The following is a 72089-nucleotide window of genomic DNA, read 5'->3' as shown; positions in this document are numbered from 1 at the left end:
TTTATTTTTCTTTCTTCTGTCTTTGATTTACACCTTATTGATTTGCTACACGATACTTGTTGATTCTTGCTCACCATCTATTTGTAAAAAAGAAGACTAATATAAATTATATTCAATGAAATAGAAACATACATGTTTGTATGTGGCATAGATCGCGATAGATATAGATTAACGCTTCTTTGTATGCGATATAGATCGTGCTAGATGTATGTGGATGATGGAGATAGATCGAAATGAATACATATTCAAACCTTTTTGTATGTAAGTCAGATCATCGATTGCGACAGTTCTATTGAAGTAGTTACCATGATGTAAACGATTGACGAGGAAGACGATGAAAAAAAAAGTTTGAACAAGTTCCTTCATCTTTTTATAACCTCTTCATTTGAATGACATTTTTCTAATTAGGATTTATTGGAGTTTCTGTGAATTTTCGTTTATACTTATATAAACGATCATTGAAATTTCTCTACACGATCGTGTAATACTTAAACTTTTTCGTCATCTTTTACTGTTTATTACCTTATCGTTTATATATATGATTATCGTTATATATAATTTACGGAATCGTGTATGATTGTTGTTTATATTTTCAAACGTGATCAGATGCACATATGAGATAATCGTTAAAGATACTTTACGCGATCGTTAAAGTATTTTGTTATCGTTTAGCGTTTATTGTTGATCGTTTATGTATTTGGTAATTTACAAGATCATGTATCAATTGTATATTATTCTACACGATGCCGTCTAATAATCGTTTATTAACATTAGTCGCGCGTGCGGACGATTAATCGCGCGTTTCTTTTGGTATTTTTGGTATTTCGCATTATGGGCTTATGAACTTTTACTGTTTCTAAAATTGTTCTATAGGGTGCAAATAACTTGCCGCTTTGTTATATTATTAAAAAGACTCATTTTCTTTTTATCTTAATCAGTTCTCTCATCAACCGTAAAACATGAAAAATATACGAAATGCAAACATGCAGTAAGTATTATATGTGTTTGAATCAGCGATTACTAATCTTATTTTCTAAATTTACAATCTTTATATGTACTTTTTAATCTTAAATTTTGTAATATTAGATTGTATATTGTTTTATGAAAAATTGTTATAGATAGAAAATAAAAAAGAAAGAAAGAAGGAAAGAAAGGAAGGAATCGTTTCCATGATATAACAAAAAAAAAATAAAAATCAATGAAATAGCGTGATGATTTTTGCTATGTCTTATGAATAGTTTCAATATTTTTTTATTTTTGAAAATGTCATTCTTGTATTTATTGAATAGGTATATTTATTTAATTTTTAATTATAAATTTCAAAATTTTGCAACATGCATATTTACTTACTATTTTAATTTTGAACTTTTATTTTTAATACATTTGAAATTGATTAAAAATGTGATGGTTTAGTTGTCAAAGTCAATTGTTCGGATGGCCGTCATCGAAGTTCATGGTGGTGTTGTCGAAGATGGTGGCTAGAGTAGGTCACTGATGATAATGGGTGATGGTGTAGTGGCTGGTAGAGTTGGTTGGTAACAGTGGTTAGCAGTAGCCATTGGTGAGAGTGATGGTTGAAGGTGGTGGCTGAAGTGGGTGATAATCGGAGGTTGGTAGTTGTCTGCAAGGGAAAAAAATGAGAAATGAGAAACGAGAAATAAGAAATAGTTATCAAACAAGTTCTTGTTTTTGTTTTCTCTTTTTAAAGAAACAATAAATAGAATCAATTATCAAACATATTTGATATGAAAATTTTAAGATTTGAAAATTAGGAACCCAATTGGTGAACCTCTAACATCAAATTCTAGAACTTCTAATCAATTTGACAACCAAGGGAAAAGGTTTGAATTACCTTTTGATCATAGACTAAGAGAAAAGGAGAAGTAGTTTCTCACTCCAAGTTTGAACACTCCACAAGTGAGGTGCTCAAACTCGAATGTTCTTGACATATAACTCTGGATCAAGAATTGTAAAAAGATGGTGATGATACTTTGTCATTTATAAGAGATTCTTTTAATAGAAAAGCCTAAAACTTCAATTGTCAGAAACTAACTTGAAACAACCTAAAGGCATGTTTAAATAGTTTACCAATAAAAACCTAATGCATTAAAAAAAAAAACTAAATTAACCTTACTTAAATGTTATTAAGAGAATAAAACTGTAAAATATTAAAATTGCATCACAATTATTAAATAAAATTTAATTAATAATGTGATGCTTGGTCAGTTCATATCATCATTTCTTTCTTTTGAAGGATTTGCCCTCGAATCCAAATCAAAACCTTGTAAAGCGAGAAGTCTTGAGATGTCAAAGGGTCAATTGGTTCCATTCAACAACGTCAATTAGCTCCAATTATAAATCTTCTGATAAATTGTTACTACTCAAATCTCTTCAAACTAGATACACTTGCTCTTGAATTTGAGAATTCAATGCTAATTGTAGTTTCTCGACTCTGGAATGTGTGATTGGTCCTAGAGGCAATACCAATTGCTCAATGCTACCCACAAAGAGAATTAGGATCGAAAGTTTACAAGGATTGGAAGCAGTTAGAATATAGGAGCTTAAGGTGTAGCTCGATAATATTTTACGATGTATTTTTGAATTACAATTTGGAAGTTTTTTATAGACCCTAGACTTCAAACACAATTGAAACTAAAAAAAATAATATATAAGATTGAATCAGACATGACAGGACTTCTTATCTGATAAGATTCTCGATGAAAACCTATTTATATTTTACAAAACAAAACAAAGTTGTGGAAAATTTCAAAATGGTTTATGTTATCTTATCCATCGTATCACATAATGGCTAATCCATCATGTTATATAATAGCTGCTTAAGTATTACATAATGGTTTAATACTATTACAATGTTTTATAAATATTATTACAAAACTTTACAAAATATAATTATTACGAATATTTTCTTTTAAAAAATAAGACATAGTATTGTCGTCCAATGGAAAAATGAAAGCAATCTCCTTCGTTCTTTAATAAAGTAGGTTTATTAAAGAATTATTGATGTCCTTTCTTGCATGTATTAATTATGTATACCATTAATCATATTCCCTACGACAGATTACAAACTGACCAACAGGCTCACCGCGCTTCTTTGCGACTTATTGCCAGGTCAAACACTCCATGAAACATACATAATTTCATTTTTTCTCTTGGATTTGATCTTCAATTGCGCTCGTTGTCTTCAATTTTTCTTTGAATTTTTGGATGATAGAATAATATTTACAAAGTAAACTAGAATATGTATAGAGTTTACTCATTTAATTACACTAGAAACTTTTTGATTTTTTTTGATGAAGGTGCATTTACTGCTGTTGATAGTAATCTTTCGAAATTTGCACCAGTTGTGGCATGTGCTAATGCTGCAAGAGGTTTTGATTTATCATTCAAGAACTCGACATTCTTTCATTGATCGATGTCTTGAAGATAGTCGTTCTCTGCGAACTATTTTTTCATGTGTTTGATGGTAGTATGCTGTAAATTATATTTGTCCTACCATTTAATTTTGAGATTTTTTACTAACATTTTGTACTAAGGATATAATGTTGTATTGAAACTTCAACAAAATATTCATGGAATATGAAAATAAAGGCAGAATCTTATTGAGTTATGAAATGAATTCTTTTGGATTGTTCTTGATAAAATAAAAGTTGGATTCTTGAATATGTGTTGGTAGAGTGTCTGTGAGACCAAAATTATTCCACCTAATGGAAAATTGATTTTGTAGGCATTTTGATAAAATGAAATGAACCATGAATGGTTCCTGCTTGAAAACCAGATTAATCTAAACGAAGGTTTGATGTAGTCTTGGTAAGAGTAAGATTGAGAAACAAAGGGTTTTGAAAGAAATTTTTCTGTAAAACTTCCCTGGTTCCAATGGGTTGGATTTATGTCTTTGAAATATTTTGAATAAACTCTTAAAATTTCCTAGTTTTTATGAGGTCTTCTGGAAGGAAATTGAAGCCCTCAAGGAAGATTTTTGAAATTGTTTTATCTAGAGTGAGACTTTAATATTCAGGTTCTATGATAGGATCATATACCATGGTCGATTTTTGAAAATAGGTTAGGATGGATGAGATTGGCCGAAAACTTAAGTGGAGTAGAAGACTCCGTGGGAGATTCAATTTGTCTGCTGGATGATCTTGATTGGGTTGGGTTATAGTGGTAAACCCTAAATCCATAACATATTGTTCTCCACTCATGGGTGAGGGAGCAAAGTTTGAAGAAGAATATGGGTGATTTCCCTTTGTAGAGGTAAAGCTTAATCTTCCTTGGCACTTCGTCTTTTTGAACTCATTTTTCTTTGAGAGAGTTTTTAGAAAGAAGAGAGAGTTTTAGAGCTAGAAACTCCCTCGAGAGGTAGTTAATTAAGGCGTTTTGCTCTTCTTTTGTAAGCAAAACTTCAAAATTAAAGCAAAACAGTATGGCTTGGCCATGCGACAAAAAATTGTTTTGAAACAAGATTTTTCACATTTTTTCTAACACAAATTTTGAAGCTCTTGAATCTGTTTTGATTAAAAAAAAATTATTGATTAGTTCTCCTTGGAATTTTTGAACACAAAGAACTATTGCAAATAAGATTTGCTTTTGGGTCTATGAGATTCAGATAAGGGATTGATTTGACTAAAGCCTTAATTTTTTGAATAGTTTGATGTGTGTTAGACCATGGTTTTGAATTTTTCTTTCGCCTTTGGTAGAGTGGTTTGCAAATGGGTCTAAGATTCTGGATAAAATCAAAAACATAATTTAGACAGCCCAAAAACCTTTCAAGTTAAGTTTTATCTAGGATTTGATTAGGAAAATTTGAAGCAAACTCAATTGAACTATGAATGGGCTTGATTTTTCTTAGGTATATTTCAAAACCCAAAAATCTTATTTTTGTGTCAAATAATTTGACTTTTGGTGGAGAGACTATCGAACCATTTCTTTTGATGTCATCTATAAAAATATTGATATGTTTAAAACACTTTTCTAAATTTGGAGAAAAGACTAAAGCATCATCAATATAAACAATGTAAAATCTTGAAAATCATTAAAAACATCACTCATGATCTTTTTTTGAAATTTCGAGGGGGCATTTTTTTAGCCCAAAAGGCATTACATTGCATTCGTATTGTCCGAACAGAACATTGAAAGCAGTTTTGTATTTATCTTTTTCAAAAATTTGAATTTGCCAAAATCTGGATTTTGTATCAAAATTTGAAAATATTTTTGCATTTGCATTCTTTTAGGTAAATTCGGTTTATTGAGAATTGGACATCTAATCCATTCCAAAACTTTGTTTAAAGGTTTGTAATTGATCACTAACCTTGGAACTCCACACTGGTATTATTGACATAGTAGGCAACACACGACCATGAACTTTTTTAGAACCTTATTAGACGTTTATCTAATAAGTCTTGTATTTCTTTCCTGCAATGTGTTAGCAAGTTTGAATTATTTGAATCAGTCTAGCCTTTGTTGGGATATTCAATTCTTTGACTTCTTGAAAATATAGAAGATCAACTATGTGCTTTTTTCTTTCCCGAAATGCATTTGGTAAATTCGAACAAATTTCTTTTTCAATTTCAAGTTGAATTTCTTTTATTCTATTTTGAGTTGAAGAATCCTTTAAATTTTCTTCAATTCTTTTCTAAATCAATTTCTTCTTTTAGAAAATGAATTTGTTTTTGTTTTCTTTTTATTTGTTTACTTTTTAAAACATTGATTTCTAAAAGTTTGTGAGGTAAAATTGGAGAGATGAATTCCAAAATTAGTTCTTCTCCAAATTTCTTTGTTACTATTCCTTTTTATGTAATTGTTAAGGGATATAATTGAGTAATAAATGGTCTTCCAAGAATGAATTATTGGCGAAGATATTTAACTAAAAGAAAAAATGTTTTGAAACAATGTTTTATGTTACAAACATGTACTTTTGGAACTTTGAACTCGATATTTAATTTTTTACTGATTGCTCCAGTAAGAACCTCTATGGTTTTTTGAAAATATTTTTGTGGGAAATAAACCTTCTTGAATACAATTTTGATCTGCACCTAAATTTATCAGTGTCACGCCCCTCCCTAAATGTCACTCCAAGCGATCAGGTGAAGGCGTTCCGCCTAGACATTCATTGCGTATCTCTCCGCTGAACACCTAGTAAGCAGAACAACTCCTTCCCTTGTCTCTTTTCGCAAATATCTTCTATTGAGCCTTAAAGACCTTCACAACTCTTTGCAGCGAAAAACAACTCTTCAACTTAGCCTTGTCACCTAGCTCTTATTACTTAATTTAACAACTTGTTGGCGATAAGCACAAAGATAAACAGAGGGGAAAATAATTTACAAATTCTGAACTTTACTCTATCACCTAGTACTTTTATATACCACAACTTAACTATAAATCCTAGGCGACAATCTCCAAAAGATAACAACAAACAATGGAATAATAGGACTTCTGTTTATTAACTTAACACTTATAGAGTTCATTCATTATAAATTACAACCCTTAAAATTTACTTTGCATATAAAATAAAACTAAGTCAAATCTTCTCACGTCATCCTTCTTTCTCCCACCAAGGTGCTTCGCTTTGCGTCAAGGTATTTAAGAGTATAAGACTCTGATCTCAACCCTTTTTCCTTTTTTGTCATCTACAATCCAACTCAAGGACATCCTTCGAGGTCTTCTTTACTTTCTTCGCCGCTAAATGCTGCTCCTTATGATGAGTACCTAAGAGGTGTAAAGGTGCAACTTTTTCCTTTGCCTTGGTCGCCCAACCATCTCTCTGAGCGGACCGCGTTTAAGTTTATCCCCCTTCGTTAGACTCAGCTCTTTGGCTCTCTGGCTCCTCAAGTTAGGCCTTGCCAACCTGGGTAATGCACTTGCTTGCCTTCTAAGTCGGACCATTCGCGCTAAAGAGTAATCTGCTTACCAACTAGCTCCTTAGACGCATGATGAGATGTCATGGCTAGCATGCTATGTAAGACTATAGAGTAACTCTGTCTTCCCTCTTTGACTAGGCTACAACACATGAGATCCATCCTTCGCTTGGCTTCAATGTTTGATAACCTAGAGAGAGGAAAACATAAAACATAAGTCAAACGGACTTAGTGAGTGATGGTTTGAGAAAACCTTTTTGGGGAAAACACACAAAATCAACAAGATCGATCAAACTACAACACACAAATCTGATCGCATCAACCCACAAATAAATTAATTGTCAAATCATCAAGCATTACGAGCACCACGTGCTTAAATCATCTTATAAATAAGTTCATTATCGAGACTGGGATTCTCCCCTCGCGTAGTCTTGGGATTCACACTCAACTAGCATCACACGAGTTACCTGGAATTTTTACCAGCATCTCATCACAATTAATCTTTCTGAAACCCGGGATTTACATTCAACTAGAGTCTTATCACCACCTCATCTAGACCTTGGATTCTCCCCTCACGAAGACCTGAGATTCACATTCAACTAGTGCCTCGCGAGTTACCTACAATTTCCACCAGCGTTCAACATGAAGAACACATCATAACTCGCCCCGACTTGGGATTCTCCCTCCGTCTAGGTCTAGGATTCACATTCAACCAGCATCACGCGAGTTACCTAGAATTTCCACCAGTGTCCAGTATCTAAAAACACAGCACAACTCATCCCGACCTGGGATTTTTCCCTCGCCTAGACCTAAGATTCACATCCAAGCAGCATCATGTGAGTTACCTAGAATTTCCACCAGCGTCTTGTGTTAGATCTCATCTCTTCACATTACAAACCATCATGGCAAACAGAAGGATTAGCCTTCGATTTACTTTCCTTACATAAAAATTACACCAACAACAATATCATATAATAGAATGCATATTTCCCATAACAGGTTTACAAACGCAACATTAACTAATTAGGAGAATATTCGTAAAACATATTATCCTTTGATAAAGATTTACAAATGTTTTGTTTACAAAAGCTTACTCAAAACAAACATTCATTCACAACTCTCGTATTTTAAGCACAGAAAACATTTAACCATCAATATCAACCTAGAAATCATGTTGAAATCTTGTTTGTCATTTACAAACATTTATTCAATTATAATGATCACTCACGAAAGTACTTAACCTCAACCCTTTCTTTTCTGCTTTTAGATTCCTCTTCTCGCCTAGCGGTTCTCTCAACCAGCCGTTCATCATTCTTGACTTTCCCTTGACATCTTTGTTTTAGAATTTCAATACTTTTGAACAACCTTTTCCCTTTGGCTTTGGTCCTATTTATAGTGATTTTTCATATCCAAGAGTCACTTCCACATTTTTTGTGTCACCTTACTACTTCGTCGCACCATGCAACCAATCCAAACTCGACAAGTAGTTAATTGTCAGTGGCAATTGGACATTTCCTCGAGACACACACCTTATTTCATTGGAAAGCTAAACTCTTTAATTGTCTGATACTCTTATCTTCTTGGGAAGCAACATACATATTACTTCTCTCAGCGAGTTGTCAAGTCATCTTGACAAACACTTACTTCCTTGCTCCACTTTCTTAGTAGGTACTTCTTTTTGTATTACTACGTTAAATGCCTAACTCTTGGCGTTCATCGCATGCTTCTTCCATCTTACTCTTATCGCGTCGCTTGCCTTCTCGCGATAAAACTTAGACTTAAGTATTTCTTTTCGCGTTGCCTTTCTCTTTTCACATCCTTTCCTTGTAGGATGTCTCATACTTATTCGGAATAACTTCCTAGCAAGGATCTTTCTCTAGATCAGGGTCTCATAATTCGTGTTTTCAAAGTAATTTTGAAATCTTCTATTTTTAATGCAGTTAAAAAAATACCATTTTTGAAAACTTATCCTTGAAATTAAACTGACTTCAGGATTTACATCGTTTAAAAAATCTTTTTCTAAGTCTAAATTGCATAAAGTGTTATTTTGCTTTAATTGAGAAATTTCTTTTTTAATTTCTAAAGTTTCATACTTATGTTGAGAAATTTCTTTTTTTAAGGCAATTGATTTTAAACTTTAAATCTTCAATAGAAACTGGTGTTTTTACCTTTGGAGTTCTTAAAATTTGTGAATTTTTTTTTCATAAATTATTTTCTTCTTCTAAGATGGTTTTTAAGAAGACGCTCCAGTTAGAGAATCTCTAAGTGTTTATAAAATTATTTTTTTAATTCTTCATTTGAAACATGGTTGATTGTTTAAAATAATAAATTATGTTAGGAAGTTAAAACATTTATTTCGTTTAAAACACATTTATACGAGTCTTTGACACAACTATATGCTCTTGGTTCCTCATTTGAGGAAGATTGACTAGAAATTTCTGAATGGTGTCATCCGCAATTTTCTGTGATTGAAAGTCAGAAATATAGGAAGAATCTGAAGAATATTCTTCTTCATTTATCTCATGAATTCCTCTTTGCAGACACCTATTAGCATAATGTTCTTTTTCTCTACCTTTGTAACAAAAAAAACCTTTTTATTTGACTTTCCTCTTTTTAGATTTTTTATTTTTTTTTTGTTTTTGATAGGTCTTTTATAATTTGAATATTTATGATACCAATTAGGGGTATAAGGCTTATAATTTCGGAATTTTCAATAATATGTAGGTATCATATTATAGTTTTTTGGACGATCTTGGTTCTTTGATTTTTTTCAAATCTATATTGAGAGCAAAATGTCTTCATTTCTCTTTTATGAAGATTTGAATGCTTTTGAACTTGTTTGAATTTTTATCTCATGGCAGATATCTAAACCACATTTTATAATTTTGGAAGTTAGTTGTGCATGAGTAAGGTATTCCCAAGATATTTGCTCAGGATATGTTTTGTTAAGAGAGTTGTAGACTCGTTCTACCATGAAGCTTGGAAGTCCATCAATGAACATTTATTTCCAATGTCTAGCATTGCAATCTTTGAAGATATAGACCTATATAAGAACATGTCTTTGTACCATCTAAAATTTCTCATGGAGGAACATTTTAAATTTTTTTATTATTTTCCTTTATTTCTCTATATCAGTGTCATTTTCTCGACCAAAATGCATGTTGACTGCACAGAGAAGAGTTTCAACAATGTCTTCTCTTTCTTCCTCTACCTCTAGAATTGTTCAAGGTTCACTTCAGTTTTAATTATTCTTTTAATTCTTGTTCTATGATTTTTAATTCCTTTATTTTGTTCATTGGTTAAAGCATGGTCCCACCATAATTTTAGGGTTTCATTAAACTCATTGATTAGAAGTTTAGCTGTAACGACCCAACTTTCCGGACTAAGCTGAGGTCACTACCAAACACCAAAACTCGACCATTCAACATAAAATTTAAAACGGACCAGTTACGATTCATTAAAACATTAAAATTCTTACAAAAGACAGTTTCGGGCCCTATTTTAAATAATCAAAAAGTCACAAAATAAAATATCAAGTCACCAGTTCAAAATCACAAGTCAAAATATTCTGACAAAATACATAGCGGAAGCGATAAGAAAACCCGACGCGTCCATATGGCCTTCACGCATCCTTCCTGCCTCTCGTCGGTCTGCCCCTCGCTGTACCCCTACCTGAAAAGTTAAAGAAGAGAAAGGGTGAGTATAAACATACCCAGTAAGGGACCCACTACTGGGCCCGTTAGGGGACAACAGTTAACTTCCTATTCGGGGGTACCCTACATAACAGTCTAGTGCTCCCGAAGGATGCACATATCAGTCTAGTGCTCCCGAAGGATGCACATATCAGTCTAGTGCTCCCGAAGGATGCACATATCAGTCTAGTGCTCCCGAAGGATGCACATATCAGTCTAGTGCTCCCGAAGGACGCACATATCAGTCTAGTGCTCCCGAAGGACGCACATATCAGTCTAGTGCTCCCGAAGGACGCACATATCAGTCTAGTGCTCCCGAAGGATGCACATATCAGTCTAGTGCTCCCGAAGGACGTACATATCAGTCTAGTGCTCCCGAAGGACGCACATATCCGTAAGGCACACTACCCCATAGATGAAGCTAACCGTTACCCCTCAGTCCAAACTAAACTGTCTACACCAGTCACATCCCAACGGCATTCATATCACAGTCCCGCCATAGGCTTTGTCAGTCAGATAGTATAGGTTTAAACATCTACACCCTCAGTTGCTATATGCATTACCGATTCGCACACCAATAGGGAAAACCCTAGGTCCAATCGACTAACCAACCAAAACCGGACTCACTGTCCATCCCCGTCCAAATTCCATGAACCACATCCAGAACAGTGTTTTACTACATACTGAACCGTAACTTCAAGGTCCATCAACATAAAATCTCAATCCACAACTCGCAGTCACAGTATATTTACATCAGACAAATATAATAACAGTACTTAACAGTCAACACGCATACAGTTATTCAGTACAGTCACTAACGTGTAATCCCCTGTGGATTACTACGTTTTCAGCCTGGACTCGGGTCCAGTAGTAGGAAAACCCTTACCTGATACTCGGTTATGCCCCTCGATCGAAATCCACGCTCGACAGATCCACCTAACGAAACACGAAAGTTTTAGTTGATGACTTTAGTAGAAGTCGTTTAAAAAGGTCGGAAGCGACATCCGTTGACTTACCCAAGGAAAGGAAGCTATCTCCAACCAGGCCTGCCGCGGAACCCGAGAACTTAAGCGTCAACTCTGTACTACCTTCAAGGGAGAAAAGTAGGGTCATATCTTAATCCAACATTCAAACTCGAATCGGACGAGGTAACATTAGGGAATTCATCAAAACAAACCTTACCGAAGACTCACCGTGAACCGAAGTGGGGGAAGGAAGGCTTAGGTGGCTCGGCTCGGCTCGGCTTGGACTCGGCTCGGCTCGGCTCGGCTCGGCTTAACTCGGCTTGGTTCTCGGCTCAGCTCGGCTCGGCTCGGCTCGGCTCGGCTCGGCTTGGTTCGGCTCGCTCGGCTCGGCTCACGCGGCTCGCTCGGCTCGGCTCACGCGGCTCACTCGGCTCGGACTGGAAGCGGTTTAGGGTCAGGTCAGCTTGGAACCGGGTCGGGTCGGGCGAAACGGGCAGCACGGTTTTTGGAGGGCTTTCTCTCTTCCGGCGACGGCGGCGGTGGCGAAACGACGCTGGGAGGCGTCCGACGGTGGAAACAAATGGACAGGCGGCGACGGCATTGGCTGGGTGCGAAACGGAGATCCGTTAAGCTTCACGGCTGCGATTGTGGGCTTGGGTTCACCGGAGAAGAAGGAGAAGAAGAGCTGAGGTCGCGGCGGCTGTTCGTTTTTCGGAGACGGAGACGACGGACGAAGAAGAAGAAGAAGCGGCGGCGGTGGTCGGGCGAAGGATGGAGGAAGAAGAGGAAATGGATGGCGGCGCGCGGTGGGGAGAAAACGAAAACGGAGGGGGAGGGGGGGGGCGTGCGCGCGGCTTAGGGTTTGTTTTGAAAATTTTTTTTTTTATTATATATATATAATTCTTAATCATTATATAATATTAATAATTTAAAATAAATAATAATATATATATATTAAATAAAAATAATAATAATAATAAAGTAATAATAATAATATATTAATAATATTAATATTAAATAAATAATAATTTAATATTATGTAATAATAATGTTTATTGTTTTAAAATAATAATATTTCTATAATATTAATTAATAATAATAATTACAATATTAATATTATAACAAATAAAATAAATATTAATAATAATAATATAATTAATATTATATTATTATTATATCAACTTGCACTTTACATAAAACGAGAAAAATTTTACCTTAAATTTTCGGAGCGTTACATTAGCAGCTTCTGCATTTGAATGACCATTGGACTCATAAGCTAGAGAACAAATTAATATATTATTTAATATGTCATATGTTTGAAATTCTAGAGTTCCATCAATGTTCCTGACATATATGGATTCTCCATTAAATTATGTATTTATTGCATATCTTTGTCTTTGCTCCTGACCTTCTCTTGGGTATGAAGGTCGATAATGGAAATTAATTTGATCTCTCTGGTTAACAAACCTTCTAAAGTTTATTTTGTTGATTTGCTTTTCTTCTTTGTTAATGGAGAGATTTTCAAAATCTTTCATAAATTGAGCTACATCTTATTCATTAAGAACATTTATTGAACTCTCTACTTTTATGTTGTTTAGGCGTTTGTTAATTTCTTCAAACAGTCTTGTTTTTGAGTTTTTATCTTTACCTTTTCTAGAGGTTGAAAAAAGTTAGGAGTTTCTTCAGGAGTAGAAGGATTTAAGATTTCTTCTAGCTTGAAGACTTGGTTTTTAATTGAAGAAAGCATTCTATTAGAACAATTGTATTGAACTTAGATGCTTTTTATTTTCTTATTTGTGGGGCCTTGTGCTCTTCTGATTCTTTGAAAAGGTTTTGCTATAACTTTTTCGTTGTAAAAGCTTTTGAACTCAATATCTTCCATTAGAGAATAATAAGCTTTGAGTTCTTCTATTTGAGTTTTCCAAAGATTATGTTTCTTTGATTGTGCATAGATGGTCAAAATCTTTCTTTTGGTTGAACCATCTAAAAAATGCAATAGCTTCCTTTCTGTTTCAAAATAGTTTTTGAAAAAGGCAAGTCTATCGGTACGATTTGCTTTGGGCATAAATTCCTTTTAATGGAAATCTTTGTCAAGTTTAAACTTTGATTGTGAAATAATTATATTTAATTGAGAACTGGTATCCATTTCTGTTTGAGTTGGAAAATCTAGGAGATTTTATTCATAAACAATATTTGGTATTCTTTGATCTAATTTGACAGATTTAATTTTTAGAGAATTTGATATGTTTATATTAGGTATTAGCTCACTCCTAATACTAGATGTGCTTGGTCTTGAACTCATGAATTCTTGAGAACTCAAGTTTTCTTTAACAATAGGGAACTTAGGCGATTCTCTTTTTCAAATTTGAGCTCCACTTTTGTAATGCCCCAAAGATTTTGAGGTAATTTCTTAACACCTTTATCCTAAATTTTTAAGATTTTATTTTGTTGTGTGTTGAATTATTTTGGATAGGTGAGAAAAAGGAAAAGAAAAGACAAAGGAAAATATTTTGGTCGATAAAATAAAATAATGAGGAAATAAAATAAAATAATATAAATATATTACTATTATTTTATTATTTTTATTATTATTATTAATTTTATAAAAACCTAAAAAGAAAAAAAAAAAACAACCTTCATCTTCCTCATCTCTTTGCGACAACCACCCCCTCATCTTTTTCTTTCCCTTCCTCAGCCGACAACAGCCGTCTAGCCTCATCTCCTCCGTTCTTTCCCGTTCAAGCACGTTGACGACCTCCTCGCGTCCCCCATCCCAAGTTACCTAATCGCCTATCGCCCCTGCTTCAACCGACGCCTTCAGTCGAACGCCGTTAGCCACTCTATGTCGTGTCATCTGATCTGGAGCATCCATACAACTTCGGCGTCATCGGGTCTCAAGTAATCGCCCGATTTCTTTCTTCTTTTCCAATCCATCGAATCGCAGCTAACTCTGTCCTCTCTTTTTGCACCGCTGCACTTGGTCAGTGGTGTTCGAAGTTCAGTCGTGTTCATCGTCGAGTCCCGTTCATGCGTCGCTGCTTCCTTTCTTTCTTTGTGTTTCACTGTGAATCTTGGTAAGAGTAAAGCAGTGGGTTTCATAGTGTTTTCCTGGGTCGATTTAAGTTTAATATTGGAATAAAATGTTGAATTAACTAGGGTCGTTACTATTGAATTCTTGAAGGTGGTGGAGTTGAATTCTTGGATTCTACGACGGCCGAGTTCATTTGGAGCGTGATTTTTCCTCTTGCTTGGGTAAGTAATAGAACCTAAAGTTGTGCGTTTTGGTTAAATGATCTTACTTAGTATAGCACTTGAACCATTAGATTTTTCATTAGGTGGATTCTTTGGGCCTTGTTTAGGCAAGGACTTTAGCTGTTTCAAGGTAAGGGTTCCTACTACTGGACTCAAATTTGAGGCTTAAATGTAATACATTATGCAAAAGTATAGGTTCTATGTTGCAGGGTACCCCTTATTAGAAAACGAACCATTGTTTTTCCTTAGCGAGACCAGTAGTGGGTCTCTTATTGAGTATATCTTGTACTCTCACCCTTTATGTTTAACTTTTTTAGGTAAATGTAATGTACGAGGCAGACCGGCAAGGGGCAAAAAGGATGCGTGAAGGCCATAGGGGGATGTCTAGTTTTATTGCTTCAGCTCATCGATTTTGTTGTTTTTGTTTTGAGGATTTCAAGTTTAAGTTTTGGTTAGAGTAATTGTTTAATTGTTTTGTTTGAGACTTTATAAGCTATGTTTTGAAATTTTGAAATTTATTTGAAATAGGGTCTGAAGACGCTTTTATTACATTTTGCAATTTTAAAGGAATCCTTGAATGGTGGTTTTACTGAGTATTATGTTGAGTGTCATGTCTTAGTAGTAAGTAATGACCTCAACTTAGATTGAAAAGTTGGGTCGTTACAACTTTCCCATCACATGATGTTCGATGATATGGAAAACCTATTTTCGTTCATTATGAGGGATAAAAGTGTTGTCCAAAATCCAGTGGGTTTTTTGTAACTTCTTCCTAAGAAAGGAGTTCAAGAACACTAACAGAATATTTATTGAGATTTGTTTCTATCAACATGGTTTTTCCTTTAGTTGATGACATTAAAGCTTTTGGATGCATGGTAGTAGTCAAAATTTGTAAGTGGCATTGTAAACAAGGGTTAATTTTTTAACACCTTCTTCAAAGCTTAATCTTTGGCCAGTGATATCTAGGCTTAAGGTTTTGAGAATGTGTGGGTAATCAAGGGACACCATAAAATTTGGAAAACAACTAAAATAGACAAGGTCGTTGGTCAGATTTGATTCAATTATTCATAATAAAGATTTTGAAAAGTACTTATGATGTTTGTATGTAAAATTGCTAAGACCGGTGTATCAAGTCTAGATCTAAACATTGGAATCAAGGCTACTTGGACAACATCTATGTGGAGAAATGAAAATTATTTTTGATGCTTTTCAATAAAATTTCTTGGAAATAATTGTATAGAATCAATTTTACCATAGACTAGGATTCTTCTTTAACAATTTTCACACAAAGATTTTCTTTGAAATTAAAAGTATTTTGAAAATAAATTGTTTTTTAATCAAGTTTGGTATTCCCCAATTGATAAAATCATTTTCTATTTTTGCTATTCACATTATTTCTTTTGTAATTTCATTTGTAATAGGAGTCTTTTAAAAAATATAACAAAGCGACAAAATATTTACACTGTATAGAACAATTTTGAAAACGAAAAAAGTCCACAGACCTACAATGGAAAATACCAAAAATGTCTCGTCAACCATGCCGTCGACAATGTGCGTAATATATTTGGTACATAATCATTTAGATTTGACTATTGTTTGTTACACAATCGTTTAGATTTGGATATCCAAATCTAAACGATTTATTTTTTCAATTTTATCGTCTAATTTGGTTACATGATCGTTTAATTTGGTTAGACGATCATTTATACTTAATTACGAGATTGTTTAGATTTGGCTACATGATCATTTAGATTTGACTACCCCAAATCTAAACGATTTTTTTTTTCAAAATTTGGTACACGATTGTTTAAATTTGGCTGAACAAATTTTTTTCAAGACTCTTTTGTTACTCGATCGTTTAGATTTGTTTACAAGATCATTTATTTTTTCAAGAGTCTTTGGTACACGATCATATTTAGATTTGGTTAAACGATTTTTTTAATTCTTTTGGTACACGATCGTTTATTTTTTTTACACAATCGTTTAGATTTGGCTAATTCAATCTAAACGATTTTTTTTTCAAGATTCTTTATACACGATCTTTTAAATTTGGTTATCCTATAATCTAATTGATGTAAAAAAAGAGGAGGAAAAGAAGAAAGACAATGGAAAGAAATTGCCGCGAAAAAAAAAGAAGAGGAAAGGAAGAAAGATGATAAAAAAAATCGTAGCGAAGAGGAGAAGAAAGATCGAAGGACAAACCTGAAATATTTAAAAAATAGCTAACTTTATGGGTTTTGTTACATGGACCATAAATATTTTAGTAGTTTGTTATATTTAAGAAAATTTCTCCTTGTAATATCATTTGTATTGGAGGAAGCAATATGTTGCTCCTCCATCTCCTTTTTAGAAAGCTTTTTTGAAGAGGATTTGGAAGATGATTTTTTCTTTATAAAATTATACATTTGAATTTTTTTTAAACTCTCATACTATAAATGTGTATTCTTCAGAATTCTATTAATTTTAGAAATAAAATTTCTTGGACCAAGAATGTATACCTGTATGTCAGTATGTGCTAAGGTGGATTACTGCTATGGTCTCACTGCGTTTCCTTTACATCTTACTGTCGGGACCACAAACTTAGACAAGGACGTACAAGTGGACGTAGAGCCTAAATCTTTGAAATTCAATTTCTTGAAATAATATTAATCTTGACTAATACAATTTATTTGAAGATAACCAAAATTACATCAAACTCTTCTCCTATGAACAAGAAATTTGAAATCAATTGAAATGAATTTGAACTTTATTGAAGGCTCTGATACCAATTGTGGTTCTCTATACATAACATAATAATTGATTTTTTTTTAATCCCTTGAAATTAAAAGGACCGTCGCCTTTTGGGTTTAACTTCGAATCTCGATGTGAAAATTAGGGGTGTAAACAGGTTGGGTTGGAAGACATTCTCAACCCAATCCATATTTTTGGATTGGTTGGGTAGCGTTGTCAACCCTAAATAACCTGAATTAAGTTTCCAACTCAACCGTAAAATATGGGTTGGGTTGGGTTGAGTTGTCGAATTGTATTATTATTATTATTTTTTGTTTCTAAATTTTAATGTTTGTAAATGAAAATCATAAAGCATAAATCAAATATGTTTTGCATCAAGTTAAGCAAAAAAAAAAAAAAAAAAAAAAAACTCCCGATACTCATAAGATTGTTTAGCTTTTATTAAATAAATAATATATATATATATATGTATGTATGTATATTATTCCAAGTTGGGTTAGGTTTGCCCAAATTTTTCAACGCTCCAACTCGAGATCCAACCCAAATCTGAAAAAAATCAAAATTTTCAACCCAACCCAACCAACATTTAAGCTAACCAACCTAACCCATATAATATGGGTTGGATATTTCGGGTTGTCGGGTTAATCGGGTTATTCTTACACCCCTAGTGAAAATCGTTCAGACCAAATCTCACTCCTTAAATATCACAGGCTTTCAATATTCTTGTTTCTAGTTCTTAAAAAAAGAAAAGAAACAAAAAACATAAAAACGAGAACGACTATTAAACGGGCTCTAAATAAGTGGTTAAATAAAAGTTGATGAGACACTAATTATGGAGAGGGAGATCTTCAATTCGGTGTAGTTGACTGTTTCATGTATTATGATTTCAGTTGAGCATCGTAGACTTTTGGTCTTTTAAAATCTTGAAGATAATTTTTACTATATTTACAATTTTTTTCTTTTGTCGAACTATATATAGCAGAGGTGTAAATGGCTTGGTTGTTTTTTAAAACACTTGAACTGAACTGCTTAAATTGATGAATGATCTATGTGAACTGAAACCAAACCAAGTACATATATGGGTAAGCTGAAACTAACGGTTTACATTGAAGGATTTCCCATCTTGGCTCTTAGTTGGTTGAATGCTACGCATTGCAAAACGAAAGGAGAGAGACCACAATATCTTTTCTATATTAAATTTACAAAAAAATGATCTTTTTTTGCACTCCTGGAATCAAATTCACAATGAAGTGCGTCTAGATGTGTGCTTGAATATCTCTTGGACTAAACTTGTTTTTTTCGTCCTATCAGCAAAATTGAAAAAGTGTGAAATTTTTTGAAAATTTAGAAACTAACGAGGAAAAAAAAAAAGAAAACTGCGAGACCATGATTTTCCTTAAAAACAATCAAAAGTTTTGCTCGATATTTCATACTTTTCTCCTATGCTACTACAAATACTATTATTCTAGGTGCGATTACATTTATTCAAGGGAAACTTTCCTAAATATAACAAACTAGTAAAATATTTACGGTTCGTGTAACAAAGAACATAAAGTTAGCAATTTTTTAAATATTTCAGGTTTGCTCTTTCATCTTTTTCTTCTTCCTGCGATTTTTTAATCGTCTTCCTCTATACTCTTCTTTTTTAGCTGCGATTTCTTCCATTTTTTTTTTGTTTTTAGATTTGGGTAACCAAATCTATTTCTTTCAAACGTATTTCTTGTTTTTCTCTATTTTTTTAGATGTGTGCATGTCTTTCTTTCTCTTTCTTCTTTTTTTTTTCACTCACTACATGCATTGTATCGTCTTTCTTCAATTTGATGGTGTATAAGAATCTTGAAAAAATTGGTTAGGCATTTAGATTAGGGTAACAAAAACTAAAAGATTGTGTATAAATTAAAGAATATTAAAAAAATCATTTATACCAAATTTTGAAGAAAAATCGTATACCAAATTTTGAAAAAAAAAATCGTTTAGATTTGGAACCTCAAATCTAAACGATTGTGTAGTCAAATCTAAACGATCGTATACAAAATTTTAAAAAAAAAATCGTTTAGATTAATTGGAATCTCAAATCTAAACGATCGTGTAGCTAAATCTAAACGATCGTGTACCATATTTTGGAAAAAAAATTGGTTTAGATTTGAAAAAAAGTAGTAGTAGTAGCAACAGCAGTAGCAGTAGCAATAGCAGCAATAGTAGCAGTAGCAGAAGTAGTAGCAGTAGTTGCAGCAGCAGTAGCAACAACAGTAAGAGTAGTAGCAGCAACAGTAGTAGCAGGAGTAGTAGTAGTAGTAGTAGTAGTAGCAGCAGGAGCAGCAGCAGCAGTAGTAGTAGCAGTAGGAGTAGCAGCAGCAGTAGGAGCAGTAGTAGGAGTAGGAGCAGGAGCAGGAGCAGGAGCAGGAGCAGGAGCAGTAGCAGGAGCAGTAGTTGGAGTAGTAGGAGCAGGAGCAGAAGCAGTAGGAGCAGTAGCAGGAGCAGGAGCAGTAGCAGTAGCAGTAGCAGTAGCAGGAGCAGGAGCAGGAGTAGTAGTAGTGCCCTTTCTTTTTATCATCATGTAGGCAAATCTCAACGATCGTGTACCAAAAGAATTAAAAAAATCGGTTAGCCAAACCTAAACGATCGTGTAACCAAATTCAAACATAACACAATTAAACGATCGTGTAGTAGTAGGAGCAGGAGCAGTAGCAGTAGCAGGAGCAGTAGCTGTAGCAGGAGTAAGAGCAGCAGCAGCAGTAGTAGTAGTAGTCCCCTTTCTTTTTATCATCATGTAGACAAATCTCAACGATCGTGTACCAAAAGAATTAAAAAAATCATTTAGTCAAATCTAAACGATCGTGTAACCAAATTCAAACATAACCAAATTAAACGACCGTGTACCAAACAATAGCCAAATCTAAACGATCGGGTACCAAATATATTATGCACGCGTTGTTGACGGCAAAGAATTAAAAAACGATCGTGTATCAAACATAACAAAATTAAACGATCGTGTACCAAACAATAGCCAAATCTAAATGATCGTGTACCAAATATATTATGCGCGCGTTGTTGACAGTGCATTTTTGATATTTTCATTGATAGATTTGTAAGTTCTTTTCATTTTTGAAATTATTCTATACAATGTGAATATATTGTCACTTCGTCATATTTTATTTCTAAAGACATCTACTTTGTTCAGGGTAACTTTTACTTTTGGGAGCATGCGAGTATGTGATGAGTAAATGATCACGAGCATGGCTTAAGAACTTAGATGTGCTCTCCTCTGATCTCACCCTCACATTTATTTTATTAATAAAATGAAGTAAAATTTGAGAGAAATTATTGCAATAATTGAATGAATAGAGTTCACAATAATTGAAATTTTGTCATTACATAAGAATTTAGAATTTCAAATGCTTTCTTTTTCTCAATATTCAGAATTTAAATATAATAATTAGTAATTAATCTAAAATTCAACCGACAGTTTCCAATTCTTGTTCCTTCCTATTTTCAGAATGACAATTCCCAAACTTCTGTCTTCCAACTTACGATGTCGGAATTAAAATACTTCCATACTTTCAATTCCATTTTATATTAATTCTTGATCTTATCATAGTAAGTTTATAACAATTAATAATAATGTTTTTTGAATACTTTTCACATATCAAAATTAGACATAAAATATCGTAAGTATAACCGTAAATATCAATGCCTACCAGGATTCCAAGAAAATGAAAACAAAATTTATATCAATCAATAAACAAATTTTATAATAATTTGTTTTAATTACAAAGATATGAGAATTTTAGTTGGGAAAGTTAGAGATTTGCTAGAAACGTGTTGATAAAACTATTTAAAGTTTGTTTACGACACAAAATCATTTTAATTAATACATATTTTATCATTAATTGTAATACGGAAAAACATACCAAACATAGCTCACAATATCACAACTCGATGTAAAAATAGATTTTGAAAATTATGTTAACAAAATTGGAATCAAAGCTTAACTAAAGAAGTTGCTGTAATGATTATGAACTAATGAGAGTAATTAAAATTATACAGCTGAATGGGATTAAAGCAGATATTGCAATTCATTATTCAAATAATGATAATTAAACATATACAATGGCTTCCATTCTTCTGATCGGAGTTAAAAAATGAGGTTGACTAACATGGATTTTCGCGATTTCGGACGTCACAATTTTCAGGGTTGGAGATACTCCTTTTCTCGCCGGTGCAGCTGTCGTACCGTGGCGGCCGCCCACATTCAGGAACCGATTGTCTGTTAGGGTTGTTAGTGCTTGGAGTTTGTAAATTCTGAAAGTCCAGCAGCATCCGGCTGGTGTCTGTCTCCATTAGAAACTCCGAATCCGAGCTCTCATCGCCGATGAGGCAATTCTCGGACCCGTAGCACCACTCTGGTGCTGTCTCATTGACCGTTGTGTTGCAACCGATTGTGTTGAACAGTAAAATCAGAATGATGATTGCCATAGTTGGTATCGAAAATGTTGTAGCCATGGTGTTTGAGGAAAGCCCCGAGTGTGAACAATAATTTAGAAAGAGGGAAGAGTTGGGTGTGGAGGAATATGTATTGGGTGTATCTATTTGTTTACTTTTGGTAGGCTAAGGAATTGCAATAGAAAGATAGTTAGATCACTAATTTCTTTATCCCAATTGTGTGGTCAATAAACTCTTCTTACTTCTTCTTCTTCTTTTCTTTTTTTCTTTTTTCTTTTTTCTTTTTACATTTTATTGTATTTTTATTTTGATATGTTATTATAATAATTATTATGGGGTGTACTATATTACTTATAAGAGTACACGAGTATGGGTTAAATTACACTTTTAGTCTATTTCGTAAAAGTAACAATTTTGTTGGTGTCATGAGACCATGCCAATATGGTGACCTTGAATTTGTTATAAGACCAAATTCTACACGTTTCCAAAAGACCAAAATACAATATTTATACTAAATCAAACATCATTAGGAGATGACACAACTATTAGATGATAGAATATTAAAATTTATCTTCACCGCTCTTAGTCTAAGCTTTCGAATTAACTTATAATTTAAGAATAGTCTTTCTCTGATATGGTTTAAGTTGATCAACCAATCTCTCTTCAACTTCGATCCATACATAAATCTTGGTAAATGTATATATATGTGAAATTAAATGTGTACATAATGCACTTAGGGATGAAGATGAATCTAAAGTTTTAACTAGATAAATTATGTTTATCGAGTAATATTGAAACTTGAAATGTTACAAATTTTTATGTAATAATTTTACCTTAGCTTTTATCACTACCACTTATTCCTTTGTCATTATCCTTAATCAATCAACCATGAATTTGTAATAATATAAGAGTTATGGAAACCCACTTGAAGTTTTTATTCGTTAAATAAAGTTTGATTCTTCTTAAATTCCATTTAAAAAGATTTATGAAAATTCCGTACATAATTCCATTTAACCTATTTTGTCGTCAAAATTCCGTACATATCTTAAACTTAGAGTTAGATTTCCGAAAGCAAATGAAACAATTTTAACCTTATGACATGTTTTGACTCATATTAAATTTCTTTATTATTTAATAATAAGCAATATACCATTTCACTTACCTTAGGACTTATCTAAGATTTTTTTTCCTTCAACTTTTGCTTAATTTTAGATCTTTCCATATTTTTATTTAATTCAACTAAATCTTTTTAAATGCAAAAATGTTTTTATATTTTCTATTCAACTATTTCCATTTCTATCATTTTATATAAAAATGAAATTTAATAATCAATATATCATTTCTTCTACTTAGGACTTAATTAAGATTTTTTTCCTTGAACTCTTACTTAATTATAGACCTTTCCATGTGTTTAATTAATTCGACTAAATATTTTTAAATGCAAAAATGTTATATTTTTGTATTCAACTATCTTTCCATTTCTATCCTTTTAGTTAATATTTGATTTTTTTTGTTAATTTTCATAAATATAACAAAATATTAAAATATTTACGACTCGTATTACAAAATTAAAAATTCCATGATATTTTCATAAATTCCAAATTTTTTTTAAATATTGCATGCGATTTTTCACTTATTTTTCATATTATTAATTTCTTCATTTTATTACTTCTTCTTCTTCATATTCCCACTTGTTCTTGTTTGTGATTTCTTCATTTATTCTTCTATAATTTCTTCCTTCTTCGTCATCTCTCATACTTTCTTCTTTCTTTTTTCACTTTTTCAAATTCTCACTTGGTAAAAAATCTTCGTCATTTTTCATATATTTCCTCTTCAAGATCTAAAAGATCGTGTACGAAATATAAAAGATCTTGGTACACAATCTTGAACAAAAATTGTTTAGATCTTGGTACATGATCGTTTAAATATTGGTACACGATCGTGTGCCGAAACCAACTGATAGTAGTACACAATCTTGTACTAAATATAAATGATCTTGGTACACGATTAAGATAATTTTGAGGTTAATTATCTTAGTTTTTTTAATTGATTTTAATTTATTGGTGTTATTTTGATTTTATTTAATGAGAATTATTTGATTTTGTGGAGATTAGAGTTAATTAAGTATTTGTTGGATGAATATTTAGTTAATTAGAGGAGTTGAAATTTTGGTGTTGTTAAAAATTGATTTAAGTAGTGTGTTATTGGTTTAATTAATTTGGTGGATTTTAGGGAATTTTGGTTAATTATATATATAAGGGGTCTTTTAAAAAATGTAACAAAGCGGCAAAATATTTATACTCCGTAGAACAATTTTGAGAACGGAAAAAACCCACATCCACAATGAAAAATACCAAAAATATCTCATCAACCACGCCGTCAATAACACGCATAATATATTTGGTACACGATCGTTTAGATTGATCATTTAGATGCGGATAGTCAAATCTAAACAATTTTTTTTCAAGATTCTTTGTACACGATCGTTCAAATTTCATCGTTTAGGTTTGGGTACCCAAATCTAAATGATTTTTTTTTCATGATTCTTTGCTACACGATCGTTTAGATTTTTTTAAGATTGTTTGGTACACGTTTAGATTTGGCTATTTTTTGTACACAATTGTTTAGATTTGACAATCCAAGTCTAAACGACGTTCTTTTCAAGATCTTTTATATTTAGTACATGATCTTGAACAACCAAATAAGAATTTAATTTTTTTTAAAAAATAGATCTTTTATATTTGATATACGATCTTGAACCAAATAACAGTTGGAGAAAAGAAGAATAGAAAGAGAAGAAAGAGGATTGAAAGAAAAAAATCGCAGAGGATGAGGGAAAGGAAGACAATAAAAGGGTAGGACAAACTTGGAGTATATAAAAAATTGTCATCTTCATGTGCTTTTTCATTTTGTTACATGGGTCATAATATTTTGACGGTTTGTTACATTTATGAAAATTTCTCTAATTATATTGTGGGAAAATATAATTATTATTAAAAGAATAATTATTAATTAATTGTTGAAGGATAATTATTTGGAGAAAAAAATTATTTTGGAAAATAGAAAAGTGATTGGATAGAGAATTAAATGAGGAAAGAGAAAAATTGGATTTATTTGTTGAAAAAGGAAAAGGAAAGAGAAATATAATAATAGTAATAATAAATTATTATTATTATTATTATTATTAAAGGTTTGATTACATGTCAAGTAGGCAAATGATCGTCTTCTTCTTCTTCTCCGTTTGTCCTAGCCACCGCTCGTCTCTTCATCTCAGTCGTATTCGTCGTCGCCAGCAGCCATTGAATGCAACCCCATCATTTCGTCCGCTATGCCTTTCCGTTGAAGCCTAGTTGCAAACCCCAACTTCCTTCCTCATCGTGTGTCCTGAGCCAGAGTGAGCCAACTTCAAAGCTTGGCCGTGATGTTTCCTTCATTGTTGCACGCCATCGACCGCGTTCCTCTCTGTTTAGTCCAGGTTAGAGTTTCTCCTCCATCTGCACTGGTTTCTCCTCTGTTCGAGCTTGTCCGTTCTGATATGCTCTGTGAGGAATTGATCGCATATCGTCAATGCAATAAAAAGCCTACAACAAGGATACTAAGAGAAGAGATTCTTGGCAGTATAATGTATTATGCGAAAGGAGTATGCATGAGGCCTTGACCCAACAAGGATATCCCGTGAAGGAACATGTAAATGGTAAGAAGGTGATGTAAAAAGAAATGCCTAAGTACCATTATGAGAAGGTAAGCGATACAATAAGCATAAGGTGACAAGGAAGAAGCATGTGTGGGACACTAAGAGTTAGGCAATTAGAATAGTAATACAAGAAGAAATGCCTATGACAAAGGAAGAAGGTAAGGAAGTATCTTGTCAGGATAACTTGATCATTTGCTGAGAGGAAGTAAAAGCCTGCTGCTTCTCGAGAAGATAGGAGGGTCAGACAATTAAAGAGTTTGACTTCCCAAAGAGATAAGGTGTGCGTCTTGAGGGAGCATGGTGTGGTGAGTTGGTAAAGAGACCTATGTAAAGTTTTGAAGCAACTCTTGGATGTGGGAAGTCACTATAAAAAGGACCAAGGTCAGAAAGGAAAAAGAGAGTTTTATTTATGTATGTATTTATGTATCTCCAATCTAATCTTATTGTTGTTATCTGAATGTTATTGTTTTCCCCACAAAGGTATTTCTCAACCCATCACTCTCGAAGTCCGTTTGACTTATGTTCTAAATTTTTTCCTCCTTAGGTTGTCAGGCATTGAAGCCAAGCGAATGATAGACTTTAGGCATTGTAGCCTAGTTAAGAAGGGAAGGCTGAATTATTCGGTTGCTTTACATGGCGCGTTAGCCATGGAAATTTCTGTTACACTTAAGGAGTCCACTGGTAGGCGGGTTGCTCCTTAGTGCGGAAGCCGAACTCGGAGAAAGGCGAGAGCAATACCCAGGCTAGTGAGACCTAACCCGATGAGTCAGAGAGCAATGGAGTCGAAGCATCGAGCTAAGAGAAGGAAGGCTTCACACCTCTAAATACCCCACCTTAAGAAGCAGCCTTCTGCAGTGGATGAGGAAAGGGGTATCTTTGGGAAGCAACTGAAGAGGCAAAAAAGGAAAAGGGGCAGTAACTAGAGTGAAGATCGAGTGTCAGCGCCAAGAGAGTTTCACCAATCCTCTCCTACCGTGGCCCGAAGAGCTACACCTCGGTGAAAAAAGGAGAACGAGGTGCATTGCTACCTGATGAGATGAATAAACCAGACGCGAAGTTGAAAAAGCTGTACTAGGCAAAGGGAAATAATACGATTTTGTTTTAAGTCTAGTTGTAAGGACAAGAGTTAGTTATGTTGAACCTTGTAGAAGTGTTAAGTTAATAAAGAAAAATTATGTACTCATTCCACTGTGCTATATTATGTCCGTCACGTAAATAACAGAAAGATATGTTAAGATAAGATTTAATGGCTTAGTGATAAGGCTATGATTAATGAAATTAAGTCATGTTTCACTGTCTTGTTAGAAAAAGCTTGGATATTAAGCCTTGTGTTGAGGATATAAAAGAGAAGTCGTTCCGCTTACTAGGTGTTCAACGTTTACTATGTGGCGTGGTAAGTGTGGAAGGTCTAGCGACACGCCTCCACGTAGTTGTCAAAAGCAACTTTTGGATGGGGCGTGATAGGTGGTATTAGAGCATAAGTTTCTAGGAAAGCTGAAGCTGACCTTTCACTACTACAAAAACAGACTCTCTTGACGATTTTAAACTGTAAAAATGATTATTCTTGACGGTTCTAAAATCATCGTTGAATCCAGTGTCAAGAAAGACAAAGTTCTTGACGGTTGGTAAAAGCGTCAAGAATAATGAATGTTGACAGTTTATGACCGTCAAGTATTCAATTTTTCATGACAGTTTAAAACCATCAAGAGTATAAGTGTTCATGACAGTTTAGAACAGTTAAGTATCCATGACAAAAACCGTCAAGAATATGAATATTTATGACATTTGATAACCGTCAAGAGTGCTTTTTCATGACATTTAATAACCGTCAAGAAAGTGATTGTTTATGAGATTTAAAAACTGTCAAGAATGTAATTATTTATGAAATTTTAAAATCGTCAAGCATTTTTCTATTTTTTTAAAATTGTAATTCAATTACATTTTTGTTCCTGTATTATGCTCTCATTTGTCCTGTATAGTGGTCCAACAACTGTTCCATTAATACATATATAAACGACAATATTCATCAAATATAAAATCTTTCACCATATCATTTCTAAAACTTTGCAAATATTCCTATCATTTACAAAACCATATACAATTCCATTAGAGTTTCAGAACAATTCACCTATCATCCCCCCATATGAACAATTCACCTATGAACAAATAACCTATCAACAAAGTTTCAAAATGGCTACCACAACAAAGTCTTAAAAGTATACCAATCAACCCCCCTCCATATGAACAATTTAAAAAATCAGCCACAACAAAAAGTTTCCTGCTTCAGAATAAAAAATAAGTCGCAATCATATGTACGAACCCAAAAAATCAGCCAACTCAACTCGCACCTCATCTAACACATACCTTCACAGTCTTCAACCTTCACCGATCGCTTAGCTTTCAACCCAATCACTTAGCTTTCTACAAAAAAAAAACGATCTTTATGCAATATCACACAGACAAAGTGCTAAATTAAGGGAGGAAAAACAATACAGATGAAGTGCTAAACAACCGACTTCATCAGGGCAGAACCAATATCCAACATCATCATCAAGTAATAAAACCACTATTCATTGTTGCGAAATAAATGCAATAATTCCTAAAACTAAACATAAAAAGAAGACATACTCTCCTAGAAGAAAATATTCTTAAAAGTTAAAACAACTCACAATTATCTCCTTCTTATCATCTTCATCGATCCATTTGTTCTCTGCTTCCTATGACCAATTATGATAATCATCAAGAACATTGTCCTATCATATTCACAAAAATGCATCATCACAAGAGGATTTATTTACCATATAACTCTTTGTATTTCTCCTTGAAGACCTTCGCATATCTCTCAACTTCTCCTTCCATTTGGAGCTTGGTACCACCATCTCCCTCTCAAAATGTAGTTGGGAGTAAATGGGTATTTCGACTTAAACGTCATACCGATGGTTCAATCCTAAGATACAAAGCCAGAATGGTCGCCAAAAGGTTTCATCAACACCCCGGTGTAGATTTCTTTGAGACGTTCAGCCTTATTATTAAAGCTTCCACCATTCGAGTTGTTCTTAGTATTGCTGTTACAAATGGATGGCCACTTAGACAACTTAATTTTAACAATGCCTTTTTAAATGGCCACCTTGAGAAAAATGTTTATATGAAGCAGCCTCCCGGGTATGTCCATCCCTCTTATCCAAATTATGTATGTAAGTTAAACAAAGCAATATATGGGTTGAAACAAGCTCCCCGCGCATGGAATGCTACCTTGTCTAGAGAACTTTTAAAGTGGGGCTTCATAAACTCTCGGTCGGATTCCTCTTTGTTCATATTTCGAAGAAATAATTCTGTTCTTCTGTTGTTGGTGTACGTTGATGATATTATAGTGACTGGTAATGACTCTGTGTTGATTAGCACTTTGATTAAGTCATTGGATAAACAATTTTCTCTAAAAGATCTGGGACGGTTGACTTATTTCCTGGGCTTTCAAGTAAACTATCTTGAATCTGGTTTTATTCTCAACCAAGAGAAGTATATCAGTGACCTTCTTCATAAACTTCAGCTCAGTGATTTAAAGCCAGCCCCATCTCCAAGTGTTGTTGGAAAAAATCTATCGGCTTTTGGTGGTACTCCACTTGAAGACCCTTTTGTTTATCGCAACACTATTGGAGCCTTACAATACCTTACGAACACGAGACCGGACATTACCTATATTGTTAATCAATTAAGTCAGTTTCTTCAAAAGCCTATGGATCTTCATTGGAAAGCCGTTAAACGTGTTCTCAAGTATCTAAGTGGGACAAAATCCTTTGGTTTGATGTTTCAACAAGGTGATGATCTGGCCATTTCTGCATACTCCGATGCTGACTAGGCATCAAACATTAATGACCTAAGTCCATTGCAGCCTATTGTGTATTCATTGGTAACAACCTAGTGTCTTGGTCATCTAAGAAAAAAATGTCATCGCTTGATCAAGCACGAAATCTAAATATCGGGCCCTTGCCCTTGTTGCATCTGAAGTTATTTGGTTGAAGCAGCTACTCTTGGAATTGACTAGCTGTCCATCTCGCAAACCGGTTATTTGGTGTGACAACATCAGTGTTGGAGCCTTAGTAATGAATCTTGTATTTCATGCTCGCATGAAGCATATTGAAATCGATGTTCACTTTGTTCGAGATCAAGTTCTTAAGGGTGCTTTGGAAGTTCGTTATGTGCCTTCAGTTAATCAACTTGCAGATTGTTTAACCAAGTCTCTAACACACTCTCAATTTCAACATCTACGAACCAAATAAGGGGTCATTAATCTACCCTCTTGTTTGAGGGGGGATGTTAGAGAAGACAGTAAAAAGGAAGAAATTCAGCACTATAGGAAGAAATAACCGTGGTTACAAACCTGTTTTCTATGCTCCAGTAACAGAGTGCCACATGTCTCTTGGCATTTATTGTGTGAAGAAATATTTTATTTATTTTATTCTTTTCATCCCAAATTTCATGGGTTCTAAGTGTATATAAATGGACCTTTGGTCATTATAGTGAATAGAAAAAATAGAGAGGAAATATTATCTAAAATAGGTCTGCCTAAATCCTTTTCTTGGAGATCAAACTTTTGGATTACAACATTGTTTGGAAATCAAGAGCTGATGATTCTTTGAGGTATGTATATTTATTTTCTTGGAAAAATGATGTTTTTAACATCTTAATGGAAGTGGCTATTGTTTGTAGGTTTATTGATTAGGTTGGTTGTTGTGGTAATGGTGGAATTTTTGATGTCGGTGGGAAGGAGGAAGCCGAAGGGATGATACTGACTGCGCTTTGTAAGGATACTCGATTTTGACATTTTAGAAGGATAAATGCTTGTCAAGTACGCTCAATTTCCTTCTTCAATATCATTAAACATTGGGTAGCTATACATTGAACTTTGAACTTAGTGTTGAAAATTAAACATGTTTTAAATAAGTAAGTTATATGTGAGTTAATTTATGTAAGTTAGAGAAGGATATGAGTTAAAACTATTAGAGTGCGTTTGGGGGAAGGGTTGATTTAGGGAAGGGTTAGTGTTAAGATAAAACTAGTGTTAAGTTAAACCTAGTTTTATCATAACCCTTGTTTGGGGGAAGGGTTTAAAAAGGTAGTTTTATGATAATATGTGTTTGGGGGAAGTGTTAGGTGAGAAGAGTTAATGGGGATTTTATGATAAGATGTGTTTGGGGGAAAGGTTAGGTGGGTAGTTTAATAGGGATTTTATGATAAAATGTGTTTGGGGGAAGGGTTAGGTGGGTAGGTTTATGTGGATTTTGTGATAAATTTTATTTGGGAAAATTGTTAAATGGGTTGGGTTAATTAATTTTTTGTGTGGTATAATATATTTAAATTAAATTGTAAATATCATAAAAAAATTATTGCATACTTTTTTACGAAATCCTCGAATCCGTCTTATTCTCCTATTTTATTTGTTGTATGTGTAATGTTATTAAATTAATACATATAGTTGCCCAAATTAAAATAAAATTGTGAACATATTGTGATAAATTTATTACAATTAATTTTTTATAAAGATAAAAAAATTATTCAATATTTCGTATCGGCGATAGCGAAGTCATTCAATTTTAAACCTATATAAATAGCCGTTATAACGCTTTTGGAAAATTCAGACTATTTTCCTTCATTTAAAATAAACATTACCAATGAGGAAAAGAAGTTCTTGACAATAGAAAATGCATAAATAGTCAACATCATACAGATAAAAACGTAAGGAAATAATAAGCAACACAGGTTAGTACAAACAGAAACTATCTCTCTATGTCTCGTAGGAGGACTCTACAGAATCCCTCCCTTTCATCCTCAGGCATGAGTACGAAACCCCGAAGGTCGTCCATACGAGACAAAAGATGCCTTTGCAATAACGCCCTATCCAAACTCGTAAGTTCTGGCATCTCACGCAATATGCGGAAAAATTCCGTGCGCATGTGGTTGTCATTTGCAAGGTTGCGTGCTGGCCACTCCGCAATCTGCCTAAGTTGCTCGTTTGTTTGGTCGAGCGCCAAATGTATAGCTTCTACATCGAAGTCTCGCTGACTTCCCCTCTTCCTCTTCGATCCACTTGATCCGGTCCTACCCTCTGAAGCGCAAGAAGGTCGAGATGCACGTACATCGTCCTGCGAGATGTCAACTCCCTGGCTGTACACGGGCGGGAAGTCCTCGTTTCCATCCCCCATATCAAATCTGTCATATCCGCCACCAGGCTCGTTAGACCCCACGTCCGCGAATGTCTCAGCGAACCGACCGGTCGCCCTATCGAGACCAAATACATATGTAAGTTCGTCGTAATACGGGAATGATTTGTTCAGGAGTCCTTTCGCTGCAGGATGTGACTGCGGGTACAAAAAAAATCACGTATGAGTACTAATTGAAAAATTGTTAAGTAAAAGTACATTGTGAACGTTGTGTCACGTTTAAATTATATTCCATACCCTAACCCAATTATCAAATAATTCCTTCTCCGCAACGATACATTTCTCTTCATCGTTCCACCCAAAGCCACTGCACGCTGGGCCACGCATTTCGACAATGGCCTGGAACGTTCGCTTCAGTGTCTTGATCCTACAATCAATTACAGTTGTTGCTCGTACCTGATATCCAGTAGTTTCTCCGCCATCATGCGTACCAACTGCGCAAGGTATCCTGGGCGGAATGTACCATTATCTGATTTCCATCCCCCCATTGACACTAGCTTCATTAAACATTCCACAAGAGTCCCCTCCTCCTCCCTCGTCCAAACATGTCTCGGGGCACGATTTGAGGTTGACATACTGAGAATGAGAAATTAGAAAAAATACATGCAGTACATAAGTAATTTCACCATTAAACTCCAAAATAAAATAGGCATGATACAAATTATGGCACGCGTACAATTCATATGCAACAGCCCATATTAGTTTTTACAGTACATGTTAGACACGATAGAATTGCGACGAAGTCATCAAAAACTTGTTATCTAAATTTGTCTTAGCTAAGCGTTACGCAACTGCCAATCGGTGAACATCGATGCGGCTAGGTCGTCGCGCCACTGAGACCACTCGTTTGTTGTCTCAATGTACTGAATGTCTTCTGAAGCGGTGGTCGTCGCGTACGTGGAGTACCCCTCGTCCTCGTCCTCAACGTCGTCGCAATATGTCATTTCCCTGTTGATCAAATTGTGAAGCAAGGCACATGCTAGAATGGTGCGACACTGGACTTGCAGAGGATAGTACGACTTTCCACGAAGAATGGCCCAACGACCCTTTAGAACACCGAACGCGCGCTCAATAACATTCCTTGCGGAGGAGTGCTTCATGTTGAAGTACTCCTTTGCATTTGTTGGCGCATTTGCAGCACCACGCCACTCTTGCAAATGGTACCGCTAGCCTCTGTACGGGGCGAGAAACCCCTCCGCGTTTGGATATCCTGCATCGCACAGATAATAATATCCTGTTATTAAATGGTTTGTTTATGAACTTTAAATAGGTAAGTAGGAAGCGACGGTGTTTTATTATAAAGAAGATATACCCTTTGGCACTTGTAGTCCATTTTCTCGTGAAATCGCATCACGTAGGATCCGCGAGTCTGCTGCAGATCCTTCCCAACCGGCGAGGACATAAACGAAATCCCGTTTCGTGTCACAGACCCCAAGAACGTTTGTGGCAATTTCCCCCTTACGCGTTCTGAAAGTAGGCCGATCTCCTGCGGAGACGTTGACCTTTATGTACGTCCCGTCTAACGCGCCAAGGCAGTTCTGCAGGTTGAAAGAAACACGATGAATTAACTGCGATATACCTAAAGGTCAATTATAGTGAACTTCTATGATGCCCACCTCAAAACACTTCCAACGTTGATCATTGCAGTTACTTGTTACCGGAACAGGTCTCTTTATCAACTCCTCGTACAGTCGAAGAACAACCAACAATACGATGTTGAAATGTCGAGATACTGTCTCACCGGAGCGTACAAATTCTCGTTGTATGACGCGGTTCTTCACATCATGAGCGAGGACGTGCAAGAACATTGCTATCATTTCCTCAACATCGACAATTTCAGTTGAAGAAAGACCAGCCACATTTCTAAGTAAATGGCATAGAATTGCGAATGTTCGTCTATCCATCCGCGTGCTTTGCCGATACACAAGATCTGACTCGTGTATCATGCGAAAGTAAGCAAGCTCCCTAATTCTATGGCGTGTATCGGGCGGTGTATGTGGGAGACACTTATTGTTGTTCATTAATAGCTCCAACGTTAGTAAAATCTGACGTTGGGCCAACGTGAATGCAGTTAGAACTCTAATAAGTGTTTGTTCATCCATTACAATGTATGTAAAGTTCCCTAAAAACATGTACTATTTAAATTAGTACAATATCGATATATTGTGAAAAGATATGTAAACTTAGTAATATCCGTATTTAGTAAAACTATAAACATAGAACAAAAAAATTAGATTATGAGTGACGAGAACATTGAAAACCGAACAATAGTTTGGAATTTGTAATTTGAAATTATGACTTATAATTTTATTTTATTTTCAACAATTTTTATAATGTATTTTAGTTCTAAAATAAGTATTTTAAAAATAGAAATAAAATTGGTTGAAAAAAAAAAGAATTTCAACAAAACATAAAGAAGGTTAAAATAAAAGAAAAATATAAGAAAAAAGGAAAATAAAGTTTATGAAGAACTTTGAATAAGTTTGAACAAATTTGGAATTTGTAATTTGAAATTATGACTTATAATTTTATTTTATTTTCAACAAATTTTACAATGTATTTTAGTTCTAAAATAAGTATTTTAAAAATAGAAATAAAATTGGTTGAAAAAAAAAAAAAAGAATTTCAACAAAACATAAAGAAGGTTAAAATAAAAGAAAAATATAAGAAAAAAGGAAAATAAAGTTTATGAAGAACTTTGAATAAGTTAGAAGACGTTTGAAGAAGTTTCTTTTTTAAAAAAACCAAAGAAAATTTATCATGGAAATAAATTTATTTTTTTCAATGTTTTTGATAAATTGATATCATTTTCATTTAATAATATATAATTGAGCGGTGTTCATGGAACTAATTAATTATCTATCCTCTTTCTCTTCCATAATTTATTTTTTTTAATTCACTTTTTTTAAAAAAATTATTGTTATCTATGGTTGGATAAAACATCTTAATAAATTTTTAGGTAAAATATAATTTGTATTTGGATTGTATGTTGAAAAAAATTAAACCTAATAAAAAAAAAATTGTTATTACTATATAGAACTAAACTCTAAACCCAATAGAAAAAAAATTTGTTATTAGTATATAGAAAAAAATTCTTCAAAAACAGAAAATTAATATCAATCCTCTTTCTCTTCCAATATACATTTTTCTTTAAGAAACTTTTTTTAAAAAAATTATTGTTATCTATGGTTGGCTAAAACATCTTAATAAGTTTGTGGTTAAAATATAATTTGTATTTGGATTGTGTGTTGAAAAAAATTAAATGTAATAGAAAAAAATTGTTCTTACTACATAGGGGAAAATTAAATCCAATAGAAAAATAAAATTTTATTACTATATAGAAAAAAAATTGTTAAAAAACAGAAAATTAATAGGATACAGTATGTAACAAAATTAAACCGAATGTTCTATATACATATTATAAACGAAACAAAATGTTAATTATAAAATTATACAAAACCGGAAAAAATGAATAAAAATAAAATACATTATCGAAAGCCTACAAACGGCTATTACAAGAGTACCTCTTCAAATAATTTCGAACTCCTTCGTCGCAACGTCCTACATAAGAGAAGAAGATGATTATTATTTGTAATTAAAACACAATAAAAAACGTATGAAAAAAAAATAAATATACAAACCTTTTTATGACGAAAAGATTAATTTTAATTTAGTAGCCTCAGAGTTTTGATTCCATTCAAAATAATGAATGGAATTCCATCATAGTTATAGAAAAAAAAATAAAGGACAGAAAGGTATACAAAACATATCGCAAAAACCATACACTAAAAAGACATGGAAGAGACAACCTACATGGTAACGGTAATGAATACAAAAGATAAGTTACAAGCACAGAGAGGGTACAAAAGATACATGGTAACAGTAAAGAAGAAGAGGACTTACAAAATATAAGTTATAACCACAGAGATGATACAAAGAGGGAGAAGAATGCAGTGAATCAAAAGAGGAAAGGTGGCAATATATAGGGGAAAGATGGGGCAAGTTGAGAGGACTTGGAGGGAGGTAAACAAAAATATAAAGACCAAAAGACCAAAGTACAGCCAACTGCAACATATCTATCAATAAAATACAGGCCCTATCTCTCTGCTACAACTGACATAAAGCATAGCATAGTCAAAGGCTATATACTGAAACCTATACCAAAACCATACACTACAAAAACATGGAAGAGACAACACTGGACAGAAAGGAAGAAGAGACAACACTGGACAGAAAGGAAGAAGAGACAACACCGGACAGAAACCAAGACCAATTGAAAGTAAATTAACAATGTAACAATACAGAGAAATAAATTTTGTAAATTAAAGTAAATGAAAGTAAATGAACAGAACAATAAAACAGAATAGAAGGATTGTAATAAATTTTGTAAGCAAATGTGAAGTCAAAACCATACACTAAAAAGACATGGAAGAGACAACACTAAAGCAATAAAGACATGGCAAAAGAATACAGAGAATACATATAGAGAACAATACAAGAATTGTAAAAAAATGTAACAAATTTTTAAATGAAACAATTGTACAGAGAGCTAAGAATAAAACAATTGTAAAAAAATACAACAATTGTAAGAAAATTGGTAAGAATACAGAGAAGACATGTTACAATTCTAACAGATAAGTAACATAGCCGGAGAAATTGAACCAATAACAGACAACAAATAGGTGCAAGAATACAGAAGACATGGCCGGAACTACATACATTCATTACAAAATAATTCAGTATTACACAAATTCGAACTCATCATGGCCGGAACTACACACATTCATTACAAAAGAACACATAGGTAAAGAATACAGAACACAGAACACATAGGTAAAGAATACAGAACACAGAACACATAGGTAAAGAATACAGAACACAGAACACATAGGTAAAGAATACAGAACACAGAACACAGAACACATTGGTAAAGAATACAGAACACAACTACATACATTACAAAACAATTCAGTATTACACAAATTCGAACTCATCATCGGCTTTAAAAAAAAAGTGGATTGAGAACTCCAATACCTCCCTACCAAGCTCCAATGGCAGAGTGAAGTATCTGTCTTATTGCCAATCGAAAGACCAGAGAGCATAATCGAACCACGGCGGCAAGGAGGTTTGAAGGAGCCAAAACCCACGATTCCAAAAAGGAAATCGTGTTCGGAGCCAACAAAATCGTCGGCTTCAACGAACACAGAAGTCCTTTCGGAGTGAGAGAGACGGATGAGAGAGATGTAGAGAGAGATTCGGCGTAACGAAATCCGGTTTCATCGCGAAAACGCAAGGGCAGAATGGATTAAAGGATGAAGACGAAACCCTACATTTGTTGAGGGAGAAGACGAAAGGAAGGAATGGATTAAAGGATGAAACGAAAAAAACCAAAATCGGCCGGACAAAAGAGAACGAACACAAACCCTAGAAAAGTTGAGGGAGAAGACGAAACGAAACATCCTTTCGTTGAGGGAGAAGACGAAACGAAACATGGATTCGTTGAGGGAGATGACAGAAAGAAGAGAAAAAAGAAAAAAATTCGAGGAAGAAGGGTTGAGGAGAAGATTGAAATCGGTTTGAAGGAAGAAATCGAACACGGATTGCGGGGAAGGACGAAACCGGATTCACGAAAGCGGGGAACACGCGTATCGCCGTTGGAAGGGGAAGACAAAATCGTGTTAAGGAAACCCTAGGGTTTCCTTAACATTAGGCCCAAACGGGGGTTAGGGTTGGGCTAACCTAACCCCACAGCCCAAACCCTAACCCCAAACAGCCCCTTAGAGTTAATTTAGTAAGAGTTTCACCTTAGTTAAATGTAGGATTTAATTTGTTGTATTTAATTGTGATATGAGTTATTCTCATGACAATCCTATAAATAGGATTGAAATGTTGTAATCTAAATTATCCAAGTGTGAGTTGAATACACACAACAAGTCTTCCAAAAAGGTTTTTGTTTTCTATGAAATATTGTATTTGGTGATTATTTATTTGGGGTGTTCATCAAACGCTTCCAACAAAGTGGTATCAGAGCTTGAGTTTGGAGTAAAAAAATTGGTTTCACAAATGACAAACAACAATTTAGTTCCATTCCAAGTACCTCGACTTACGAAAGAAAATTATAGTAGTTGGTGTATTCGAATGAAAGCTCTACTTGGTTCACAAGATGTGTGGGACATTGTTAGTAATGGTTATGAAGAACCAGAAAGTGATATAGCTTTGAATCAAGCTCAAGGAGAAGCTTTACAAAATACAAGAAAAAAAGATCAAAAGGCTCTTACCATCATTCATCAAGCCATTAATGGTAACAATTTGGAGAAAATTTCTGGAGCAACTACTGCATATCAAGCATGGAAAATTTTGGAGAATACGTATAGAGGAGTAGATCGAGTCAAGAAGGTTCGCCTTCAAAAATTGAAAGGTGATTATGAATCACTACATATGAAGGAGTCTGAATCAGTTTCAGATTATACTTCAAGATTGCTAGCAGTAGTAAATGAAATTAAAAGATTTGGTGAGACAATAAGCGATGAGCAAGTAGTAGAAAAGATACTTCGCTCATTGGATGAAAAATTTATTTTCATCGTGGTAGCTATCGAAGAATCAAAGGATTTGAGTACAATGTCCATTGATCAACTTATGGGCTCTTTACAAGCCCATGAAGAGAAGCTTCTTAAGAAGAACAAGCAGATGACTGAGCAACTTTTTCAGTCAAAGTTGAAATTAAAAGACAAGGAAGACAGCCTAGAAAAGGAAATTGAGGTCGAGGACGTGATGGTAATCGTGGACTGGTGATTTCAAAGATCGAGGTCGAGGAAGCTACGATCAAAGAAAATTTGATGAGAGTAATTTAAACACAAATTCATCAAGAGGTAGAGGAAGACAACATTATTTGAGGTCAAGTGGGGAAAGATCAAATAATAACAGAAGGTATGCCAAAAGACAGATTGAATGTTATAATTGTCATAAATTCGACCATTATTCTTGGGAATGCTGAAATAGAGTTGAAGAAAATGTAAATTATGCTAAGAAAGATGAAGAAAGCGGTGATTCCTCATTGTTTCTAGCATGCAAAGGTGCGGAAACATGTGAAAACAGTGCATGGTATCTCGATTGGTGCAAGCAATCACATGTGTGGAAGTAAATCAATGTTGGTGGAACTTGATGAATCTGTTGGTGGCGATATTGTATTTGGTGATTCCATAAAAATTCCAGTTAAAGGAAAAGGTAAAATTTTGATCATTTGAAGAATGGGAAGCATGAGTTTATCTCTAATGTTTATTATGTGCCTAATATGAAGAACAACATTTTGAGTTTGGGGAAACTCTTAGAGAAAGGCTATAATATTTTGATGAAGGATTATAGTCTTTTGATAAGAGATAATCATGACAAAATTATTGCTAAAGTGCAAATGACGAAAAATAGAATATTTTTATTAAACATTCAAACTGATGTTGCTAAATGTTTAAAGTCATGTTTGAAAGATCCCAATTGGATTTGGCACTTGAGATTTGGGCATTTGAACTTTGATAGCTTAAGATTATTAGCCAGGAAGAACATGGTGAAAGGGTTGCCATATGTCAAACATCCAGATCAACTTTGTGAAGGTTGTCTTCATGGCAAACAAAGGAAGAGTTTTCCACAAGAATCATCTTCGAGAGCAAGGAGACAACTGGAGTTAGTTCACACGGATCTTTTTGGACCGATCAAACCAAGTTCTTTTGGTAAGAATAATTATTTCTTATTATTTATTGATGATTTCAGCCAAAAAACTTGGGTTTACTTTGTCAAGGAGAAATCAAAAGTATTTGACATGTTCAAGAGATTTAAAGCTCTTGTTGAAAAAGAAAGTGGTTATTACATTAAAGCTTTGAGATCAGACAGGGGAGGTGAATTTCAAATGAATTTGAAACTTTTTACGCAGAAAATGGAATCTGTTGACCTATGACAGTTCCATTTACTCCTCAACAAAATGATGTTATTGAAAGGAAGAACCGAACAATACTTAACATGTCTCGAAGCATGTTGAAGTGCAAGAAGATGCCAAAAGAATTTTGGGCACAAGTTGTTGAGTGTGCAGTGTACTTGTCAAAACATTCCCCTACTAGAAGCTTATGGAACAAAACTCCACAACAAACATGGACAGGAAGAAAACCATCCATTGGTCATTTGAGAGTATTTGGATGCATGGCTTATGCGCATATACCTGATCAAAAGCATAGTAAGCTTGATGATAAAAGTGAGAAATATGTGTTTGTTGGCTATGATGCAAGCTCAAAAGGCTACAAGCTTTATAATCTTGTTACAAAGAAGATGGTCGTAAGCAGAGATGTTGTGTTTGATGAGGAAGCATCATGGAATTGGAATGACGAACCAGAAGATTACAAATTTTTGTTTTTTTCCAACGATCGTGATGACCCTGGTGACATTGCTTCTCCACCAACATCGCTAATCATTCCACAACAAAGCACATCTTCATCGTCTGCAAGTTCAAGTGAAGGGCCTCGTGGCATGAGAAGCTTACGAGACATATATGATGAAACTCAAGAGTTGAGTCAATGTTTTAATAACCTTACTCTTTTTTGTCTATTTGGTGACAGTGAACCTTTGAATTTTGAATAAGCTTCGCAAAATGACAAATGGAAGATTGCTATGGATGAAGAGATAAAAGCCATAAAAAAGAATGAAAGTAGTAGGTGTCAAATGGATGTTGAAGATAAAAAGAAATGAAAAGGGAGAAGTGGAGAGATAAAAATCAAGATTAGTTGCAAAAGGATATTCTTAAAGAAAAGGCATTGATTATGATGAAGTATTTGCTCCCGTTGCTCGTTTGGAAAACATAAGGTTGTTAATTGCTCTTGCTGCACAACATAATTGGAAGATCTTTCAGATGGATGTCAAATTGGCATTTTTGAATGGATATCTAGAAGAAGTCTACTTAGAACAACCTCCTGGTTATTCTGTGAAAGGCCAAGAGGATAAAGTTCTAAAATTGAAGAAGGCATTATACGGATTGAAACAAGCACCAAGAATGTGGAATAGCATAATCAACAAATATTTCCTTGATAATGGGTATTTGAGGTGTCCTTATGCACATTCTCTTTATATTAAGGTTAATGGTCATGGAGATATTTTGGTAGTTTGTTTGTACGTGGATGACTTAACTTTTACAGGAAATTGTGCAAGTACGTTTGAAGATCTCAAGAACGCAATGACCCAGATATAAGGCTAATGTCATATTATCTTGGCATTGAAGTGAAGCAATCAGAGGAAGGAATTTTCATATCTCAAGAACGATATACTAGAGAAATTCTAGAGAAGTTTAATATGATGAATTCTAAACCTGTCGCAACTCCGATTGAAACTGGGACCAAACTGTCCAAACATGAAGAAGGAGATGATGTTAATCCTTCATATTTCAAAAGTTTGGTTGGGAGTATGAGATATTTGACTTGCACACGACCAGATATTCTTTTCAGCGTTGGATTGGTGAGTCGATTTATGGAATCTCCTACAACTACTCATTTGAAAGTGGCAAAGAGAATTCTTCGTTACCTTAAAGGTACGCTTAACTATGGGTTGTTTTATTCTTCATCTAAACAATTCAAGCTTGAAGGCTATTGTGATAGTGACTAGGCTGGAGATACTAATGATCAAAAGAGCACTAGTGGATATGTTTTCTTCATTGGCAATACTGCGTTTACATGGAGTTCTAAGAAGCAACCTATTGTGACATTATCCACTTGTGAGGCAGAATACGTTGCTGCAGCTTCATGTGTTTGTCATGCAGTTTGGTTAAGAAATATGTTAAAGACAATTGAAATTTTGCAAGGTGATCCAACTGTGATTCATGTAGACAATAGGTCAACAATTGCTTTAGCAAAGAATCCTGTGTTCCATGATCGTAGCAAACACATTGATACAAGATTTCACTTCATCAGAGATTGCATTTCAAGGAAGGAGGTTCAAGTTGAATATGTGAAGACTGAAGATCAAATTGCAGATATTTTTACGAAGCCACTCAAAGTTAATGTGTTTAACAACTTAAGAACTTTGCTTGGAGTTTTTCAAAAAAAAAAAAACATGTTTAGGGGAGGATGTTAAAAATTAAACATGTTTTAAATAAATAAGTTATATGTGAGTTAATTTATGTAACTTAGAGAAGGATGTGAGTTAAAAATGTTAGAGTTAATTTAGTAAGAGTTTCACCTTAGTTAAATGTAGGATTTAATTTGTTGTATTTAATTGTGATATGAGTTATTCTCATGACAATCCTATAAATAGGATTGAAATGTTGTAATCTAAATTATCCAAGTGTGAGTTGAATACACACAACAAGTCTTCCAAAAAGGTTTTTGTTTTCTATCAAATATTCTATTTGGTGATTATTTATTTACGGTGTTCATCAATGCTTCCAACACTTAGACCTGTTCATTGATAATGGAGAAATTACTAAAAACATTTTTGTTTGTACTGGGTTTTTGTTGCAGGGTTCATGGGGATGTATTGATTAAGAAACTCTACTTATGACATTAGGATTGGTTTCTTCATTTAGATTATTTCTTAATATTTTTCACTGTGAACTCCAACTTTACTTTGGTTAATGCAATTTAAAACGTAGATTACTAGTTTTAAAATTGGAAGTGATAATTTGTGAATGTAAATATTAGATTTCAAATTTAGTGTCATGCTAAATTGTTATTAACGACTATTATACTTGAGAAAATTTGTTTATTTAAAAGTTTTCTTAAAGTTCTCATTATCTATGGACTCAAACATTTGTGAGGATTTATTAGTTCTAGACGCATAGACTTCATGTTGAATAAAACATCTATTTTTTTCATATATGCATGGGTTTAAATCTTACGTTGATTAATAAATTTAACAGAGAACGTTAGATTAGCTTTGAAACATCTTCAACATCATTATCATCCCAATATGAATTAACCTGCTTTTGTTAGTTCGGTATAATGCCATGATGATGATGAAGCTCTTCCAGCTTGTACTGAAAATGGAACTAATTGAGCTGCCATCACAAGGAAACAAGCCATTTGATTTATGAGGTTTCTTCATTGAAATTTTTAGTTTTAATAGATTCATGGTCACAATTTCATTTCTGTGAAATATCTGACATGTTCTATCCCCATTGCAGCTGCTATCTTGATGTCAATCCCCCTAAACATCTGTTTATTTTATCATTTAAGATAGAATTTCACTTATATTTCTAATGTGTATCGGGTAGTGCATGTAATTAAGAGTCAACAATTTGTAAAGCTATCCATGCATTCAAGAAAATAAACATGCACTTGATTTGAAATAGTCGCAACTCAAGAGAAGAATTTTCTTTTGAACTAATAATTCAATGCGACTACTGTATTTTACATCACAAACTCATGAAAAGCTTTCTAACATATTGATCTCCTTCACTTGGAATAGTAGGAAGTGTTAGTCAGATATTGGTGCCATAGTTATAGTCGTCTGTCGTTGAACTTGAAGAAGGTGAATGGATTAATGTGTTATTTTGTTTTGATAACCATGCCATAATCAATTCACACCATGGCTTCTTACAATGTAAATATGTTGAATATCGATCGAACTTTCATCCTTCCTAGTTTTTCCTTCCAACGACTATGTCTGAGTAACTCACTGACGATTAGATCTTCGAGTCTAAGGAGGCCTTCCGCCTCTTCGACAAGAAAGACGATGATATCTTTTCTCAGATCTCTCTCTCTTTTCTTTTCCAACACTTTTCATTTCAGATCCGACTTTTTTTTCCTTGTTTTTCTGGTGTGTTTTTCCTTTGATCTAGGGTTTAAATTCACTTTCAGGTGGTTTTTTGTGTGCATATAATGGAATTGGTCGCAAGTGAAGTTTAGTAATTGGTCGGCACGAAGGCATGTATTGATATATTTTCATTTAACAATTTTTTCGAGTTTCTTCTAAACATGTATTGATATTCCTTTTATGATATATATATGGGTGCATTTATGCATAAGAAAATTTTTTATGCTGTTCAACCAAAAGAGAAATTTATTAATCTCTAAAATCTTCATTTGATGATATTTTTTTTAATAGTTTTTTATATGGGTATTACAAGATTGCTTGAATTGATACCTCCAACTCGATTGCTTTTTTTATAGGTTATGAACGTTTTACAAAGGTCTCCAAAGTGATTGTTTATCATTTGACACTCGTGGAAAAGGATGTAGTTTACTGTCTCATTGATCTAAATGTTTTTCATTTTGGATGTCTACTTTTGGATCCGAAGCTTGTTTATGCAAATTGGAGGCAATACCAATACCCTTTTTATAATTGCTTGAAAATGAAGATACAATCAGAATTTATTTTGTTTACATGTGGGGTTGACACGAGTTATATAATGTTAGGAATGAGCTTTGCTAGCATGATAGAAAATGATGCCTACCTGATGTTTCTTTAGCTATAATGTTTTGTATAATGCTAATCAAGTATTTTTCTACCTTTGAGATGATGAAATTAGGACTTGATATGGCTGACCTTGTAGAACTCTTGCTTTATTGTAGGATCCATGTCTCCCTAATGCTTTTGACATTGAGATTAAGTTAGTGGCATAGTCATCCGTTGTCTGAACCGAATTAGATCAACATCATTTGGAAATTAATTTTTGTGTGTGCTAGGAAAGTATGAAGAAATCAGTCCTCCACATGTTGAAGAATTTATTTATATCACAGACAATACCTACAATAGAGAAGATGTAATTCCCTACTCATCTATTGTTTAATTTTTTCCATTCCTTGGACAAGTTTAGTCATAATCAGGTTTGGTTAAATTATAGTGCTGGTATTATTTTGATTTTGAAGGTGGTTGAGATGGAGGCTAAAATATTGAAGGTTTGTTTATTCCTAAAACTGCGCGGACTCATGGCGGCGATGACTCGACAACAAAGATGTTCAATTGGCTAATTTGAACCTCCAAAGTAGACAACCAACTCTCTCAATGTAAATTTTTTTAATATAAATGATGATCAATGTAACTTGTTGATAGGTTACATAGTTAAACTTCTAGCTTTTTTTTTTTTTTGGAGTAAAAGTAATTGTATACATAAACAATATTATGATTCCATTTTGTATATACATGTAAAAGAGAAATATTATAGATTTTATTAATTTGCTGGCGTAAGAAAAAAAATATTTATCTACACGGACCCATAATTTCGGTTTTCAACTATTTGGCGTCATAAAAAATGGACAATAATGCAACAATTGAATAAAAATAAATTTGTAAAAACGGACCAAAAACAAGGTTTTAATGTCAGTTTTAAACTGACATTATTGAGGATCTATTGTGGCGGTTTTAAACAGACATTGTTGGCTTCTTTAATATCGGTTTTAAACCGACATCAAAGCCCAATTGACATTAAAGGACTTTAATAACACTACCAAAGATGTCGATTGAAAATTGACATTAAAAGCCTTTAATGTTCGTTTTAAACCGACATTAAAGGTCTCTTTAATGTCAGGTTTAAACCAACATCAAAGCTCAACCGACATTAAAGGGCTTTAATAACACTGTCGAAGATGTCGGTTGCCAACCAACATTAAAACCCAATTTTGTACTAATGTGGATTTAGTTCTTAAGGGAACAGTCTATTTACTAACCTTAAAGCGGGTAGGAGTAGATTCCGTCTTACACCCTATGTCTCCAGCTATCCGCCCGGTCTTACCCTTTAAATGGGACGCTTATTGGACCAATGTTAATGAGCTGCACTTACCTATGTTAATCTAAAGATAATTTCGCATGAACAAAAGTTCATAGTTATCTCAGGATTAAGATTAAGTTATCTAGGTCATAAAAAATGAAATAGTCAATTTTAAACAGTAAACGACATTATAACATAAAAGTGACTATTTCATGCTTTCGTCTTATGTAAACTCTTTACATAGGATGCCTCCACTTTCATGTCTTTACATGGACAATTTAGGATCACCTTGTTTGTACTAACTATAAAGCGAACTGCATCTATAATGTCTCTAAATAAGGCACCTAACCTTTATTCATATATTATATACTCGAACTTGATCCATGTTTACGTCTCTACATAAAGTTCAAGTTTACTCAAAATAGCCTCAGAACCTTAGTTTATTGGATTTAAGATTATAGTATTCAGTTTTTGAATGACGACTTTATTGAATAAAATATGATTACAAACTACTAGTTTTATGACATAAATTCCAACACAAGGTTGGTAAAGTACCTACGCGAGTAAGAGTACTTTTCGCTCTGTTAGCCTATCTTTGCAAGAAAGCCTCACGTAGACAAGGAAAGGAGGACAACGAAGTAGAATTTCGAGGACGAAATTCCAAAAAGGAGGGACTGGTTGTGAAGCCCTGATTGCGTACTGTTTAATGCGATAAAAATCCTGCGACAAGGATATTGAGCGAAGAGATTCTTGACCGTAAAACGTATTGCACGAAAGGAGTATGTGTGAGGCCCTTACCTTTGCCAAGTTTTCAAGGATGAGTTGATCTCTGATCATTTGCTTAAGACATTCATTCAGAGATTGATCAAGAAAAGAGAAAGAAATCTCGTTCTAAATGAAATAGAAGAAGTCAATTAGGAGGTAGTTCTTTACTTACGCTATTTGTTCATCAAAGATTCTTCCTTCTTTTCTCCTTGCCTAAGGAATAAAATATACAAGTTGACAAATAATATAGGTTTGTGAAATAAATATCAAACATAACAAACTATTCTGTATTTTACAAGTCTAATCAATTAATTAAACCAAAAAATTAACAAAAGCCAATTTTAAACTTAACAAATTTAAAGAGTATAGAATTAATAAAATGGCTAAATCTAACAAATTTGAATCAATTGGTCTGCTAAATTTGAAGCAACTATAAATTCAATTGGCCTAAACTTAACAAAATTAAAAGCTCAAATGACCTAAATCTAACAAATTTGAAGCACGTTGAAATTAATTGTGCTAAATATGTCACCTCAAAATTAATTAACCAAATTACAATAAAAACAAATTTGAAAAACTATATCGTTATAATTTATCACACTTAAAAGGGAAGGGAAAGGAAGAAAACTAAAAAAAAAAACCTTTGAAGACCAATTCGACATAATAGTTTTCCTTGGCTTTTTTTCAACCCTCAAAAGGAAGGAAAGAGAGGAAATTAAAAAAAATATATATACCTTTGACAGAATAGTTGTCCTTAGCTTTTTTTTCAATAGTTTCCTTAGCTTTTTTTCTACCCTTCCAATTGATTACCCTCCCAAAAGAATCCTCATTTGTTTTTATAGTAGAGAAGGTAGGAGTGAGAGAGAAAATTGGGTTAGTTGAGGGAAAATAAGAGAACGGTGGAGAGAAATTTGGGTTAGTTAAGGAAAAATAGAGAGGAGAGTGTAGAAGATGGGAGTGGGAGAGAAAATTGGATGAGTTGAGGGAAAATAAGGAAGAGATTGATATTCATTTTTTTTGTTTTTGTTTTTATTTTTAAAAAGAAAAAGTTAAATTCAAATTCAAATCCAACTTTCAAAATAAAATAAAAATAAAGTAAAATAAAGTAAATAAATAAAATAAATAAAATAAAATAATAAATAAAGGACAAAATGTTGTATCTACAACTTCTTAAAAGATTACCCCTTCATTGGATCAAAAAATATTTTTTGCAGACAAAGATAATCAATTGAATTTTGCACTTTAATTTTCTAAACAAAATGTATCTTGCATACTAATTAAATAATCAAGAGCAAATTAAAAGATTGTTTCATAGAGATCACATGGAATTGAATTTGTTCTTGAACAAAAATTAAAGAATCAACATGCTAAATTAGAAGAAAAAGGAAAGAAACTCTCAAATAAATTGAATACCTATTATCCTCTTACCTCTTAGAAGATTACCCCTCTATTGGAATAAAAGATTGATGGAATATCTTGCTGGAATTTTTTCTCCTTTGAAATAAAAGATTGCCAAAATATTTTTTAAAGAAAACATGACAGAATGAAATGGGAGAGTTCTGAAAAGAATGATATTTAAAGAGAATTTGGGTGAAAATTGGAGTTGGATTTATGAATGGATCAAATATAACTGAAAATTGATTAAGATTTATGAAAAAATGAGTTATATTTAGAAAATAAATGAAAATAACCGCTTCATGGGTTTCGAACTCATAACTTCAAGGCCAGGTGCGCGCTCATTTTGACGGAAAGGAGAGGATTGTTCGAAAAGTTGTTATATTTACAAGATTGCCACTAAAATATGTGAGGAAAAATGATTTGCAGGCTATGAGATTCGAACACAGGACATCAAAGGCGCGGGCGTGAGGAGAAGACGACACGTGGCATGCGTAGATTGGCTGAAGAGTGGAAAAGGTGCGCACGTGAAGCCTTTCGAAAATGGGGAATAAATGAATACGCTCGACTGGGATTCGAACTCGCGACCTTGACATATTTTATGCGCGTGGAAGTATTGAATCTTTTTTATTATTTACCAATTGGTCTTTGATCTTCGATTTACCCGTTTTTGTTTGTTCGGACCTCATTTTAAGTGTTTTTCATTGCATTGGATTCGTAATAGAGTCTAGATTCTAATTCTGTATAAAATTATAAAAATAATGAATAAATGTATGATATAGGTAGAGAGAGCCTAGGCTTTCACGTTTTTTGTAGAGAGAGAAAATGTTAAGAGAAAATATGCTATTGTCATATAATTTTAATTGCGTGGAGAGGGAATTAACAAATTTTGAAATTTGAAGTTTTTTTATTTTGAAATTTTTTAAACGACACAAAAAATTTGTTAATAATTTAACGACGCTTTAAATGTGTCAAGAAAAATTAAATTGTGTCAGTAGAATTGTGTCAATAAATAATTTTCAACGACACAATTGTACCTCACCCCATCTTTTTTATTTTCAACTACACAATATCTTGATTAGTAGTGTCATTAAAACTCATTTTTCTAGTAGCCGGGGGAGAAAAGAAATCGGAGCGGCCAAGATTCTTCGACGACAGTCTCTTAGATTGGTGTATTTAACGACAGTCCCTTAGACAATGTTTGCTTATTCGACGGTGTTTGCTTGTTCAATGAGGTTTGCTTGTTAGACGGTGTGAGATTAGTGGGTTTGACGATAGTCTCTTAGATTTGGAGATGAGTTACGTTGTTTTCTGTTTTTTGGTAAGGAGAGAGAGAAAATGTTGAGCAAATTGTAAAACTCTTTTTTAATGTCGGGCAAAGAAGGAATTAGAAATTTTTGAATTTTTGGTTTTTTATTTCAAAATTTATTTAATGACACAAACAATTTATCGTTAATTAACGACACTTTAAATGTGTCAAGAAAAATTAAATTCTGACAATAGAATTGTGTCAAGAAATAGTGTGTCACTTCTATTTTCAACGACACATTTTACTCCCACCCTACCCCTCTTTTATTTTTAACGACACAATATTTTGATTTGTAGTGTCGTTAAAACCCAAATTTGTACTAGTGGTGGAACACCACTAGTCATGCGAGTGACCCCGTATACACAATATAATTGTCCTCTAACCGTGCATGTGATCCGTAGATACACTCATAAATCGTGCGAGTGGTCCCGTAAGAACACCCCTAGTCGTACGAGTGACCCGTAGATAGGATCACAATACAGGTGGGGTAAAAAGCTCAATAGACAAAGTTAACAGACTCACCACAATCCAAAGCATGTAACATCATCATAAACATCATAACATGACATGAATATTAATCATAATGTCCTTAAACATGTGATTAATGTATCATGTGTCATAATAATCATAAACATATCAGTCATCATCATAAACATAACATCGGTCATCATCATGAATATAATACCAATCATCATCAATAACATCGCTTTATGCATTTTAGCTACCACCAATGCATAATCGTAAATATATGCAGTCTCTTAAATTCAGTTCGAAGATTCAGTAGTTGAATCTCTTACCTCAAGATTAGCTAAAACAACTATTTCCCAGTTAAAGGTTAAAAACCTTCCAATTAATTCGATCCTAACAATAAAAGAGAATTCAAATAGCTTAACTAATAAATATTAACAGTGGGCTACGATCTCCAAAATTCTCCAATAAATCAACTTACCCAAGGTTAAGGTCGAAAGTAATTCAACAAAATTTCCTGAAATTACTTCTCCCAATTTAGCCAATTAACCTTCAGAGGAGAAATCCAAATAAAAATCCAAATTAGTTTACTTAGAGTCTAAAAAATATCAATTGATGGGTATACCCAAACCCATTAAAATTCATCAAAAGTGGTTCAAAAGATACCAATCTTGCAACTTGGCTTAGGGGAGGGATGCGGCTCGGCTAGGCAAAGGATGATGGCTCACACATGGCTAGGAGAGATCGGCTCAAATGGGAATAACGGCTCAGATCATGAATCTGAGAGTGAGAGATGACTCACGCTTAACGGGATGGCTCAGACTACACTCGAACGGCTGAGGCTTGCGTATGGAGAATACGGCTCGATACTTCAAACGAGGCTTCGTGCGTGACAGATGGACAGCTTCGACGAAGAGACAGCGACGACTGAACACAGACGAAGGGGCGGGGTGGTGCTTGGCGACTAAAACACACAACTAGAAACGATGAGCTTCAGCTACACGAGACAACTTTGCTTTAATTGTTACTAACGGCAAGCCGAATAAGGGTGTTGTCGGAGAGTTGAGCATGGCGGAGAGAGTTTACGACGACAATGGCGGTGGTAAAGAGCTGGCGACGACACTAAGGTTTACCAAGAAGAAGAAAGGTTGAAGATGGTAAATAATACGCACGAGAGTCGAAACCTTTATAAACATAATAATAATGATAATAATAATAATAATAATAATAATAATAATAATAATAATAATAATAATATTTTCCAATTCTTTTCCTTTTCAAACTAAATAAAATCCACATTCTCTCCTCAATTAATTGTCCTCGTATACACAATATAATTGTCCTCTAACCGTGCATGTGATCCATAGATACACTTCTAAATCGTGCGAGTGGTCCCGTAAGAACACCCCTAGTCGTACGAGTGACCCGTAGATAGGATCACAATACTTGTGGGGTAAAAAGCTCAATAGACAATTAACCTTCAGAGGAGAAATCCAAATAAAAATCCAAATTAGTTTACTTAGAGTCTAAAAAGTATCAATTGATGGGTATACCCAAACCCATTAAAATTCATCAAAAGTGGTTCAAAAGATACCAATCTTGCAACTTGGATTAGGGGAGGGATGCGGCTCGGCTAGGCAAAGGATGATGGCTCACACGTGGCTAAGAGAGATCGGCTCAAATGGGAATAACGGCTCAGGTCATGAATCTGAGAGTGAGAGACGACTCACGCTTAACGGGATGGCTCAGACTACACTCGAACGGCTGAGGCTTGCGTATGGAGAATACGGCTCGATACTTCAAACGAGGCTTCGCGCGTGACAGATGGACAGCTTCGACGAAGAGACGGCGACGACTGAACACAGACGAAGGGGCGTGGTGGTGCTTGGCGGCTGAAACACACAACTAGAAACGATGAGCTTCAGCTACATGAGACAACTTTGCTTTAATTGTTACTAACGGCAAGCCGAATAAGGGTGTTGTCGGAGAGTTGAGCATGGCGGAGAGAGTTTACGACGACAATGGCGGTGGTAAAGAGGTTGGCGACGACACTCAGGTTTACCAAGAAGAAGAAAGGTTGAAGATGGTAAATAATACGCACGAGAGTCGAAACCTTTATAAACATAATAATAATGATAATAATAATAATAATAATAATATTTTCCAATTCTTTTCCTTTTCAAACTAAATAAAATCCACATTCTCTCCTCAATTAAATCTCCATCCAATCAAACTTTCTCTTTCTTATCATAATTATCTTTTAATAATTATATGTTTCATTATATAATTATTATTTTAAATTTATTTTTCTTTCCACAAATATCTTTCTCCAAAATAATTACCCTTCAAGAATAATTTATCTTTATCTTCTTTCCACTTACAATATTTTTCCTAAAATAATTATATCTCAACAATTATAACTATCTTAATCTTCTTCTCTCCAAAATATCATATCTTTTCTTTAATTAATTATATTTTAACAAACATAATTATCCTTTTCATTTTTCACAATATTTATACGTATATATATCCATATATACACAAATTTTTCAAATCTCTACAAAAAAAATCCACTTCTCCAATTTAATTAAATAAACTCTCAAAATTATTTAATTGAACTCCAATTTCTAAGGAAGAACTAATGAATTTTTAAAATAACGTCCACTATTTTAAACCTAATTAAACAAAACTAAGATAATTAATTCCAAAAATTATCTTAATTTTCGGGGCGTTACAAAAACTAAACGATCGTGTATCAAATAATAGTCAAATCTAAACGATCGTGTACCAAATATATTACGCGTGTTGTTGACGGCTTGGTTGACGGGGCATTTTTTGTATTTTTCATTGTGGATCGTGAGCTTTTTTTCATTTTCGAAATTATTCTATACAGTGTAAATATTTTGCCACTTTGTTATATTTTTTAAAATACTCCTTTAAAGTTTTCGAAATAATCTTTTTATTTATTTTCTCAAATATTCTATACTTTGTGAGTATTTATTTGGGTGTTCTCACGCTTCGAACAAAGTGGAATACCAATCAAATATCAAACTAACTAGTATAAAACTAAATCAGTTACATATTTAATATTTAATAAAGATCTTTAGGGATAAAAAAAGATTATTAGGAATAAATCGGAAAAATAAGTCAAAATATTCTCTACACCCTTTAATAAAGAAAAAAAATCTCAACTCAGAATTTGCATAACATATAACATCTTGCGTGACATAATACATGACATGACATGTTCCAAAACATATTACTCAACTTTTACCTGTAATAACCAATCATACTGAAGTATATAGGATTATCTTACCTTCTAAGTGCATCCCTTCATTACTATCCCCTCAAATGGACAAGGCATGAATTTGGTTTCCTTAACAAACATTGATCTTTGTTATTTGTTATGTTATTGACAATTTAGCCACAATAATATTTTGAATTGGTGCAAGTGTATTGAGTAAACCTAATTTTAAAATGTCATAAAGTATAAACTATGTTAATATTATTTATGATACCTAAATATGAAATATTTGGTCTTAAGAAAAGAACTCACCACACACTTGGCTATACTAATCTTATTTCTTCATGAGACCTAAATTTGAGATATTTAACAAAGACTTATCTCTAATGTACACCAAAGGATTGATCTGACAAATCAACACTATCATATGGAAAATAAAACTCAGAAAGGAAAGATAAAAATAAAAGGATAAAGAAATTATTAATTAGTGATCAGATTAAAAAGAAAATGACATATACTGGTAGTCTCTCAGAAAGTGAATGTGAAGAGTCATAAAAGAGAGGCCTAAATCAGTGTGTAGAGAAGAGAATCTAAGGGGACCATTTATTGGTAAATCATCATCCTCTTACCTTTTACATATCAGTTAGTCAACAACACAAGAAGATACAGTACTAGTATGTGTCTTTAGCAACAACAATAATTCATCCTTTCTTCCCTCAGATATGCCCCCACTCCCTCATTACTCCAAAACCCTAATTTCCTTAATTATTCACACCTTCTTTCATTCATTTCAATCCTCTCTTTTTGTTGTTTTCTTTCCGAACAATAATTAACACACTGCCACTTCTTTCGCTAAAAGAGAAAAAGAAATAAAAGAAAAAAAAAGTAAAATCTGCCATTCAGCATACTTATTGTTTATTTTAAAGTTTTTAGACATTATAATCATCGATAGAAGTACCAAAATATTTCAATTATATTCGCGCATTCATAGTACCATTATCAGACCCAATGCCCTAATTCGAACCTTAAAATCTTTATCTATTCTTTTTTTTTTTTTTTAACTTTGAAGAAAATAGGATATAATTTATTAGATGTGGATGAGAAAGAAATATAGAATCGAGGATTTAACTATATATTAAAGCTTAAGCTTGCAAATTGAAAACTTTAACCAATTTTCTTTCACTTAATTTAATTGTTGCTTTGTTTGGAACAGTAAAGAGTGTCTTGGATTTGGATATTCTTTTTGATCTTGTCTTCTTTTAAAGAATGAGAAAAGAAAAAGGATATGCTCTCTTTTATTGTTTCCATGCATAAACTTCCCTTCAACATTTCCTACTTTGCAATAAAAGGGTTTCTTTTGAATCTTTTCAATGACATCTGTCAAATCCATTTCGTTTTGTTTGATTTAATTTTCTTAGATCTAGATATATATAAATGCATAGACACAATACATAAATAGGAAAAAATGATTCCTTGTTTGCAATTCAACTTAATTAGAAGAAAAATTTTCTTCATATTCTTCTGCTTTTTTCATTTTATATTTATATATTTAATTCTTAAGTTTATCTAGTGCTCCAAATAATCAAGCATAGATCTCTTGTTATGGTCAATGAATTAGGGTTCACGCCCACATGTGTTGGTAGGAGTTTTTGGGAACAATATCCTAAAATCTAACTTTAATTCTATTAACGTCCTCCGGAGTTATTTTCCCTTTAAGAGTAAACTTTTCTTTATTCTATAAAAGCACTATTAGTAAACTATATAAATTTTTTTTAGTAAATCACGTAAATCTGTATTGATTTTTTTTTTTTTTTTTTACCATTCTTTGTGTTTAATGGTCAATTTCGTTCATTACATTTATATTTTTTTCCTGTTTGTAGTTTGGTCTTTTTCTTTGTTTTTTCCACACGAAGTTGCTTTCTGGACTCACCTTTTGGCTACCATGCGCAGGAAAAAGGAAGATGAGAATAATATTTAGAGTATATGTTGGCTTGTGGATTAACACACGAGCTTAATTTAATGTGTTTTAAACAATTCAAGTCAAATATGAATCACCCTTCTTCTAATTGATGCGGTTCTAAATTTTAAATAAATAAAATAGGAGTTATTTTTTAACCTAATAAAATGAATTAAAATATCATAAATATAATAAAATTCTACTATAATTTACTATAATTTTTTATTTTTTAATAAATTTGTCCTTGAAACTAATTTTCAATAAAATAAATAATAAAATTAGATGGGGGCAAACAAAGTCTAGTTTCTTTAAATCCCCATGTGTGTATAAAAAGGAAGAGAAGAGAAAATGGGATACGACTCTTTAGCTATCAAAAATCAATAAATTTTATATATATTTTTAGAAAATTAAATTAATTATGAGAGAAAAAAATATTTAGATACACAATAGTCGGTCCAATCTAAGTGTTAGAAGCACAAGTTGCTTTAGGTAAATTCTTTCTTTATCTAAAAATATATTTATTATTATTATTATTTAGAGAAATGTAAAAAATGCTTACCAAAATATTTACACAATTTTAAATTTGATTCTATTATTTATTACGATAAATATTTTAATTTAAAATATTGTCTCTTATTATTATTATTATTATTAAATTTTCTTTTTGCAATTGCTGTAGGTGTGGATTGGAAATATTAGTGTTTTAAAATTGAATATGGGTGTGTGTCAGTAGTTAGAGTCTTGAAAACACACTTCCAAGTTGGGATCCCATGCATATCTCTCTGCAGCAAAAGGTTGCGTGGTCCAATTTTTCCTCTTTGATAAAGAAATATGTATCTATATATATATGAAAACAAAATATATCATATAATGGTCCCTCATCTACGAGTTATAGCTTCTCTCATTGTTTCTTTCAATAGCTTGCTATCATGAATATCAATATTATTAATACATCTCTCTCTAGGTGTGTGTATAATAGTTAATGTTGTGTATCTATCCTTTTGTATGATTCGCCATCGGCTCCCTACCTCCAACCACAACCACAACCCTCTCGTCTTTGTTAAATTTGATGCTTTTACATTGTATGTTTTTCTTTTTTTCAAAAAGATATTTCAAAGTAACAGATTTATTTAGTTGAGTCTCAAATTTGAAATTACATTAAGCTAGAAAGAGACAGATGCAATTGTAGCAACTAAATTTAAAACATTAACATATATATATATAGTACCATTGTTAAAAAAATTACAAATATAGTCAAATCTGTTAGAATCTATAAATTCTAAGGGGAAGTTTGGGGGAAGGGTTGGGTTATGGGGGTTAGGGTTATGTAATCCAACACTCGTTTGGGGGAAGGATTATGTAACCCTAGTTTTAGTCTCTTAACCCTTCCTCAAACCCTTCTTAACCCTTTTTCAACTTTTCCTCAATCATTCTTCAACACTTCTTAACCCTTCTTCAACTTTTCCTTAACTTTTCTTCAACTCTTCCTTAATCTATCCTAACCCTACCCACATAACCCTTCTCCCAAACACATCTTATCAAAACATTATCATAACACTTCCTTCATAACTCTTCCCCCAAACACATTTTATCATCACACTTCCTCCATAACTCTTCCTCCAAACACATTTTATCATAATCCTAGGTTTATCATAACCCTAACCCTCTATAACTCAACCCTTCCCCCAAACAGCCCCTAAGAATTTATTATTAATACTTCATATTCTAAATATTGTTTTATCACTAATATATTTTGATGTATTTACAATTTCTTAAAAATGTTAATTATAAACTTGATTATTTTTTCTAAAATTATTATCCACAATAATTATCCAAATTAGAACTACAAATAAAATATCAATTTAAATTCTAAATATTGATTAATGAATCAATTTAGATGAATTTTAATGATAATTCCAAATTATAGAAAAATGACCTAACTTATTTATAAATATAACAAAATTTTACTTCGAATTTATGATAGATTACAATGGACTAAGGGAGCAGTTAGATGTCTATTTGAATCAATCTGAATTATCATCGGAAGAAAAGTTTTACTATATTTGTTTATATTTTTAATAATTTTATCATTTAAAATAAAATTTTCTGATTTTTCTGTCATTAATTTAGCATATATTTAAAAATAAATAAAATTAGATAATAAAAAAGTGAATTTTCTCCAAAATCCTATAAGTAAGTGTACGGAAAACCAAACATTTCATATTTGATGAAATATTTAGAGATATAATAAGTTGATTTTTACCCAATGGTTTCTTGCGCTTTACCTTACTGTTGTGTGATGAATCACATATTTTAAATATTCTGTTTGGTAAGTATGAGAATTCTAACGTACTTATGTATTAATGTAAATGATAATTAATAAATGATAATTTTTATAATAATAATTAAATATATAACAATCTTTAGAAACAATTGTAAATATAATTTGATGTCTATCAATCAATCATAAATCATCCATAAATTTTAATAAATTTTGTTATACTTACAAATTTTTTAAAATATTATTACATACTTAATTATTTTAAATATTATTGATTATATTTTCAACTATTCAAGCGTATGTGAAGTGAAGACACTTTTTATCTGCCTTCTACCCACCTTTTTTCTATTCTCCTTTTATCTTAAACCTTTGCATGTCATATCTGTCCAAAAATATTAAGTGCAATATTGAAGAGAATTAAGAAAATAACAATTTTATTTTCAATTTTCTGTTTTACTTTTCATCTAACCGTTTCTTTTTTATCTGCGGTAAATCAAATCAAAATATTTATAAATATAATAAAATATTATCGAATGAATACCGATATATCGATAACCAAATATTTAATAATTGTTTATCAATATCTATTATTTTAAATATTTTAAAAAAGTTTGTTATTTAAAACCATTTCTCTTTCTCTTAATAATCAAATATTTTCCTGCTTTTTAATTTCAAGAGCGTTGGTGAAATTACAAAAACAACTTTCAATTTTGATAACTCGTTTTTTTTACCATGGAAAAGAAACCAATTTTTTTTTCTAATACTTATTTTTCCTCTTTAACATGTTTCTAATTTCCGGATGATCTTTTTTCCAACTTCCTTTCTCTGAAAATTTCTCCATTCTCTTCCTAATTCTTTTAAATTATATTTCTCTTTCTCACTCTAAAATTTTCGTATCTATATATAATTTTCTTATTATCTCTATATCAACGTTGATGTTATTTATCTTCCACTTCTATTTCTTTTATCTTGAAATAAATAAATAATAGAGAATTACGGTAAATCACAAAATTATTAGAAATATTTACAAATATAACAACTTTGAGATTGTAACAATGATAGATAGCAATAGACATTGATAAACTTTTACCAGTATCTATCAATATTATTGACAGAAATGTATCAGTGTCTAGTTATCGATTATAAATTTGAAATTTTTTATATTTTATAAATATTTCGATTCATTTTGTTATATTAAAAGATGCTCTAAGTGATGAATAAAAGTAGAATTTTTCTCTCCTCTTGGTATGTACCTGTAAAACTTTTTGAACATTTTTCCTATTTCAATAAATTACTTTTCTTTAGCTGACTTATTTATTTTTTAAGAGTTCTCTCATAAGTTCTGTTTCTCTCTAATAAATACACTTCTACCCGACTTTTCTTTTGCTCTATATATTTTCTCTTATTTACCACTTTTGTTTGTATTTTTTATTTATATTTAATTCACGATGTTTTTTATATAATAAAATAAACTAAAATATTTATCAATATAATAAAGTATTACTAATAGATGTTTATTGACATCATTAGACTCTACAATCACCTATTACTATGATAATGTTGATAGACATTAATATATGTTTATCGATGTGTTTATTGTTTATTATTGATAGAGTATAAAATTTTGTTATATTAGTAATTACAACTTTTTCATTTAAAACAATTTTTGATCATGTATACCTAAATATCATTTACTCTTAATCTTTCTCCCTCTAAGTTTATTTTTATTTTTGCCCAATTTTTTTATTTGACTTTTTTCTCTTTAGAATTTATCTCTTTCCATGCACATTTTATATTTGTTTTTTCTAACTAATAATTTTATGAAATTTAACTCTCTCTAAATATTTTTCTCTCTATCTCTAAATTTACCATGTTTCACTTTTTCTCTCTAAAACATTTGTACTGTGTTTCTAAATCATTATTTGCATGTATTCATACATTTTCCGGCCTCTCTTTAAAAACACCTTTTTATCTCCTGTAATTTATCTTTAAAAAATCTGAAAACCCAAAAAAGTAACAAACAAGATTGGTTTGTGTTTCAATTATTAGAAAGGAAAAAAAAATATATAATCAAACATGTGTATAGGTTTTGTTTTCAAAATTTTAACTTTGAACTTTAAAATCAGCTAATGAAACTTAAGTTTATAAACTTAAAAATGAAAAATAGAAAAGCAAAATTGTTACAAAACATGACCTAAACAGTTATCAAACAACATAAAGAAAGCAAAAAATGTATCAAAATAAAACTTAAAAATACTTTGTTATGGTTCGAAATTGAATCCCCGTTGAATTGAAATTTAGAATTATGAATATTTAATTATGATCTCTGTAGAGCATGAATGATATAAAATGATAAACTGCAAAAACAAACCTTAACATATAAGGGGAGTTGCAATTATATTTTAAAGTTTTAATAATAAAAATTTTACCTATGAACTGTTAAGTGTTAAAATTGGGTTAGATTAGATATTTAAATTTAAATAAATGCATAAATTACAACACTCGAATAAGTTGGAGGGTTCAATTTTATCATTTATAGGTTCAATATTTCTACAATTATTATAAGCTTAGTTTGATGGTTCGATTTTTACCCTTTGTAGATGTTTATGGGTTCAATTTTTATATTGAAAGTTTAAGAATGTTATTGTAACTGTCAAGATGATTTTACAATATTTCATAATATAAAATAATGTAATTAGGGGATAAATTGAGATAATGTTTATATAAGACGTGGTAATGATCACATGAAGTTATATATTTGTTGGTACAAGGCGTGCATTCCATCAAGAGCATGTGATAGGATAGGACTTAAGCCAAACCTTTTGTAGTTGTCGATAAAGCACTACTCACTACTTTTCAAAAATGTGCAGCACCAAAAAAATGGTCCCCCAATTAATTCTTATAATTAAAAGAACATCCTCTTCTTTTCTTTTTCTTATATTTCTTTTAACATGTTCTTTCTTTTTCTTCATTTTTTCCTTAAATCTTGACGTTTCTTGCTGTTTTTTTGGTTTAATTTTTTCTGTGTTTAATTTTGAAAATAAGTCTTTTAGCTTTTAAAATATTTTTAAAGTTTATTTAATTTTTTTTAGAAATTTTTTTAAATAAAATGTTTTTCTTAAAATATATTTCTCTAATTAATCCGGAAACGCTCTCAAATAATTGTCGTCAACTCCAAAAATTTTACTTATATGAGTAAGGGTATTATATTTTGTATTATATACGTACACTCAACTCACTTGTCTAATTACTAGTTAAAAACACTATTTTCTAAGTTCATAAATTTAACTCTTAACTCAACTTAATTATGTTTTTTTTTTCTAAATTAATAATTACAATGTACCCGTATTTAGACTAATTATAAATGAATGAAGTTAAATAATATTTAAAAGTAGGCAAAAATATTATTTTAGTTGTTTGGTTTGAATTTAGCTTTTGTTTGGTGGTTAAGTTTCAAAAAGTTAAAAGTTTTTACTTAAATCTTCATGCATGTACAAATAAAAACTAAATATATGTAGAGCTAAACGTATAACAGTTTAAAATTTGTATACAAAATAAATATTAGGGTCCAATGAAAATGAAAATTTAAGTCTATCACAACACTCAAAACTTAAGTAAGATTTTAAAACCCAAGAACTAACTAGAAACTAAAACTAACTAAGTAATATGATTTTTTAATAGAATTTTAATTTAAAAAAAATGTTCATGATAACTTAGTATAGGATCAAAATTATGATTCTACGTCTAATAATAAAATCTTATCAAAGCATTTAGATCTCGTACTAATTTTCAAACTCACGAGTGGGAGAGAAAATTAATATTAGCTTTCTAATTTATTCGAGGATTTGTTAGGTAAATTTTCCTTTTAAAATTATCAAGTCAATAGTAATACAATTATCGGAGTCGATGACAATCCAAGCCACGTGGCCACATATGGTCCATTGCTTTAGCATTCCCACGGAGAATGGTCGGTTGAATTCCAGCATCTTCCTTTTGTTTTTTTGTCTTTTTTTTTTTCTTCTCTAAGTTAGACTCAACCCTTGAGCTACATATCAAGTTGGATGCCCTGTGGAAATAGAAAAACGAAGGTTTTTTCCCCTTTAAAAAAGAAAAACCAATATGCTGGAACTAGGTTTGAAGCTCCTTGTTCTATCATCAATTTAGAAGAACACAGTTGCTAAAAGCTCAAGAACATAGAAGTGTGTATCAGTGCTTATGCGTAAGTAATTATAATTCTCTCTTTATAGTGATATCTAATCTTCAATCATTTTTAAATTCAATCTTACAAAACCCTCTTTTTCTCTCTTTTCCTCTCGACTTTCAGCTTCTGATTTAGTCAATTTAGTCTTTTTTTCTGCTTTATTACAACAGAAATAGGGCACACTGTTCTAGTTTTTCAACAGATAATTAGTTAAAATAAGCAGTGAAAGATGATAACTTTTAAGAAAACCTTAAAGAATATTTGGGTTTATTTTTTAATTTAATTACCAAAAGTTTTAGCTCCTTATATCAAACAAACCCTTTTTCATTTTTGAAGTAAAATTTCAAATTCCTTATACCAATTCTTGTATCTTGAATTACTTAATTATAGCTGTCAGTCGTTTCCAAGAAATTTTGGAATTCCTCAAGTGTTTATGATCTTGATGTAAATTAGGGTTTTGATTTGTATTTTGTCCAATTTCTTCAAGTAAGAAAAAATTGACACTAAATTTGAGGGTTTTGTGTATGATGATATATTATTAATTAATTATATATACTTTCTTGACAAAGCTAATGCTAATGAATTGTAAAATTTTTACACATTATTTAGCTGCAGACAAACATGATGAGAGACATAATATGATTAAAAATTCTAAAGAAGAGAATTCACCACCTCCAAAACTAGCAGCAGGTTCATCAAGCTCATCCGCGACGCCATGGCTTAGGTTGAAGGATCCAAGGATTGTGCGCGTGTCGCGAGCTTTCGGAGGCAAAGATCGACACAGCAAAGTTTGTACCATAAGAGGGCTGCGCGACAGGCGTGTAAGACTATCAGTTTCCACCGCAATTCAACTCTATGATCTTCAAGACAGGCTGGGGCTTAATCAGCCGAGCAAGGTCGTCGACTGGTTGCTGAACGCCGCCAAGGATGAAATCGATGAACTCCCTCCATTACCAATCCCGTCCGCAAGCCTCGGCCTTCACTACCAATCTATGCTATCACCAACAACAACAGTCGTACACCCCCATAGATCGGAGTTCAAAATCATCGACAAGGCCGGGGTCGAGGACGAGACCAAACAAAAACAACACAAATCCAATAGCAATCCTTCTCACCCTAATTCTTCTTTCTCAGCCCTTTTGAATAATGTTTCTGCCCCTCCATTTGGGTTTTATTGGGATCCTAATCCCCCGTCATCATCATCATCAACAACAAACAATAATCTTCCATTTCTTACATCTCAAGCTGGGGATAATAATAATAACAATAACCTTCATACCTTCAATCATCTCAATCTGTCTTTGCCTCCTTCCCCTTTGTCTCTTTCAACTGCCTCTCCGTTTTTGGAGTTCAGTCAATTGCACCAAAATTTCTTCATTAACAACAACAACAATAATAATCCTTCTTTCCATCCAAATGTTAGGCCTTTTCACTTTAGTATGGCTACTAAATTCCTTTCTCATCAAGACAAGAATAATAACAATGTAGATCCTACAAGTAAGGATCATGGATTTGCTTCTCATCAATGATTTTCTATGAAAACAACCGAGAACTACCTCTTTGAGCTTCCAACAGTTAGAGGAGAGAGAACCATGGCAAGAACTACTACATTCGAAATTAAAGGTATTATACTCTTGCTAATTCTTAAAGGGGGGAAAATCTCCCATATTTCATTACAACAATATCTATCATCATCACATATTATATATTTGAACACTCGAATTGCTAGTTTGATTTCTTTTCTTTTTGTTTTTGTTTGTTGATCATTATTGTTATTAGATTCTGAATCGAGTTGAGTTGAAATAATATATATATATATATATATATATATATATTTCTCTTAACTTCTTTCATTTTGAGAATGCAATTTTTAGATTTGAATTATCTTTCATCAGGTATCTTAAACACTTCAGTTATTTCTTATATCAGTGGAAAAACTTTTTTTATGAACCTAATTTGATTGTTTTGATGTTAATTTAGTCCAACTATTAATCAAAACCAACACATATGGGTGGGGTTAAATGGTTCTAAGTTTTATTTGGGTTATTTGTTTTAAATTTTGTGATCATTATATATTGCTTGTTTGAATATTTGCTTGCTTATTTTTCAATTTTATTTCCAACACATGTGGGTGGGGTTACTTGGTTGGGTTTGATTGAGTTGGTTGGATCATGATTAGTTTTGTTTTGTTAAACATCCTTAAATTTAGTTTAATATAGGGATCTTTTCAAAAATATAAAAAAGCGATAAAATATTTATACAATATAGAACAATTTCAAAAACAAAAAAAATTTAGAAGTCCACTATGTAAAATACCAAAATTGTCCCATCAACCATGTCGTTAATAACGCGTGCGTAATATATTTGCGATCGTTTAGATTTGATTACTGTTTGATACGTGATCGTTTAGATATGACTACAATTTATAGGTGATCGTTTAGATATGACTACAATTTATATGCGATCGTTTAGGTATGACTACAATTTATACACGATCGTTTAGATAGGGCTACAGTTTATCTTTTCTATTCCGTTGTTTTATTTTGTTACACGATCATTTAATTTGGTTACGTTTAAATTTAGCTATACGATCATTTAGATTTGATCGTTTAAATTTATGGACCCAAATCTAAATGATTTTTTTTTCAAAATTTGGTACACGATTTTTTTTAATTCTTTCGGTACACAATCGTTTAGATTTCTTTACACAATCATTTACTTTTTTTACATATCGTTTACATTTAGCTACTCCAATCCAAATGATTTTTTTTAAGATTTTTTATACATGTTTTATTTTTTTTACACGATTGTTTACTTTCTTTAAACGATCATTTACATTTGCTACTCCAATCTAAATAATTTTTTTTCAAGATTCTTTATAGATGATTTTTTTACACGATTGTTTACTTTTTTACATCATAGTTTACATTTGGCTACTCCAATCTAATTGATTTTTTTTCAAGATTCTTTATACACGATCTTTTAGATTTTGCTAATTTTTGTACACGACATAAAAAAAAAGGAAAAAAGGAAAAGAAGAAAGACGATGAAAAGAAATCAAATAATACGTAATGGCATGTCAAAAGTTTGCATTAACTTGTTACACTATGTTCTGAAATCAAGAAAGACAATACACAATCAAGAGCAGAGTGAATAAGAACAAGGATTTAAGTGGTTCAGTTGCATATGGTCTGCATCCACAGTGCAATTAGATCTACACCTCCACTATTACAAAATTTTTGAAGATCAATTACACTGATGTAAATCCTCTTGACTTTGTTACTTCTATTGCATAACTAATTTACCAAGCTAGAACGCACCAGCTCACCAGAAAATACCAGACTAGTTGCTTTATCAAAAGAAAAATCATTGTTGGTTATACACAAGTCTCCAATCGGTTCTAGTGACCATATAGTTTGTGTCCCTTCACTCCTTTTGTTTATTCTTACAAGAATACACTTCCTAAGTCTCAAGTTAAGCTTGACTTTCATGTTAATATGCATTTGCTGCACTAAAAAATACTGATCTAAAGGATCATTTGATCGAGCTTAAATAATTATCCGATTAAATTTCTTTTTAGAAATGAGATTTTTATGAACACCTTGACCGTCCCATCCAATTTCAAAGGTACGAAGTAAGACAAAAATTTTCAGATATGCTAAAGGGTATTATGTGTCTCTACATTCCTACTTTATTGCCGATTTTATAAGAACTTCTTGCAACTACAGCAGTGTTATAGCTTTATTTTCTCCATTCATTTTCCCGCCTAAGTTAAGCTAATTCTAAAGAGAATAGTTTTTTGATTCCTTTCTATGAACCCAGTAGAAAGTAAGAACTTCCAGTTTGGCGAAGATTTTAACATAGCACAACTTCTCTAACCTGGTTGCCTACCTATCACTACACCACATCTACCAAATACAAGAAGCTTGTACAAAATCGAAATCAAAAAACATGAAAAAAAATCGAAATCAAGCCACTTCATCCTTATTTACAGCCATTTCATCCTTATTTGCAACTCCAGCCATTTCATCCTTATTTACAGCAATCTAAATCGAAATCAAAAAACATGAAAAAAATTGAAATCAAGTCATTTCATCCTTATTTACAGCCATTTCATCCTTATTTGCAACTCCCGCCATTTCATCTTTATTTACAGCAATCTAAATCGAAATAAAAAAACATGCTAAAATCCCCAAATTAAAAAAATTGCGACCACTTGAAAGAAGATGGAAATTTTACCGTCATTGTTGTGAATGTGAGAGGGAGAATGAGAATGTGAGAGGAAGATGCGGACGAGCGGACGAGTTTCTTTAGAAGGAGAAAAATGCGGCCGAATTTGATTCCAAGGGTGGGCGAACAGAACAATGGTGGCGGCGATAGAAATGGTGACAGCGATAAAAATGATGGCGGCGATAAAAATGGTGGCAGCGATAAAAATGGTGGCGTCGATCGGAGAAGAAATGGAGAGGAGTCGTTCGTCTGAGGGAGATGGTCGAATACATTTGGAGAAATCGCGTTGAGTACTATAGCAGACGGTCGAAAAGGGTAAAGTAAGAGAGAGAATGTTATTTTTTCACAAAAAAATTATTAAAAAAAAATTAAATGGACCTTTAATGTCGATGGAAAACCGACATTAAAGTGTCTAATTTTTTCACAAAATAAAAATATTAAAATTAAAATTTAAATGGACCTTTAATGTCGGTTTTCAAAATGGCGGACCTTTAATGTCGTTTTAAAACCAACATTAAAGCTTAGTCTTTAATGTCGGTGGAAAACCGACATTAAAGGTCCGCCTTTTCAAAACCGACATTAATGTTCTTTTTCCATTTTTCCCAAGCGACATTAAAGCCTATATTTCTTCTAGTGAAAGGAAAAGTAGAAAGACGATGGAAAAGCAAAAAAAATAAAAGAAGAGGAAAAAAAGAAAGATTAAACGACGTAAATAAAGAATTGAAAAAGAAGAAAGATAATGAAAAGAAATTACAGAAAAAAAATAAGAAAGAAAAAAGACGAAATCACAGGAGGAATACTATAAAAGAAATAGCCGGAGAAAGATGAATCCCAAAAGGAAGATGGAAGGGAAAACCTGGATTATTTAAAGATTGATTAACTTTATGGACCTTGTTATACGGATCGTATAAATAGTTTGATGTTTTGTTATATTTATGTAAATTTTCCTTTAATATATGATTAATTCTTTGGTGCATGAGAGAGATTGAAATCTATATTTACCATCCAAACAATAGTACAACAATTGTGATCCAAACAAAGTCGTATCTGAAGTTTTCAAAATTGAAAACAAAATTTATGCTTTTATTGTATTTAGATTTAGAATTTTAAATTTTGGAAAATGCATAATTATATTAAATAGAGACATAAATATGTTTATAAAATACAATATTTTATTAGATTCTTTTCGAATATAGCAAAATGAACTAGATTATTTATAAATATTATAGTCTCTTTATCTATTATTCTCTATCGCAAATAAATTGTGATATTGCTCTATTTGTAAATATTTTCTTATGTTTTATCATTTAATATATTTTCTTTATTTCATGTAAATATTTTTAGAAGGTAAGTAAGGTATTATAAATGATATAATATTAAAAAATTATTATTATACAAAATTTTTAACCTAAATAAATTAATAATATTTTTTTATCACTAATATTTAATGGTAAATACAACTAGTTCTCGTTAAAAAAAACTACAACTAGTTCGATCGTTTATAAATATAGTATCAAACACATTTTAAATAATTGTTTAAATTAAAATTTAGTTTCTAAATTCAGTGCCAAACACATCTTTCAAACATGAAATATAACTTAGTTTTATTTTCAGATGTCTTAAATAGAATCTATTATTTAGTCAAGAAATATGAAAAACATTGGAAATGAAATTATAAGAAAACCAGCACACTTTTCCAAAATTAAATAGCTACAAAAATAGGGCTATTTAATTTTAATTTAGAATTTTTAGGAAGATTATTATAAATAAATAAACTAATGAAACTATTTATAAAAATAACAAAATTTTAAATTCTATTGACGATGGATGCTGATATACTTTCCATCAGTGTCCATCAATACACTTATAAACATTGATAGAAGGTCCATCAGACACTAGATATAGAAAGTTTATAAGTATATTTCGTTGATAGAATATAAATTTTTGCTATACTTTATAAATATTTTGGTCCATTTTTGCTATACTAGTAAAAGATACTTGCATGACATGTATAATGTGTAGCTTTAGATTATAGTAAACATTGCATGTATATGTTTAGGTTGTGCTAAATTTAAAGGTATGAAATTCAGAATGTAATAGAATTAGATATATATGGGAAGAAATTACAATAATTAGATTAAAATATAAGAATTTAAATATCAGACTTGCATATATCAAAAACTAGATTTCTTGATTTACAATTTTTTTGTACAATTTGAAGGTAACTTATTGTCACCTATGAGTTTAATCCATATTTTCGTTGTCTTCATTAAAATTCCTCTAGATAGTGCAACATAAAGTTGTCTATGAGAAAACACATTTTTCAAGAAGATATATTCCAACATTAGGAATTGTTTGTCCTTGTACTTTGTTAATTGTCATTGCAAACGAATAGGAAATTGTTTTCTCTTGAACTTGAATGAATATCCATTGTCATTTGGTGGGTTTAATGGCATTCGTGGAAGAAAAACTTGTTTTCCTGCATGATCTCCCATTGCTGTTTCAGCATGTATAATATTTTTGTTAAATGATCAACATACCAATCTTGTCCCATTACACAATCCATTGGATGAATCCAAATTTCTCGATAACAACATTGGTAGAAAAAAAATTAATGAAGCCTTTTATATAGTAGAAAAAATATTACAAAAACTTTTCAACTTTCAAGACTTTAAATTTCTATTGTTAATTAGAATTAATAAAATATTTAATTTTTAATTAATTTCTAAAATGTAAATGAAAAACTATTTTCATTCCAACTCTTCACATCCTACGTACTTTAATTCCACTAAATTTAAATATAATTAATTCAAAAAGTAGTGGGTAAATGAAAAACCATTTGTATTCAACTTTTGGACATTGTGCATATTTTAATTCTACTAAACTTAAGTATAATTAATTCAACAAGTAGCGAGAGACGGTGTGACTTTTATAATTATATATATTACAAAAAAATAAAATTAAAAATGAATTTACCAAAAAACCAAAGAATGATTTGGAACATAGAACTAAACTCAAAAGTATAATGGATAGAAAAAAAATTCTACAGATTGAGGCTTTTATATATACTATAGATTAAATACAATAGAAGGTGAGGAGATTGAATGCTAATATATTTTATTTAATATTAAACTTGTAAAAAAAATTCAAGGGCGCTATTTTCACCGTCTATATATGATAAATCGCGATAGACCAATATAGATTACTATATGTGTCTATCTTTTTATCATAATAGACACACATATTAGTTTATTTTAGTCTATCGTGGTTTATCTTTCATAGATAGATTATGATATTTTGATATATTTATACATACTTTATGAAGTTTTGTCATTTAAAACAATTTTCCAGAAATTCAATGTCAACCATAAAAGTTGTTTTTAAAATTTGGTTGCCTAATTGTAATATTGAAATTATATATTTAGTATTGTTTAAAAGAAAATATATTTTAATATACAAGAAATGTATTAGATTTGAAAAATTGTAGTGGATGACAACTTGAGTTTATGAATCTACATGGTTTTTACACATTTTTTTTCCATTTTGTAGTGACAAAAGAAAATTCAACCTAAACGATACTCTTGATACACCAGATATGCACCTGATTAACCTGATACACTTTATACACTTGATACACCTGATACACACTTGATACATCTGATATACACTTGATATACATAATACACATATTTATATACATAAATATGTGTTGAAAATAACAAATGTTAAAGATTTTTAATTTAATGAAAATTAAGTAAATATGCTTAACGCTAGTTAGTTAAATAAAACAATGTGACATTTTTATAAATAAGTTGATCTTCCAACTTTAAGGTAAAAAATGTGAACATTTTTTTAGAAGTGTTTGGGGCAAGCAAGGAGTGAGTCATTATAGTCCTAGATAGATTATTATAATTGAGTTATTATATTTTGTGTTTAAGGTGTACATTGTTTTAGCTTGAGTTATAATAGTATGTGTTGGTGATTTATATTTTTACAATAAATATATATTTTTTCTTTTTGTAATCTTATTAAAAATTTAAAATCTTTTATCATAAATCCAAATATTTGGTGTTTTAAGCGTGTATTAAAAGCATATCAAGTGTTTCAAGGGTGTACCAAATGTATATTATGTGTATGATCAAGTTTGTATCAAATGTATATTAAATTTTATGATCAAACCCTAACATTGTATAAAACAATAAATGGCAATATCTTTGAACTAAATGATTTTCACAAATTAAATTTGGTTAAAGAATAACATACATTGATCCATGAATGATCTTTAGAGAAATTGTGTTTCTCTCACTTGACCTTCCTTTTATGGAAGAATGAACTACTTGTATGAGACAATGAGAGGACCAATTCCTAGGGTTTTATTTATATACACCACCCATATTGGTATTTAATTAGGACGTTATCTTTTTACCTAATAAACCTATAATAAAATAATAGGACCAAAAGAGATAAAATACCATATAATGCACACATGCACCACGTTAATAATAATATTATATTAAAAATAGACCTAACATTCCTCCACTTGGCCCATTGACATTATTTATCATATATATTCATAGACATAATGCGCAAATTAAAGAAAAATTAAACTTCATAACATATCATGTCAAGTCAAGAAACCTACTAAAGAATCATGATGGTCATACATCATTGGATTAACATATACGCTCTTCCATGTATCAATTATATAATTCTTCATCTAACATGATCTATAATAAAGACAATCAATAACGATCCAACAATAAGCGTCTTTATCAAAGACAATATCCTGTTTGATTTACATAATTCATTTATGTATATACATCATAAGAACAGAACCATAAGATAAAATCAGAAACAATAAATAAATAAGCTCAAATTGTCAAATAGCATAATCTTGATTTCAATAGTGATATCTACTAATGCCCATATGTTCATCATGATCATTAAATGTCTTTGGTGGCAATTCTTTAGTCGGTGGATCTACAATCATAAGTTTAAGGCTAATGTGTTCAATTGACACACCCTTTGTTTCTGAACTTCTTCTTTAACGACAAAGTATTTTAATTTCATATGTTTAACACATTTATAATAATTGTTGTTTTTTTAGAAGAAAATTGATGCATAATTATTACAATAAATTCTCAGCAGCATGCCAATACTGCCAACAATTCCAAGTCTTGAGATAAAGTTCCAATAGCCATAAAACCATGAACTGTAGCCTCAAAGCATGTTACAAATTCAACCTCCATAGTGGATGCAAAGACAATAAACTACTTTGCACTTTTCCATGAAATTGCTCCTTTAGCTAATAGAAATAAATAGCAAAATATGGATTTTTGTGTATCCATACAATCAACAAAACCTCAAGATGATTAGATCTCTTGTAACTAAGCATATAATCCTTTGTTCCTTGCAGACACCTTAAAACTTTCTTTACAACTTTCCGATGATCTATTCCTGGATTACTTTGATACCTACCTAGCATACCTATAGCAAGCATACCTATAGCAAAATTGATGTCTGGTTTAGTGCAAGTTTGTGCATATAATAAGCTTCCAAGAATAGATGCATAAGGAATGGTTTCCATCCGATTTCGTTCCAATTCATTTTTTGGACATTGCATGAGACTAAACTTATCTCCCTTATGAATTGGAACTACACTTGAAGAGCATTTGTCCATCTCAAATTTCTTTAAAACTTTATTAATATGTGTCTTTTGAGACAATCCTAACTATCCATGTGCTCAGTCACGGAATATTTCAATTCCAATAGCATAGGACGATGCCTCACCCATATCTTTCATTTCAAAGGTTTTAAAAAGAAATTCTTTGGTTTGACATAACAAACTTGTAACGCCCCAAAGTAAGTAATTTTAAATTTAAGTATTCTAAGTTTAATTTTGAAAATTTTTGTAAATCTTTTTTGTGATTAATTGGTTCAATGGTTGAATTATTTGATTTGTGGAGATTGAAATTTATTAGATATCTTGGAAAATATCTAATTGTTTTAGTGTTTGGAGTTTATGATTTAATTGTTTGTATTTGAGAAAATTTGATTAATTATATATTTAATTGTATAATTAATTAAATTTTGAAGTTAAAATAATTATATTACGTGGATAATATAATTAGGTTAAGATATTTATTTTTGAAAGATAAAGGTAATTGGATAGGAGAGAGAGGGAAGTTTGTGTCTAAAGAGGAGGTTTAATGGGATTTAATGAAGAGAGAAGGTAGGAGATTTTGGGGAATTAAATAAAAGGAAGAAAGAGAAAAGAAAATAATAATAATATTATATTATTATTAATTTTTTTAATTAGGGCCTTGGGATGCTCGTGTAACTGTTCATCTTCTTCTTCCTTATCACAAGAACACCCTAGTGAAACCCTAGCCGCCATCGCTTAGCCTCGTCGTTGAAGCCAACGCACCCGATCCGTTTCTCCATCTCTGACCATCTCCTGCCACACCGTTTCACCCAAAAGCCGTCGACGAGCCTCATCGATCGTCGATCGTCGGCCAAGTCAAACACCCAGCACTGTAAAGCTTCGTTCGTCAGTCGTTCGTCAGCCATCGTCGTTAGCCGACCATTCTGCAAGTCGCACACGTGAAGCCGCGAGTCACTCGTTGTGAACATCGTCGATCTACGTCTCTTCCGCCATCCGTTACGTCGCTCTGCCCAGCAATCGTCGACGAGCTTCTTCG

General features: G+C 32.2%; 2 protein-coding genes across 3 annotated transcripts; both read left to right on the top strand.

The window, feature by feature from the left end:
- The first annotated feature begins 37926 nt into the window (after window positions 1–37926).
- On the top strand, window positions 37927–38655 carry LOC127150367 (uncharacterized). The gene has a single exon (XM_051088069.1). The coding sequence runs from the start codon at window positions 37927–37929 to the stop codon at window positions 38653–38655; it is 729 nt and encodes a 242-aa protein (XP_050944026.1).
- Window positions 38656–60949: 22294 nt separating this feature from the next.
- LOC103487504 (transcription factor TCP17-like) lies at window positions 60950–62909 on the top strand. Of its 2 annotated transcripts, none has more exons than XM_008445837.3 (2): window positions 60950–61176; window positions 61768–62909. In XM_008445837.3, exons 1-2 carry the CDS (start codon window positions 61173–61175, stop codon window positions 62685–62687), a joined length of 924 nt encoding a protein of 307 aa, XP_008444059.1. In that variant the 5' UTR covers window positions 60950–61172; the 3' UTR covers window positions 62688–62909. The 2 variants fall into 2 exon arrangements, with proteins under 2 accessions (XP_008444059.1, XP_008444060.1); XM_008445838.3 differs by having other exon boundaries at window positions 60995–61176; window positions 61774–62909.
- The last annotated feature ends 9180 nt before the right edge of the window (window positions 62910–72089 follow it).

This window comes from Cucumis melo, chromosome 7 (genome assembly GCF_025177605.1).
Source record: "Cucumis melo cultivar AY chromosome 7, USDA_Cmelo_AY_1.0, whole genome shotgun sequence".
Lineage (NCBI taxonomy): Eukaryota > Viridiplantae > Streptophyta > Magnoliopsida > Cucurbitales > Cucurbitaceae > Cucumis > Cucumis melo.
This window is presented reverse-complemented; position numbering and strand designations above follow the sequence as displayed.

Excerpts from the sequence above, each read along its gene's own strand:
- LOC127150367 (XM_051088069.1), top strand. The coding sequence starts at position 37,927 with ATGACAAACAACAATTTAGTTCCATTCCAAGTACCTCGACTTACGAAA.